The sequence below is a fragment of the Triturus cristatus genome, chromosome 1_1, assembly GCF_964204655.1.
Source record: "Triturus cristatus chromosome 1_1, aTriCri1.1, whole genome shotgun sequence".
NCBI classification, from domain to species: Eukaryota; Metazoa; Chordata; class Amphibia; order Caudata; family Salamandridae; genus Triturus; species Triturus cristatus.
Window position 1 is genome coordinate 375,433,281 of NC_140579.1, and position 72,089 is coordinate 375,505,369.

A 72,089-nucleotide genomic window follows, 5' to 3' on the forward strand; every position below is an offset into this window, starting at 1 on the left:
TCACTCACCCAAACAACTGTTATAACATGCAGTCTTAACCTCATATACCTACTGGATCAACTATTCACACATCTTTGGGCAGTCACGCACCCATCACTGAACCACACACACACATTCACTCTCCCATACAAATACTCAGTTAACTAATCAATAACTAATATAGACTTTCACGTAGCTAGTAACCAAGTGGTGCAGCAGTTTACACAACAACTGACAAAGTGATACAGATATTCACACAGTTTAGTCACTATCCAATATATTTAGTGAGACACTATAAATTAGTCAAGTAAACAGTCAATCACACTGCTACTAAATCCTCCATCCAGATATTTATATATCCACTCATTCTTCAATGCAGACTGCTATGTATATAATACATATTTAAATAACGAACCAAACCACATTCACTGGATGATGTCATCAGTGATGTCATCAGTGATGTCATTTGAGATGTCATCAGTGATGTCATCAGTGATATCACTGACCATGTCATGAATGATGTAATATGTGACATAATCAGCAGTGGATTGCGGGCGTGCGAGTTATAGTTAGCAGAACTAACTAAAACGGAGGAATTTCAATGGTTTTGTATAAGTGAAATGTCCAGCTACCTATAACAGCCCTGAAACCTATGGTTTTTTCAGTTAAAATATATATATGTATATATATCAATATATCTATATATATATATATATATTTATATCCGTACAGCGCATTTATGAGAGCAAAAAGGAATTGCAGTGCAAAACTAATTTTAGAAGGACTAAGAGGGAAATGACTGAATGGTTGTTAGCAAGAAAATATCCACAGAAAGCCCTTTTGAAAGCTAGTGAGAGAGCAGCTTTTAATACCAGAGAAGAGACATTACACCAGAGATTGGAACACAATACCAAACCCAATAGTGAACCCATATGCTTCATCTCTAAATACAATAGACAGGTGGTACACCTGCGGAAGATACTAAAGAGTAGATGGGCAATACTCGCGCAAAATAATGCATTGAGAGCCAGAATAGGAGACACTCCTAATATCACTTTTCAGTGTAACCCCGCTTTCAAAGGCATGCTTGTACACAGTCACCTAACACTGAAAAGTTCTAATTGGCTCCACCAAAGTAAAGGCTTTAAACAATGCGAACATTGTAAAGTATGCAAACACAGTGTGAATGTTCAACAGGCTATATTTGAAAGGATAAAAAAGAAATAGCCTATCTCCAATCTGATTACATGTAAGACTGACTTTGTAGTATATGTTATCATTTGCCCTTGAAGTAAGTGGTACATAAGCTCTACCACCTCTCCAGTCCAAAAACAGATACGGGAACATTGGCGATCAAGCACCAATACAGACATGAGCTACAATACAGCGGGGCATTTTCAAGAGCATCTTGATGGGGACTGGAGATAAGCAACTTTTTTTGGTATTGATACTCTAATTAGACATCCCAGAGGGGGTAATAGAATTTCTGCCTTACGCAGACTGCAATCCTGATATATCATGCAAGCTGGCTGTCTGATCCCCCATGGAATGAATAATGATAAAGAACTTTATACACATCTATAAATAGGATTGAGCAGTTCCCGTCACCTACACAGTTCCAGAAGAGTTTTTAACAATTTGGATCAATACATTTCCTTTTCCCCTTTTTTCTTCCCTTGTACTTTTTTAAATTTAATGTAATGTACAAAGTGTGTGTGTTTTTGTCCTGGAATAACAATTTGTTATCTTGTTTTGCAGATTTAAGGAAGGTTAAATAAGATAACACTGGGAGAAGGGCACCTAGGTAGTTAATCTGCACGAAGGAGGCTCTCCTCATTGTGGAAACCTTTCCTTCTTACTAGTAGGAGTATTAGAACACAGGACCACTTGAAAACTAATGGTCAGATTTCTGATATTGCTTGGATGATACGGAAGCTAATATAGCTTTATTTTGATTCCCATACAATATGGAATGGTTCAATTGTGCTTTTGTCATTGTCACATCTCCAGTCATAGCTAGTCAGGTAAATTATTTGGGTAGTATACCTTTATTTGATGGATCTGGTAATGTGAGGAAGTGAAGTTTGATTACCCCCCGGCCTTCATCACATTTACCGCCATTGAACCTTAACCAAATTATTAAAAAATGTTGGACATTACATAAATTGCTATTTATTTATTGTGCAAAACATCAGGAAGAATGTATTAGTGTATTCATTTGTATTGCGGAAATTTACTCTGATAAATAGTAAAACCGGGACCTTAAATACGTGCACTTTAAAATCAACCTTGTCTCATTTTTTAAAATTTGATTTATTATATTTCTCAAGTTTGCATGAATTGGTTTAATATGGGATGAAAGAAATGGTCGGATTAATCCCTGAAAGTATTTCCTTTATCTTTATCTGAAGCGTTCTGTGTGATATGGTATTTATTTCCGTTGGGATACGGTGGTCATGTGACCAAGACCGATGTAGGTTGAAACGCGTTATTTTTCACCTGTGCCAAATAATAAAAAAACATGGATTAAAGTTCCGTAGGTGTGGCTGGTTTTCCATCTCTTTGCTGGGAGGAATCGACTTTTACATATATATATATATGTATGTATACAGTCGCCAGTAGGCATAGTTAGGATGTAGTTTCCATAGAAAGAGAGTTTTTTCATTTGCCAGTACCTCCCAATCTCGTGCTGAGATCTGATTGACTGCCAACACTTCAAACCAGGAAAAGTTGGCAGCCATCTTGGGATTCGGCTTGAGCCAACTCCCAGAAAAAACATGGTAGAAATACCCTGACCCCCTAAGCCTCTTATGCAGGGACCCCACAGGACCAAAAACTGCATTTTTACAAAAAACTAATTGTGGAGCCCGTCAAAAATTAAAAAAACAAATCGCGGGCTCCCGCGCTTCGTTTGTAATGAGCCCCCGGATGGGCCAGTTCCAGGGGGCATTTTGATAATAAGGGAGGGGGCGCACGGGCCCACCACTCCTGAGGCTTATTAATGCCACAGGGACGACCACCTCCTTGGAGCCACATGTGAAATACAAAATGGGGGGCCTCTTGGGCCCCCCCATGCCTCGGGACCACCACCTCCCGGGTCCAATTCTTTGTTATGGGGGGGCCCTCTCAGACTACCCCTGGCCCCAGGGACCACCACCTCCCCAGGTCCATGATTAATTTGTAACGGAGGCCTCAGGAACCTCCCGAGCCCCGGGGACAAACACCTCCCCGGAGCCAACTTGTTTTTGAAAAGATTAGAGGGGGGCCGCACGGCCCCGTGGACTGCCAGCTCCCTGGGGCAGGCCCAACATCAAGAAAGGAGGGGGGCTGTGTGGCCCAACGTCTGGAGCCATAGGTGGCCCTGGGGACCCCCCCATGGTGGCCCAGTGTCTCCCCCCAGGACATAGCTGCTGTACCACTCCTGCCAAGCCACAGCGAACGCTCTGCTTCCAGCAGGCGAGAGCATTGAATGCTCTTGCTTGCTGGAAGTGGAGCAGAATTGCTTTTAGACACTCTGATTCTTTTCTGCGAAGTGGTGGCACACCCTCGCTGATGTTCAACCTAGCCTTAATTGTCCGGTTTGCCCAGAGGTCAAGGCAACTGTGGATCATGTCCTGTACTTTTGTCCTCGGTATCATGTGCATAGTAGAAAATGGATGCTGCTGTTGTGCCGTAATCTGGGCATTAGGGACTAAATATTGCAACTAGGGTATTTAGTGCAGACACAGCTCAACTAATTGTCGTCGCTGTCTCCCAGTTTCCTTTGCATATGTGGAGACATGGTCAGAAAAAGACTTCCCAATTGTTGTCTAGTATTTAGCACCTACGATTCTTGTGTGTCTGAGTTGCATTTCATTGTTATTTATGATTTCTTAATGCACATTTAACAGTAGATAACAAGTATAGGAGATGTTGGATGAAATTTAATTTCACATCTTAAAAATTGTTGTGATGTTCCCCCTTTATGCTGCTAGTTTTAACTGTGGGTATTTTAATTATTTTATATTTCATGTTTTTAAGTGTTTGATTTTATGGCAATTGCCGAGATAAAGCTTTATTATGGAAATAACGGCTTTTGGACACAGGGAGCTACCTTTACAGCAGCTCCCTTGTCTAAAAGCAATGCCTGCTCCCGTAGGATGCGGGGAGCCGGCACAGACCGCGGAGGCCTTGAGGCTCCCCTTGCAGTCTCCAAAAGATGCAAGTGGGTGCCCTGGGTAGGACCAGGGCACCCACAGTAGAGGCCGGGCCCCAGGGATGGGGTCCTTGAGGCAGAAATTGGCCTGGAAGAGGGGCCGCATGTTTCCCCTCACCCATTTAAAAAATGCCTGGCCACAGTGGATGAGGTCATGGGGTCCCCGGGGCCCAAATCGGCCCAGGTAAGGGAAGCCACAAACTCCCCTCCCCTAATAAAAGAACAAGTATTTGCAATGCAATAGGTCTCGCATTTGCGAGACTTTGAGCTACTGGCATTGTAAATGACACAACTTTTATCTATGTGTTGGTTTTGAAAACATATAAATAAAAGGCATTGTCATTTACAATGCCAATAGCTCCACACACCGGGAAAAAAAACATCTGATCTCCAGGCAGCCACCTGAAACAGAAACCACACACAATTGTGGAGCTGCTGATCTCACTGCCAACGCCTACGCAATCCCTGATATCGCAACGGGAAAACAAAACCACACCGAATGCCAAACCCGCTGATCTCACTGCAGGCACCTAAGCTCGGTTTGCTAACGTGAGGAGTAAACAAAAACAAATACAATGGCGGGATGCATATTAAACTCAGTCCTGCCAGCCATTAACAGTGGGGCGCTCGTGGAGGGAAGGCCGTGTCCCGTGCCGGGGTAGACTCCATGTCCATACTGCCAGCTTTTACGTATTACCGCTTCTCATTACATTTCCTATGAACCCCTCCCTCCTTGTTATCTAAACCCCTAAAACGAGTGTCCTTGTACCACGCCTTTCATTCTACCCTATTCAGCACTTTGTTATTGTGTCAATGAAGCGCAATAGAAGACACTAAAAGCTAAGTATCGTAGCAGGGGAAATGGGGAATGTTAAGGAGGAAGGTATGTAGAGCTGTCGCCCCTCACCTCGCACCCAGAGTCGGTTTCCTTTTTACGTTACCATAAAAGGATATTCTCATGTTTTTACTATGTGTTTGCTACATTACCTTTAATTTTATTTCACGTTTGCTATAATGTGCCGTGATGAGATTTAATGCATTGAGCATATACGGTTCCCCTTCTGTCTGCCTCTAAATGGCAGGTCCTAAAATTTTGTTATGTGCGTGTACATAAGACTGGATTGAATATAGCGCTTCCCAGTAAACCAGTCCCCTCACGGTGCTGACTCAGTTTTCCATGCATCACTCAGGCCAGTTTCTCACGGCAAGTCTCTCCTCTCGCCGTCAGACTGGTAGGGGGTAGCGTTGGTGAAGATTGGCGGGGGAGAGTAAATGGAAAAGAGGAAGGGGGAGGGAAAGAGTGAGAAAAGAGAGAGGGGGGAGAGAAACACTTGCAGAGCTGCTGCGCCAGAGGCAGCCGTTCAAAGAGAGAGGTGGAAGAGAACACGCTGGCAATGGCGGTGCCATGAAATGAAAGGAGAGACGGGGTAGAAAGATGGAGAGAAAGGCATACCCTTCCGAGAGGGGCGGAGAAACGGGGGAGGGAGAAGGAGAGAGAAAACTGGAGGCAGGGGCAGATAAGAATAAATGACTGTAAGGGGGAGAAGACTGAGGAGAAGTGTCATTGCAAGGGGACGCGTTTTGTGCCCCTCGGCAGCAGGGCTCCTCTCGTGCGTGATAACCCAAGAACGGGGGCCTTAAGGAAATGAGGCGCACGGGCTCTAGATAGATGACCCCAATGACCCGTGCTCAGCACCAGAGTGTGAAGCTGCTCTTTTATATTTATGTTGCCCTGTAAGCCTAAGGGCCTTAATACACTATTAACGCCCCTCAAAGTAGGAGTCGGTTCCATTCTGTGGTACATTAGAAGAACTTCATCTGTCAGGAATTTCTTCACTTTGAATTCAGGACATGTCCGTGATGAGGTTTAAAAAATGAGATCTCTGCTGGCCCAAAAGGTCCAGTGTGTGGATCTCTGATGTGCTGCCAGGTGCAGCAAAGGGTTTCTAACGGGAGAGTTCTGCAACCATGCACGGTGTCAAACCCCAGACCCTTCGGGATTTTGCAAATTCACAATCTGCAAGCAAATTACAAATATACTCTAGAGGATGATGAAAGGAGTACCAGGTCTTAAGAATGATGGGGTGTCCCTTATATACCGTGATCAGCCTGCGAGGATCGGCCTGGGGCTGTGCTTTAATTTCAGCCTCAGTTCTTCCAGGTCGGGGTCCCAAGAGCCTCGCTCGGTGTGTGTGTGTGCCTGCTGCGAGGCTTGCTTCACATGTGCAGACGATTTCACCCCCCACACCCTCCTGGGTCACGTGGCTTCACCTCCGACCCTAGATCATGCAGCTCTCGCATTGAGGCACTGAAACTATGTGCACAGCAGGTCGCCTAGCGCCGCGAGGGTTTTGAACGGCGACATGTCTGGTGCTGCACAAAGCAAGTCTACCGTGCCGAACTAAACGCCACTGATTCGTGGCGCACGATTTAAAGACAAGGACCACGAGAATGAAGTGGGGGGGGGGGTGAACCTAGCATGTCGCCCAGAGGCAGGCTGCTACACTCACCATGTAGCACCTTTGTGTTCTAGGCGTAGGGCCTGCTGGAGGCTGACACAAACTTGTGCTTGGTGCTGTTTTTTTGAGCGAGAGCCCCTCCGCTCTAGGCGCTATCGAGCACTTCTCACTGGTGAATGGGAGCAGCAGTTGCCCCTGCTTCAGGGAGGGCGCTGGCGCGTTTCCGCCATCAGTAGAAACAAGCGCTTCCTGCAGCGCCCACAGGCTTCTAGTGAAGGCGACACCTCAGCCGTGATCACAAACACAGTCTTGTGAATGATCACAAATGTGCGAGCGATCTGTGAAAATGAAAAATATTACTCGTGGTCTCGTCCATCTACTGTTGTTCGTTAGCAAAGTGGGTGTGTTATCTGGAGTCTGAACGTTCGGCTGAAAGGGGGATCGAGAAGTACTGTGATATATATCAAAAGTGCTTACTTTAACAAGAATTGTTGATGGAGAGTAAAACGACTGAAGTATAAAGACAGGGATTACCTACACGTAAAACATATTATTTTCATTTACTTGAATCACTTATAGAAAGAAAGCAGCATAAAGATAATAATAATAAACAAGCCCGGCTTCTAAAGTGGTCCGGACGCTCGCGTCCGCCGCGAAAGTGAAAGCAAATTTGTGACGCGGCGGAGCGTGGCGCGCGCGCGCTTGGGGGCGGGGGAGCGGACCCTTTGAAGTGCTCCCTAAAGGCGGATTGCATGGCGGCACGATGCGCGTGATTGTGCGCGTGCTAGCCATGCAATCCGCTTTTTGGGAGCACTTTTCAAACCCCCTACAATAGTCTCGCTTTGCGATCGCTTACGCGATAGCAAGGTCGAGACCTAAAAAAATGGTTGCCGGTAAGTCGCAGGTGATCCACCCCTTTCACCAACACTCTGCAAACGTGATGAAGTCCCCTTGGCTACTGAGAGCCCTTGGCCAACTACCCCTCCTGTTACCTCCAGTGAATTCTATACAGCAGAAACGCTGAGAGGTTGTGGGAGGCCAAGCCCCCTTTCTCCAACACTCTGCAAACACGCCTCCTGGTTCACAACTGGTTGGGGGATGAAGTCCCCTAGGCTGTTGAGGGTTATTGGGAGCCAACAACCACCACCTCCCGGGACTAAAATAAACATTAAAAAGGGGGACTGTGTGGCCCCTTTCATGGGCCATATATGGCCCAAGAGACCACCACCTCCCCGGGCTCACCCATGCAGTAGACAGGAGGGGGGCCATGCAGCCCCCCTCTTGGAGCCATATAGGGCCCTGGGAACTGCCACCCCCCCAGGGCTGGCTCCAGCTTTTCTCCTGAGGTACCCACCCTAAGGAGATAACTGTTTGGTTACGCTTGGTGGGAGCTATGACATCTGTGTGTATCTGACTTCCAGGGTAAGGCAGATACACACCCTAAATTAACCTATGCTGTACCTCTAGTAGCTTGGCACAGAGCAGTTACGTTTAACGTAAGAGGCAAGGTGTAGAGTATTTGTGAAACACTTAAAATACAGTAACTCAATGTACACACCACAGAAAGACTCCACACAGGTTTAGAAACAGAGAATATTTATATGATTAAAACAAGACCAGGAAGACAAACATCAAACCAGTAGAAGTCGAGATATGCATTTTTTAATATTAAATGTGAAATAGGTGCTTAGAAGTCACTGGCAGTCAAGAGGTTACTTGAGGTCGCGAGGAACCGGTGCAAAGTCAAAATTCAAGTCGACCGCAATCGACGGTGAACCAGCTGTAGGACCCAGGCAGGTCCTGTGAAAAAATACCTTGGATGGAGCTTTGGTCGATGTTGAAGACTCGAGGTGAGGTGTCGAGGAGTAGTTGCATTGTCGTTGATCCAAAGATGGAGGCGACTGTTGGCGCTGATGCACGCTTTCGATGGAAGCTACAGTGTTCAACCCCATTGTGATACAGGCGCTGCGTTGATGTCGAGCCGCATGGTCCATCAGCATCAACCCGCGCCGACTGTAGAATTGCTGTCATTCAGCGTCCGCTGCTTCGGTGTTGAAAGCGATGCGTAAATGTCGAGGTAGAAAAAAAGAGGGGGCACCTCAGGCAGGCAAGGGTATGACTATCAGATGGCAGTGTCCAGCAGCACTAGCAGGATTACAGGAAGTTGTTTGTGTCCCTGAGACTCCAGACTACAGGAGGCAAGGTCAACAAGCCCTTGGAGTTCAAGTGTGATGGGTTCAGTCCTTGTCCTCAGCAGGTCAGAGTTCAGCAGGCAGCAGAACAGCACAGGAACGCAGAGAAGCAGTTCCTCAGAACAGTCAGCCACAGCAAAGTGGCAATCCTTACAGCACAGAAGTGTTTACTCCAGCAGAGCTTTTCCCAGGTCCAGTAGTATATTGATTTGATAGGGCCACAGCCCTGGTACTTATACTCAAAAGTGCCTTTGATATAGGGTATGACTTCAAAGGCACTCTCTGAAGTGCACAAGACTACCAATAGGGGATAAATCAGCCCTTTGTGTGAGGGCAGGACACAACCTATTTAGATGTAAGCGTGAGCCACCTTTTCCCCTACTTGCCCAGGAAGGCTATCAGAATGCAGATGAATACAGATTAATCTCCTGTCACACCCAGCCCTTCCTGTATTGTGGCTGTCTAGAGGGAATGCATAAAGTGTAGGTATCACTCAGTCCAGACCTGTATTGTAGACAGACTGTAAGGCACACAGAGCAATGAGAGCAGAGAAATGTCCACTTTCTAAAAGTGGCTTTTCTTAAAATGGTACTGTTAAATCCAGTTTTACCATTAAAGAGGTTTTATCACTACCATTCCAAAGATATTAAACATGAAGAAGCTACTCCTTTCCAATCATGAATTACAGCTTAAAAGGTGTTTTAAGGAACCCAAATTCTAGCCTATGGAAGGAGTAGGCCTCACTGTAGTGAAAAACAAATGTAGCTGCTTTTCACTGCCAGGACATGTGAAAAGTTAAGAGTACATGTGAAAACTTAAGAGTATGTGGTGTATTTCTCATGAGAATTTCACTGTTTGCAAACAGTGTGGTGTGGAGTGAACTCTCTCCATAGAGTAAACACTGTTTACCATACTTCGTTATCAGCTTAATTTCTTAATGTAGGCTTGGTGTGTGTCAGGGGTTTGATACAGATAAAAGTTGTACGTAGTAGGGCATTTGCCTTGGAATTTGTATTCACTATTTTGGCTTTCTCTGAACAGTTGTATACAGATTTAACACCGTACTCTATGAGAGTTTCCCATATATCTGTGGTTGATTGATAATGTGAGCTATGCAACCTGTAAAGTATAGGCTATAGAGTCAATTTTGCACATAATGCTTGTTTTCAACACCTAAGGTAGTTGTTTCTGTGTTGGTAGTAATGACGCCTGATCTTCTCTTTTGTACTTACTGTTAGAACTTTAATGCCATAGTAATTTATATGTGGAAAAACGGAGCTTGGGTGATGTCATCAGTGATCTCCCAAAACGCAAAATCCCCATACAGTTTCTATTGACATCTTTAAGAAGGGCTACAGCAAAAATTGCTCAACAGAATTACACCAAATTTGGAAGGTAGTTAGATCTTGGTACGCTCCGCTCGCTCCGATCGTCAGAACCTACGGACTCAACATTGTGTCATACGCAGACAACACCGAACTCATCCTCTCCCTCTCCAACGAACCCAACACCGCCAGACACAACTTTCGAGAAGGCATGGAAGAAAAACAGCTGCCTACAACTAAACACCAACAAAACAGAAGTAGTCATCATTGGCCCAAACCCAGACGCCTGGAACGAAACCTGGTGGCCCCCCACCCTCGGAAGCCCGCCCACACCCACGGACCACGCACGCAACCTGGGAATCATCCTGGACTCAGAGCTCAAAATGGACCGCCAGATCAACTCCGTCTCGTCCTCCTGCTTCCACACCCTCCGCCTACTACGTAAGACCTTCAAATGTATCCCCCTCAAATACAGAAAGACTGTCACTCATGCCCTGGTCACCAGCAGGCTTGACTACGGCAATGCACACCATATCTCTGAATAAACAAAAAGCGCACCCGCAAGCTACAGAACATCCAAAACGCCGCCGCAAGACTGGTCCTCAACCTGCCAAGACACTGCCACATCTCCCAGAACCTGCGCATACTCCACTGGCTCCCCATCGAAGCTAGAGTCACCTTCAAGATGCTAACCCATGCTCACAAGACCCTCCACGACACCGGACCAGCATACATGAATAGCCGACTCAAATTCCACGCATCCCAAAGGACCCTACGATCAGCCCAGCTCTCCTACGCCGTGGTCCTCCGCTCCAGAAAGACCAGATCGTGAGACCGCTCCTTCTCCTTCGGCGCGGCCAGAGCCTGGAACGACCTTCTGCTCCACCTCAGACAGATAACATTGCACCCCATCTTTGACACACCCCCTCTTTGATGGACTGGAACCTGCAACCCCCCCCTCACAACCCCTAGCGCCTTGAGACCCTTACGGGTGAGTAGTCGCGCTTAACAAACACCTGATGGTACGCAGATTGCGCTTTTTGTGATTTGGTGTAAATCCGTTTAGTAGGATTTTATTAAAAGTTAAGGGTAAAAAATTATTGTATATCTGGACTGTTGGGTCTGTGAGAAGCCTGAGATACTTTTGCTGGAGCGCCAATTTAAAAACAGAGCATTCCAATTGACCCAGGGAGCTTTATTTCCTTTGAGCCTATTCGCTCTAGCAACAGTCATACTGATTGACTGCCAGCCACATCATAAAAATGTTGCTTGCAGCCGTCACACGACTCGGGGACTTTGTCTCCTGCTCTGCAGTAGGAAATTAAATAAAATATAAGGGGGCAAAGTAGGGATACCCTGCCCCCCTAGGCCTCATGGGGGGACCCAGAGGGACCCCCTAGGCCAAAATCCCCAAAACATCAGTAGTTTCTGCTGCGATCTTGTAGGACTCCCTCAGGATCAAAAAATAATTGGCAGCTGGGGCCTTAATCTTTAATTAAAGGCCACAGGGAGCCCAACCCCAAGGCTTCATTGTTTATTTAAGGGGAGGGAGGGCACGCTGCTCCCCTCCCCGAGCTATTAAAGACCCTAGGAAGACCACTGCCGAGGCCAAACTTTGTGTTTGAGATATCATTAGTGATCATAAATGATGTGATAGAATATGTCATGATTGATGTAATATGTAAGGTCATTAGCAGGGCATGGCGGAGCTTTGCTAACTATAACGGGTGAATTCCTGTTTTTCTTTTTATTTCAAAACATCACTGTTGTCACTGACATATTCACCTAACTATAACGTTACTTTAATCTTCGCCTTAGCAGCTGGCACCCGCAGCTCAGTTTTATCCATGGTCCTGTATATGCATCCCTAAATATCACTTTAAGAAACGCCACTGTTTAAGAGCGCTGCTGTCACATGTCCTCCTAGTCTGAGCATATGTTCTTCAAACGCTTTGTCTACCACTAAATGCAGTACCAATTTTGATTCAGTGCATACTAACTTCCATACATTTGAGTCATATGATATTTCTCAATAGATAAAAAGCAAAATTGGGGAAATGTCACAAAATACACCCTTTTATCTTGCATCCAGAAATAGTTTATTGAATTAAAATGTCCCAGAATCAAAGACTAGCCTTTTGTAGTAAATAAAGGCAAAGAGGAAGAGATTTAAGGTCAAAGGAAGAGCCTTGATACAGTGAATAGCCACACTTCCCAGCTGGTGCCCCTGCCGAGGTGTCAATTTGTGAGGTCTTCAGAAGTAGATTTACAACCGTATGGCGTTTAAAATGCTCTAGGTTGGCCTAAGTTTTAGAATGCTGTTAATCGATGATTCACAATTTATTGTCCAAACAGAACACTCTTCCTTGGTCAATACCAAGCCACGTGATAAACATCTTGGACGTCCTCTCGTTTTCTTAGGTGTTCACTCACTCACTTTGGGTGTCTTCTGGTTTGCCTGATTACACGGGGACTGCTGTTGTGACGCTCAGTGCATTAAATTGTCCAGAAGATTCTGCGGTTATGTTCGAAGAGTTGAAAACCCCATAGGAGAAGCAGAAGAGCGGCGGGGGAGGATTGTGGAAGGGGTTCCTCCTCCCGGGTTGTGCATCCTGTTGTCGGTTTACCGGTAGATCAGCGGTTCCATAAGCAGAGACCCAGCTTTTGTCTATATTTTCTGTTCGCTTTGTTTCTCCTCTTGTGAGACTACTCTGCCATCAATCACTTCCTGGACGATGGTCTTTACAATGCGGCTTCTAACTGGCTCTGGGGCTGAAACAAGAAATGAAGAATGCAGGTAGGATATATTGAGAGAACAGATGATGTGTTTAATGACAGAGAAGCTCGTGGACATGTTGGATAAAGTTTGGAATTCTGCGTTCACTTTATGAATCAGGAATTGGATGTTACCCTCTCCAATTAATTAATTATTTTGTTACCTAAATTAAACTCAGGTAGGCAAATAGCTTTCTAAATGGGGCCCATTTTGGAGCATGTATTTTGTGAATAGTTTAACTATGCACATGTACCTCATATAAACATTCTAATGACAGGACTGCAATCTCCTTTTCCCATCTCTGTTCTTTGAACCATTCATTCTAGACACACGCCCTTAACGTGAAAATTCACAGATGTCTCCCATGTGAGCACTTTTTGAATAGTGCATGGTCCTTATGTGATCATGTACATATTGGCGTTTGCTCACCTTTCAGCATTCCAATGTTGTGCTTGTTCACTATTGCTGTTATTATGCTGCTGCATTTCTCTTATACACAGTGACGTCAGCGCCTCCGGTGAATGGTTCGTTGTATGTTTTTAACCCTTGTGTAAACTTGCTAACGTTAGTGCAGTGACCTGAGGTGAACATTCTTCTTAGTGTATGTACATGCCTCTCGTGAACATTCAAAGTCGTATACATCTGCCTCGTGTGAGCATTGTAGCTGGTACATGTACCTCATGTGAGCACTAGTGTGTGTGCTTCATTGGAACGTTTGCTGTGCTGAGGTGGCACCTCGTCGGATCATTCTAATGTTCTAATTATTATAATATTGTTACTAGCCACTCATTAGAACACGCTGATTTTAGAGCATGTTCCTCATGCGAATAAGTTTACATTGATGCATGTGCCTCATGAGAATAGACTAGTTAGTGCAAGTGCCTCATGTAAAGAGTCGGGGAACAACCTTTACAACGCAACTTTTACAACGCACTACCATTACAACAAAACTGTTACAACGCGAGTGCATTGACAACGCAGGACATTACAACGCAAGTCTTTACATCGACTTGCACTAGATGGCGTGCTAACATTAAAAATAGTGTAGTTTACTATCCCAACACCTTCCCTACTGTTACGTGGACTGGAGTTGGAATAGTAAATTACACTTTTTTAATGTTAGCACGCCATCTAGTGCAAGTCGATGTAAAGACTTGCGTTGTAATGTCCTGCGTTGTCAATGCACTCGCGTTGTAAAACTTTCGTTGTAACAGCATGCGTTGTAACATCATACATCCGAAGAGTCTGCGTGGTGCCAGTGCCTCATGAGAATAGACTAGTTAGTGCAAGTGCCTCATGTGAAGAGTCTGCGTGGTGCCAGTGCCTCATGAGAATAGACTAGTTAGTGCAAGTGCCTCATGTGAAGAGTCTGCGTGGTGCCAGTGCCTCATGAGAATAGACTAGTTAGTGCAAGTGCCTCATGTGAAGAGTCTGCGTGGTGCCAGTGCCTCATGAGAATAGACTAGTTAGTGCAAGTGCCTCGTGTGAAGAGTCTGCGTGGTGCCAGTGCCTCATGAGAATAGAATAGTTAGTGCAAGTGCCTCGTGTGAAGAGTCTGCGTGGTGCCAGTGCCTCATGAGAATAGACTAGTTAGTGCAAGTGCCTCATGTGAAGAGTCTGCGTGGTGCATGTGGTGCAGATCGAAGCTTCCGAATCCCCTCTACTTCCACGGACGGAGTGATCTCACAGTCACACACGCATACACACATCACACGCTGGTGGGGCCCATTTCACCAACATTCATCCTACCACTCTTATCCGTGCCATGTATAAGGGGAAACACTTTCCTGCTACCTATCCAATCTGCATGTACTTTGAGGTCAATGGCATCTACTTAGTTGCTTTTAAATCTAGCGAAACATTTCAAAGAATACACAAATAAATTCAATAAACATGACCAGAAATAATCACCCGACACAGAGATTCAAACAGAATTATTTGTTTATCTAAAATTGTAAGAAAAGCCAATTAAATGCAAATTCAGTTCTCTCATATTTACCTATTCTGTCTAAATGTCAGATCCTAAGTCAGAACTGGTCCTCAGTAGAAGAAACAGAGTTTCCTGCCGTCATGTAGAGTCACCGTCCTCTCCGTCAGCATAGGGACCTCGGATCATCAGTTCGGGAAGAAGTGGCGCTAGACCTCTCTATTCTACTAATATTTATACCAAAATTTACATTCTGTAATGTTACATTTTACTATTTAGAACGGATGAAATGGCGGAAATAATGTCCTCTTGGTACATTTGCGAAACAGTGCGAGATTTTCTCACACTTAGATTGTCCCAAATAATGAATAGAAAAATTGAATGTCCATGTCTAATTCGATACTTTTACGGATGTCTTTTTAAGATATTTTGTATCCCAGTGGTGGGATCATCAGTTCATAAGTTCAGCATTCAAATTCGAAACAAATATCATGTTCAGGGGCTCTTGGCATCCGTCCTGGATTTGTCGTCATGATCATGGCTTTTCAGTTTTGTCGAGTGGGCAAGGTAACAGGCAGCGCGAAGCCTCTTTGCAAAATTTCTATCTACTCGAATGCAGGCTGCGGGTGGTAGCCATTTTCTGGTAGGCCACATTAGTCAACTTAAGTCAAAATAGACATAAAACAGAATTACTGCACGGAAATGATTATACAGTGTTATTCCCCTGCTAATACCCTTATGTGTGTGTATTTATCTAGCCATTTGTGACATCAGAAGCCATTAATGCATATTAATTATAAGCGCAAAACACAATAACATTACATAAGCAACATCTATTTCTGTCAGTTTGCTCACCAACTTAGTTCACTTATTATTGTAGCCATGCAATAGCATTCCCACGTGTAATTCTCTTGTTAATAAGGTTGGTTAGACAAAACTCAACATACTTTTAATGGTTAATAATTAATCAGTAGTACTTTTAATTATAACATGCGAAAATGAAACAGGTATTCGGGTTTAAAATAAAAACCCTGCTCCATCAATCCCCCCTTTGGTGATATCTAATCACCACAAAAATCAAAAACCCCAAAAATCAATTTAATTTCCCCTTTTGGAAGAAATTCAAAATATTTTCTTGTTCATTTTTCAAACCCTTGTTTCCAACTCATCTTCTCTCTTGGTTTCTATATACATGCTTTCTCTTAGCTCTTCTAATTCTATTTCTTGCGGATCTCTTTCTGGTTTCTTTTGTCTCCTTTTAACATTTTCTTTTGTGATTTTCTTTTTATTTCTTCTATACCTACAACACATACACCCTAATCTAAGGATCAATAATGCAACAATTACACAGGTTAATGGAAATAATATCTTACCAAAAATGGTACTACCTATTTTAGCTATAAAATTCTTAATAGCAATCATCTTATTAGCCATTTTAGTCCAGATACTTTCAGCTTCCAGTGGTACTAATTCTTCATGCAAATCAGTAATATTTTTGATATAAACTTTTAGATCTTTACTTTCGTCAGGAATGTAAGTGCAACAATGTTGAACTTTCAGCATTCCACAGACTCCACCCTCTTTTGCCAAAAGAATGTCAAGGGCAAGTCGATTTTGCATCGCCATAGCACGCAAAGCAACCATTTCTGTATTAACCAAAAGAAAGCCTCCAGCGGTGCTTGTTGACAAGCGATCCACCACTGTTGATAGCTTCCGAATGCCATATGCATTCAAAGAAATTCCCACTGCTGGAATTAAAGCTCCAAAAATATCTCCTACAATTTCTGTCCATGTTTCTCTTCTATAGCGTGTTAATGTGTTAGAATGTTCAGCATCATCTACTCTATCCATGTGAAAAATCTTTGGAAAGACCAGGCCTACATAACATGTACCAAACCAATGGTCAGGCAAACGGTAATAAGCCTTGTTCCCACAAATATAATACACTCCCGGAAAAACTGGATCTTCTCCTCCTCTAAATCCCCATCCGGTTGCAATAAAGTATGTATCATGGCACTCACTAGTCCCTATGAAATAATAATCGTACTGGGATCTCTTCCTGGTAATGCACAGTTTGCCTTTCTGTGGGGCATCTATAGCCATAGTTGGACTGGCTCCATTTTTCAACTCCTTTCCTTTCTCAATATCCCACATTGTGTCACTCATTTTATGCCCTTCTGCTTTCTTGTGCATGTTCAATCTTCTTCTCTCAACCATGTCTAGAAAATTCTTCTCTTCTCCCTTCAAACGGCAAGTTAAATTGTTTCTAAAAACATATTCTAATGTTAATTCTTTGGTTTCTAAAAAAATCTCACCTAAAGTGTTAGCTTCTTTTGCTGGATTCAGTGCTTTATTCATAGGCAGTTGCCCAAGAATATTATCAACATTAGACATATTATAATCTAATTTCCCTAATTGGTAAAATATACTAATTAGCACACTACAAGAAATTCCATACGTAGCCGGAAGATGATGATAAGTCACTCCTTCCGAAACAGAGGCAGGTAATTGCATGCAAACGTAGCAATCCCTTACTTCCATTGTCTTTACGTACTCATACAACAATTTAGAAAAAACATTGCTAGAAAAATCATTAATTGACCTATCCTTATGTATATGTATATTGCTAGTTCTAGTTGGTACTATTTTCTGTGAACTTTTCTCTATATTAGTCCTGTTCTCAGTATGACCTTCTAAAGTGTCTATAGTGACTCTAAATGAAATCAATAGAGCAAGTACGCTCCAAAGCAGCATTAATAAACCTGTACAGCAGCAGCACATCTTGCACCATCTTTTCAGAAAGGTACATCTACTTTTATTATTCTCAGTGTTGGCCATTTTGTTAATTTGACCGTGTCTTTTGACTTAGCCTCTTCTACTCCTCTACTGAACTTTTAAGGGCAGCAAGTACCCAACAGATTTTTACAATCTACTATTTTTAATATTGCTTCTTTTCTTCTCCCCTCCAAGTGATTTTCCTTGGATTTACTCAATTTGGATTTTCATCACTTTTCACTGTCTCCTCATCATCATCAAACTGTATCAGGTCCTGAACATTCGTCTCTTCTCCAATGTCGGACAAGATAACTCTCAGGATTCCCACAGCTTCTTCTTCAGCAACCTCTTTCAGTAAAGCCTCCTCTGGACTTCCTTGACTGTCTGCCTCTTCTCCTTGTTCAGGCAGTGCCACATACGTCCATTCCGGTGACTTGTACCTCTGGTTTGGTTTTCTTATTCTTTTAGCTCTCTCAGGTATCTTTGTTTCTTCTTCTTTAGTTGGGTTTTGACTTGACACTTCGTTCACTTGTTCAGCTTTCGAAGAGTTAACTCGTGTCAGTCTATACCTCAGTCTCTTTATCTTATTCGGCCAAAGATCTCCTTTAGCATTTCTCTTTTGTTTTCCTTCTTTATTGTTTCTTTCTCCAAGCCAAGTTCTCTTTCTCAGAACTCGTCCTCCATGTATCTCATTGTCACTTTCATCTGACTCTGTTTCTGTTGCCTCTTGTTCATTAACAGTTTTCTTTTCCCCAACAACTTCCTTTTCTCCAACAGTCTCTTTTTCCACCAATTGAGATTTCCCTACTTCTGTCCCTCCTCGGGTCTCCGACACGCAATCTTCTTGCTGTCTACTTGTCCCTTCACCTAGCTTGTTGTTGATGTTCCCTACACCTCCTCTGGGTTTTTACGCAATCTGTCCCTCACTGTCTTTGTCTGTCCCTTTTCCTTCAATATTTATCTCAGGTGGAACTTGTCCAATTTCCTCATGTGATTCAGGTGTCTCTTCTGTTGGAATGTTCTTTTCTTTTCTTTCTTTCTTTTTGTGTTGGTCACTGTCAGTTAGAACCTCAGGCACTTCTTCAGAATCTGAATTTGCCTCTGCAGTTTGCACTGTTCTTTTCAGAACCTCTTCTGGTGGGATGAAAATTTCCCTTGACTCACTTTCCCCACTTTCAGGATTCTTTTTCCTTCTTACTTTCTCACTGTCTGCATCATCACTGGAATCTGATTCTTCAAAGTATTCTTTTCCAGTGCCGTCTCTTGGATTTGGAACTCTCAGTGTGTGACTTGCATGTATCCAATTTTTCACTCCAGCACACTTCACAGCAGTCGTTGTGGTCAAAATGACTTGTCTTGGCCTTCCCCACCTTGGAACCAGGCAGTTCCTTCTTCTGTGGACTTTTATCCTTACCCAGTCCCCTGGTCTTAGATCATGGGCTGGTTTCTTCTCAAGTGTGGTGGCGTCTTCTCCAACCTGGTGAAACACAGAATGAACTGCGTCAGCCAGGCCTTTACAGTAATCCAAAATCATGTCATCAGTTATAGTCATCAGCTTGTTGACTGGTACAAAGGCATGTCTCATAGCACGTCCCATGATAATTTCATGTGGACTCAAACCTGTTGTTCTGTCTGGAGTAGACCTAATGGTCATCAGGACTAGAGGCAAGACATCGGGCCATTTCATTCCTGTGGCTAAGCACATTTTGCCAATTCTGTTTTTGATGGTACCATTCATTTGTTCAACCACACCAGAAGCCTCTGGTCGGTAAGCACAATGTAGCTTCTGCTGTACACTCAATGCTTCACAAATCAGACCCATGATTTCATTATAAAAATGTCCTCCTCTGTCTGATTCAATGGTTACTGGGAACCCATACCTTGGGATAAATTCTCTCAACAGTAATTTGGCCACTGTTATCCCATCATTTCTTCTTGTTGGATATGCCTCCACCCACCTGGAGAACAAACAGACCACCACCAGGACATACCTTAATCTGTTGACTGGGGGCATTTCAATGAAATCAATCTGCATTCTTGTGAAGGATCCCCCCTCTCTGCCTATTGTTCCTAGGCTCACCACTGTTTTCTTTCCAGGATTGAATTGCTGACATATCAGACATCTCTGACAGAGACTTTCTGCTATCAGCCTGAACTTTGGACTGTACCAGGTTTGCTTAAAGGCTCTTATCATAGCATCCCTCCCCAGGTGTCCTTGGCCATGATACATCCTTGCCATTGTTGATAGCATGCTATTTGGCATGACTGGTCTTCCATCTCTATAGACCCACACATGATCCTTTTCTCTAGGTGCACAACCTGCTTTCACCCAATCTTTCATTTCCTCATCTCCTGCCTCATCCTGCAATTGTTTCACCTCCTCCCATGTTCCCACTTCATTAGTAAACATCAAGGAACAAGAAAATATTTCTCTTTCTTTACTCCGGTTAATAGAATGATTGTTTCTTGCACAGTATTGTGCTATGTCATTGGCAAATTTATTTCCCACAGTAACAAAATCATCACCATGACCATGAGCCGCACATTTTACAACTGCCAGTTCTTTAGGCAGCTGTATCGCCTCTAGCAGTTTTCCAACCACTTCAGCATTCTTTATGGGAGTTCCACTGGAGGTCAGGAAACCTCTTTGTAGCCATAGCTGGCCAAAATCATGAACAACCCCGAAGCCATACTGGCTGTCAGTCATCACAGTCACTCTCACACTTCTCCCAATTTTGCAGGCTTTTGTTAAGGCCACCAATTCTGCCACCTGAGCGGATTTAACTCCTTTCAAAGGTGATGCTTCAACAACTCCTGAAACTGTACACACAGCATATGCAGCACTCAGTGTTCCTTCATCCGTTCTCAAGCATGATCCATCCACAAACAACACATGATCACTCTCAGGCAGTGGCAGATCTCTTATGTCTGGCCTTGGCTTTGTACAGTAATCAAGTACATCCAGGCAGTCATGATCAACTTCATTCCTTACTCCCACACATTCAGCATCAGGCAACAGTGTCGCTGGATTCACATTCACACATCTTTCCAGAGTCACATTTGTTGCACCAAGAATGACTTTCTCATATTTAGTCAGCCGACTATGAGACATGAACTGTGTCCGGCTCCTTGTTAAAAGGATTGCCACATCATGAGGTACAAATACCCTTACAGGATATCCCATTATGATTCCCTCACTTTGTTCCAGACTTTTACAGGTAGCAGCTACTGATTTCAGGCAACCTGGTAAACCCACAGCTACTGGGTCAAGTGTTGCTGAGAAATAAGCAATTGGCCTTCTCAGGCGTCCATGTTTCTGGATTAACACTGAAAGTGCACATCCATCTCTCTCACTACAATACAACTCAAATTCCTTTTCATAATCGGGCATTCCTAGGGCAGGAGCTTCGCATAGTCTGTCTTTCAGCTCTCTGAACGCAGCCATTTCTTCTGGGTTTAGTTCTAATGGGTCTTTCACCTCACTTTTGGTCAATTTAATCAATGGTTTGGCAATCAGGGAAAAGTTACTTATCCACTGACGACAGTAACCCACCATTCCCAGGAACATTCTCACTTCTCTTTGTGTCATTGGTGCTCTCATTCCTCTAATGATTTTAATCCTGTCAATAGTCACTTTTCTCAGGCCTTTCTCAATGTTATGTCCCAAGTACTGGACTTCTTTCTTGCAGAATTGCAATTTGGCTGGAGATACTTTTAATCCTCCATCTGCCAAGTGATTCAGTAAAGCTATGGTATCTACTTCACAGGCTTCACGGGTTTTTGATGCCACAAGCAGGTTATCAATATACTGGACCAAGACTGAATTTTCAGGCATTGTTAGACTTTCCAGAGATTTCTTCAGCAATTGATTAAATATTGAAGGGCTTTCTGTATACCCCTGTGGAATTCGGCACCATGCCAAAATCCGCTCTCCAAATCTAAAAGAAAATATTGGCTGGCTGTCATGATGCAATGGGATTGAAAAGAAAGCATGACATAAATCAATTACAGTATACCATTCTGCATCATGGGGAATCTGATACAAAATCACTGATGGATTTGGCACAATAGGACAACATGACACAACAATCTTGTTAATTTTTCTCAAATCCTGTACTATTCTGAACTTTCCATTAGGTTTCTTCAGTCCCATTATTGGTGAATTACATGGGCTGCTCAATATTTCTCTTAACACCCCCTGCTGAATCATCTTTTCAATTATGGGTGTTATTCCTTCAATTATTTCGGGTGTCAGTCTGTATTGCGGTATGTTTGGGTAAGCCACTCCCTCTTTTACAGTAATCTTTACTGGATCTACATTTCTCATCAGACCCACATCTTCTCCAGTAAAATCCCAAACTGCTGCTTTCACTGTCTGTTTCAATTCTGGGGGCTATGCATCTGGATTAAATATTGCATATGTTCACAAAGCCTCACATTCCCTGTTATCCATGGTCATTCTGTATAGAACATCCTCATCAGGTGTCTCAAAGGTTATTCCATCTGGAGTACAGAAAATAGTGTAATTCATCTTGCACAGCAGGTCCCTGCCTAGCAAGTTCACAGGACTTGTGACACACACCACAAATCGGTGCATGTCTGAAAACTTCCCTATTCTAACCCTTACTGGTTCAGTAAGTAGAGTTTTAATCTGTGTGTTGGACACACCAACCACTTGGAGTGCTTCGTCCGAGAGAGGAAGATTCTTTATATCAGCTGACCTGACAGTTGATCTCGTGGCCCCTGTGTCAACTAGGAAAGTGACACTTTCACCATTAATTTTCCCATCTACAAAAGGCCCTGCCTGGTCTATTTCTAGAGTTGCGCCAAGTACGCACTCCTCTTCCTCTCTTCGGCAACGTCAGAAGTCTCCCTCGGAGTCGCTTTCCTCATTTTTCAGCCAGTACTGAGAAACAGCGCTTGCGCGTTTTGGTTTGATTACCTGTTCTTCATCGTAGAACCCCGACTCTTGGCTGTACTTCTGGGATCCTCTTCTCTGTGGCACGGGTGGTTTTGGCACCTGATTCTGTTGCTTATCAGCCTTCTGCTGTTGCCGATGCTGACCACACCCCTCACTCTGCACCTTTGAATTCAATGATGGATTATCACATTAGTAGACGGTGGATTCTTACACTCGGATTTCCAGTGCCCCAATTTTCCACAGTTGTGGCATGGGAACTTTTTCTTGGCTTCCTCGATGTTCCCCTTTCCTTTTCCTGGACCAAACCTGGGTTTATTTCCTGGGTTATTTGCCTGTTCAACCAACTGAGCTTCCTGTCTTTCTGCAACTTTCACCTGTGCCCACATTGCCTTTTCTTTTAGCTTCCTCTGCTTTGCCTCAATCTCATCACTGAAGTATTTTGCATGTCTCAGAATCTCATCAATCTTCTTGCTCTGCCAGTCTATGGTATGCTGCCTTATCATTTCACTGATTTCCGGCCGCAAACCGTACACAAATCTATATACAAAATGGCTCAGGTCCTTGTCACCCAGATGTTCATCTCCACTGAACTGTTTGAAAGCTAATATTAATCTTTCATAATATGCATGGACTGATTCCTTCAATTATTGATGTGTTCGATCTATTTTAACCCAATCAGTTTCCTTGGGAGGTACCTTATTTTTCAAGAAGGCCATAACCTGCTCATACTTCTTCATTACCTCCGGGTCTGAAGCTCCTGTCTTTGGATCTCTCGGGTATTCCTTAGTGGCCCAGCGCCGGGACGCCCCTTTGCTGGGGCATCTGTGCGCTCTGTAAATCTGGCTAACATAACATATGACTATTTTACATTCTGCCCACAGGTCTGCTGGTGCAATTATATCACACAGACTATTCAGGTCAATCCACAGCACTTTTGACAGCTTCACAAATCTGTCGACCTGTCTGTACCACTCGACGGGCTTTTCCCTTAGTCGAGGGAAATCATTTGTAAATGATAAAATATCCTGTCTGGTCCATGGGACATGTACATACCCACCTCCTGGAATCTCCCTCATAAGGTAGGCTGTTACTGCTTTATCCTTTTCTTTGAGAGGAAATGTTGAGTAAGTTCTATCTGCCCCATCCTCTCGCTTTCGGTACTATCTGTCTTTCCATCTTTCTACGTCTCCCCATTTTCTCAGCAAAGCAATCATTTCCTTGATCTGCCCTGTTCGGCCTGCATTGTTCAAATTCTCAATGTCTTTATCTGTAAAATCCACTCGGTAAGGCTTTTGTAAAGCTTTTACCTTGTCCATGTCAATTCCCAACTCACTGGCTATTCCTTTCAATCTGTCATGTATGTTCTTTGCTCTCCATGTAATACTTTTGCACAGGAAGAGGATCTCCCCTTCCTGATAATTTTTCAGTGTTTCTGTAGGGATTGTTCCTACTATTATCTCTTCCAATTCCATACGTAGCCTAGCTACATCAATTCCCTGTGATTCCTTTTCTTTTCTCTGTAAAGTTTTCAGCCAATCATTCAAATCTTCAGCAGTTATCACAGATTTTTCTGCACCCCCTGGTTCTGACACTCTTTGCGGTTCTAAAATTGATCCTCTGTTCCCTTCCACACATCCAGAATTCAAACTTGAGTTAGTCTGCACACTCAATTCTCCTCCACATATGGTATGTCTCCACTGATTTTCTCCTGTTCTCCACTGTGTTTCTCCTGCTCTCATTTCTGCCTGCTCCGGAGGAACAATCAATCTATTGCCCACATATGGTACTGTCAAACCACTTTTGCCCGTCCTCTGCTTGTCAAAAATCGGCATAACCGGGCCTATTGTCACAGGCACTGTAACTGCCTCAAGATTTTTAGTCAGTTCTCTGATTTTCTCTGTCAGTTCAAAGGTAGTTCTTGCTAGTTCTCTGGTCTTTTCATCCTCAAGTTCATTCTCTCTTTCTATCTCTCTCTCTTTCTATCTCTCTCTCTCTCTCTCTCTCTCTCTTTCTCTCTCTCTCTTTCTCTCTCTCTCTATCCTTCTCTCTTTCTTTTTCCGCCAGAGAACAACTGCCTTTCAATCCAGGGGTGGTACCCTCTGTCTTAATAATCCGCAGGGTGTCTCTCATGGGGGTCACTGCTGTTCCTACCTCTGGTTCTCGTCTATACGGGAGTGGTCTTTTATAGAGCATGTCCTCTAAGACATCATCATCAGACTAATTTGCCCCATATCTCCTGGGTTCTATATTATGTTCTTTCTCTGTACACTTTCTCCCTTCTGACTCCCCTGCTACTCTTACAGGATATAATCCCTCTGTCATACTGGCGTCACGCCATCGTCTCATCCGGTCATGATGGGTTTCACGATCATACTTTCGCCCAAACCTGTAGCTACCCCCACCCCTCTGCTTTTCTCGTTCGTGCATTTCATCTTCCCATTCAGTCAATGCCTCAAACTGCGTCGGCCTAGGCCGAGGCTCTAGATTCATCATCCATTCCCGTAAGTTCCTCAGTATGGCCAGATTAAATGAGCCATGTTCCGGGAAAGCTAAAACCCCATCTTCCCTCGTATACTTCACCAAGTTATCCAACCAAATACAGGTATGATACCCATACTTCGCAACCATTAAGGATGCCGGGGTTCTTATCGGGGGCAATAACTGTCCTTCCCTGGTCACTATATCTTTATCTTTGTCAAACCAATTCTTTACTTTACTAAGCAAAGACTTCTTTTTCTTTTCCTCAGCTGGGTAGTACATTTTCTTATTTCTCCCAAGCTACTTGTCCTTTCTACAACTGTACGATCTCCCGTCCAATTGCAGCGCGACTTACACTAACGCACCAATCCTGGAGCGTCTACGTCACTGACTCAGTCCGCGAATCCCAGCGCGACTCACACCAACCCTGGAGCGTCTACGTCACCCTGTATGTCTCCCAATCCTAGCGCGGCGTACACTAGCACACCAATCACCGTGCTTCCACTGTTCTAACCCACTGTCCAATCACAGCGCGGTCTCCCTGACATCAGCAGTCGCTGCAGTCGCTTCTGCTCCTGTCTCCTGTCTCTCGTCTACCCCTCCTTTACAAGACTACTTGGTAGACTTTGTTTCAACTTCTACGAGTCTGTTAGTTACAACATACAAACATCTCCATTGTCTGCTTTGCTAGCCACAGAACAGTAAAAGACCTTTCCCACGAGAATTCTGCCTTTCCCGAGAGCAGCGCTTACCTCTGCCCTACTACAGAATCGTTACTTCCGTTGATAAAGTAGCACATCCCTCTACTTTACCCTTCTAACAAGCACCAATTAACTGTTTTCTCCGGAATGCTCCTAAGAGTTTCACAATTAACCAGAATGCCTTCTCATTCACGCACTTTCACACCAGAAAATGTAGTTCATTCACACAGAATTCTGTCTTTCCCGAGAACAGCGAACAGTCTGTCCTACTACAGAATTATATCACACGTTAACAAAGCAGCGCTTATCTCTGCCCTGTCCTTCTAACAAGCTCAGAGAATACCTATTACCTTTCTAGTGTTAAGCTTTAACGGAATGCCATACGGATCCCTGAGACCTAAGACCAGAACTTCACAGATAACCTTCACTATCATATACACTTCTCTCACACAGAAAATACGTTTCTAATGGCAACACACGGCGATGCTACCTCATCGAACCCAGACAATGCGACACGCAACTTCAATTGTCACACGTTTTCCCCTGTCTGCATACAGGGCCAACAATCCCGCCTTTTTCCGAGAGCAACACTCCCTCTGCTCTACTACGGAACTGTCACCGACTCCCTACGTCCCAGAAGCCGTTCACAATACATAAAACTCAACACGACTTCAACATATAGTGTTAGTACAAATATCAATCAATAATTAACAAGCCTATATACACGCAATTTCGCCAGACCAAGACAATAGTAAACCATCATACTGCTACCAAGAAACTGGTGCAGATCGAAGCTTCCGAATCCCCTCTACTTCCACGGACGGAGTGATCTCACAGTCACACACGCATACACACATCACACGCTGGTGGGGCCCATTTCACCAACATTCATCCTACCACTCTTATCCGTGCCATGTATAAGGGGAAACACTTTCCTGCTACCTATCCAATCTGCATGTACTTTGAGGTCAATGGCATCTACTTAGTTGCTTTTAAATCTAGCGAAACATTTCAAAGAATACACAAATAAATTCAATAAACATGACCAGAAATAATCACCCGACACAGAGATTCAAACAGAATTATTTGTTTATCTAAAATTGTAAGAAAAGCCAATTAAATGCAAATTCAGTTCTCTCATATTTACCTATTCTGTCTAAATGTCAGATCCTAAGTCAGAACCGGTCCTCAGTAGAAGAAACAGAGTTTCCTGCCGTCATGTAGAGTCACCGTCCTCTCCGTCAGCATAGGGACCTCGGATCATCAGTTCGGGAAGAAGTGGCGCTAGACCTCTCTAGTCTACTAATATTTATACCAAAATTTACATTCTGTAATGTTACATTTTACTATTCAGAACGGATGAAATGGCGGAAATAATGTCCTCTTGGTACATTTGCGATACAGTGCGAGATTCTCACACTTAGATTGTCCCAAATAATTAATAGAAAAATTGAATGTCCATGTCTAATTAGATACTTTTATGGATGTCTTTTTAAGATATTTTGTATCCCAGTGGTGGGATCATCAGTTCAAAAGTTCAGCATTCAAATTCAAAACAAATATCATGTTCAGGGGCTCTTGGCATCCGTCCTGGATTTGTCGTCATGATCATGGCTTTTCAGTTTTGTCCAGTGGGCAAGGTCACAGGCAGCGCGAAGCCTCTTTGCAAAATTTCCATCTACTCGAATGCAGGCTGCGGGTGGTAGCCATTTTCTGGTAGGCCACATTAGTCAACTTAAGTGAAAATAGACATAAAACAGAATTACTGCACGGAAATGATTATACAGTGTTATTCCCCTGCTAATACCCTTATGTGTGTGTATTTATCTAGCCATTTGCGACATCAGAAGCCATTAATGCATATTAATTATAAGCGCAAAATACAATAACATTACATAAGCAACATCTATTTCTGTCAGTTTGCTCACCAACTTAGTTCACTTATTATTGTAGCCATGCAATAGCATTCCCACGTGTAATTCTCTTGTTAATAAGGTTGGTTAGACAAAACTCAACATACTTTTAATGGTTAATAATTAATCAGTAGTACTTTTAATTATAACATGCGAAAATGAAACAGGTATTCGGGTTTAAAATAAAAACCCTGCTCCATCACATGTGCCTCATGAGAATAGGCTAGTTAGTGCAAGTGCCTCATGTGAAGAGTCTGCGTGGTGCCAGTGCCTCATGAGAATTGAATAGTTAGTGCAAGTGTCTCATGTGAAGAGTCTGCGTGGTGCATGCGCCTCATGAGAATAGACTAGTTAGTGCAAGTGCCTCATGTGAAGAGTCTGCATGGTGCATGCGCCTCATGAGAATAGACTAGTTAGTGTAAGTGCCTCATGTGAAGAGTCTGCGTGGTGCCAGTGCCTCATGAGAATAGACTAGTTAGTGCAAGTGCCTCATGTGAAGAGTCTGCGTGGTGCCAGTGCCTCATGAGAATAGACTAGTTAGTGCAAGTGCCTCATGTGAGTCTGCGTGGTGCATGTGTCTCATGAGAATAGACTAGTTAGTGCAAGTGCCTCATGTGAAGAGTCTGCGTGGTGCATGTTCCGCATGAGAATAGACTAGTTAGTGCAAGTGCCTCATTTGAAGGGTCTGCGTGGTGCATGTGCCTCATGAGAATAGACTAGTTAGTGTAAGTGCCTCATGTGAAGAGACTGTGTGGTGCAAGCGCCTTGTGGGAATTTTCTAGCTGGTGCATGTATGCCATGTGATCATTGTCACTGGTGCATGCGCATCACGTTAAGACTAAGGACCTGATTTAGATCTCGGTGGACGGGTTACTCCGTCACAACTTCGACGGATATCCTGTCCACTGAAATATAAATCCCAATATATCCTATGGGATATTCAGTAGGCGGATATCGGTCACCGCTGTGACAGAGTCCCCCGACCGTCAAGATCTAAATAAGGCCCAAAATTTGGTGTATGTGTCTAATGGAAGTATTCTGATTGGTGAATGTGACTTATGTTAATGTTCTAGTTGGTGCAAGCACCATGTGGGAAAGTTCTACTTATAATGAGAGCCCCTCATCTTAACATGTTAACAATGGTGCAGGAGAACACGTTTACAGTGGTGTAAGTGACTTGTGAGAAGGTTCTCCTGATGGGCCATCCTGACCTCTCTGGCTCTAACATGCCTAGACTTAGATGATTGTCTTTACATAACCCCGTCAACTGGCCCCCTCCAGTGTTTGTTGTCCTTCATCCAGGAGTCGTAGGTAGCCTAAAGGTCATCTCCACATTCATCCCACAGCGAAGCAACTCAGTGGCAAAAAGGAGTGAGTGTGTGCTTGAGGGAGAAGGTACCTTGTATATGACAAATGAAGGAGTGATAGAGCGGGCCCCCACTACATCAGATGTATGGAGTCCAGTGCTCCGGATAACTAGGAGTGCTTCATTCCAAACATTTGAAAGTTGAGACTAATTCAATAATTTATGTCGAAAAAAGCAATTATCATTGCTAAAAGGGTTATTTTTAATCAGGCAGAAATATAACGCAAATCCTGCTTTATTTGTCACTTATGGTTCATGTAAAAGAAATGCTCATGTTTTAAAGAAGAAATTAACCTGACATATTTATGGGGCATTGAATGGACATAAAACAAAATCCCAGAATAATTACAGTCATCTTATTACTTTCATCCTTTTCTATCCTTGGTGTTCACTGTCACATTTCAAGTCTAGGTGAAGCACATTTAATGTGATGCTTAATATGGAGCACTCACACCCATGCGTCTTAAAGTAGCAATGCAACATGTGGCTCGTTAGCGCCGTCAGAGCGAAGGAAAGAGAGAACAAGATGGCCGCCACCAAATGTTAACTTTTAGCTTTTAAAGTTGGAAAAAGGAGCCAGAAGTTACATTGGAAAAAATAAAAAAAATAGATGTTTCTAGTGTTTTGTATTGTGGGGCATGTAATGCCCCAGAAATGTGATGGGCTTAACTTCACCTTTAAATCCCTCATCGTATTGGACCTGCTGAGCAAAGTCATCTCTGTTCTTAATAATCCACACAGAGAAGTTGAGCAGTGGAGGTTAGAATCTTCCAAAGGCCAGTACTCCCCTTATCTGGTGGCATGACATGAACTACTGTTACCAACTTAAAACGATATGTCCCATATGAACCATTTGGTGCCTAAGCTTTATTATACTAGACAAGACTTCAAACAGACAAATGGGAGAAGGGCGCAAGAACCCGTCACTGTGATTTCCGAGCATTATAACAAAGCTAACAGAAAGAGGGACGCTTACCTCTTGATGACTGAGAGCCATGACTCTTGGCCTTTTGGTCGACTTTGAAACTGAAAGGAAATGACATGCATATTACATATGATTAAACAAAGAAGACTAGCTTAAGTTGACCAAAGTGATGCAGTACTCAAAGTAGTTCTGTCACAGACACCTTGTAGGTGTATTCATGAAGCCCTCACCCACCAACCTAGTTGGTGGCATGCTTCATCATCGGGCCCACCCAGTGACACCTAGTATGTCCCGGGTGTGCTACGACGCCTGATTACAGCGGAGCTGGTATATTGCTGAGAGTGCAGTGAGGTTGGGTGAATTGTGATTTAAAACGGCTTGGTGGTGGTCCCAGTACCCAAGGGTAAATTAAATTTTAATAACTGGGCCGACACCAGCGGTTAAAAGTAAGGCTACAGGACGTGTAAGGGTGGAGAGTTACTGCCCCCTGCGTCCTTCAGATGGTCGACATGTTTCAGCCAGTGCCTTAGAGTATTCTGGCTTTCCTCAGGACCGTTTTTAAAAGGGTGTGGTGAAAATAAAACAGACTTAGTGTTGTGGTACAGACTATGTGATACACTCACTAAGGCGTTTTTCTACGTGTGAGAGGGGGATTCCCTTCTCATGCATACCTGTACAAACAAACATTAAAAACAAGGACAAAACATTTGTAGAGAGAGTCAGTAGTCAATTTAGACATCCGGTCAACAATGCTTAGGTGGCCGGCACTATAGTGCATGGTGAGAAGACTATAGTCGGCTAGGTGTAATGGTACTGGTGGTGCCATCAGAGTGAAAGTACGCAACTAATTAAGAGCGTGGTGTGGCTAAAACACGGAAATCACACTGAAGGCAGGTGACTTAGTGTAGCAGGGCGCAAGGAAAATGTTCTTACGCTTTGGGTTATTAGCCAAGGCTTCCTGGAGGGAAGCGGTAAGGGGATGACCCTATGAGAGAAAAAGAGATAGGCTGTGGGAGTTAGGGACCTGTGAGGGAAAAAGGGCTTACCCAGTTTGTTGTTTGGAGGCTTGTCAGGATTGTCATACTCACAGTCTTTCTGGTCAGTGCCTGCCTTGTACCTGTTGTCCCGCCGTCGTCCTCCGGTAGAAAGAGCCTCTCGGTGTGTGGGCTTTTTATACTGAGGTTAACGAGGTAGCACCGCCCCTAGATGTAGTTGCTGCTCATGCTCGTAGTTTGCACACTAGTCTCTCGTGCATGCTCAGTGTATCAGCGGGTTGTTGCTCATGCTCATGAATTGTACACTAGTTCCTCGCACATGCTCAGTGTGAGTGCTTGATTTACAATGTAGGAAAATTGCACACTAGTCTCTCATGCATGCTCAGTGTATCAGCGGGTTGTTGCTCATGCTCATGAATTGCACACTAGTTTCTCGCACATGCTCAGTGTGAGTGCATGATTTACAATGTAGGAGATTTGTACTCCTGCCTTTAGCATACGCTCAGTTTGATAGCGCGATTGTGTGAAGGTATATGTAAAAACTAGATTATGAAAAAACTACAATATGCCGCCAATGATACGGGGTAGGGGGCAACACCAGTGTTAGGTGTGGCGTGGTCTTATATGCGCAGGCGCTAAGGGTTCAGTGTTGGTTATGTGTGCGTTAGTGCTGGGAAAACATGCCTGCGGGACGCGCCGCCTCCCAGAGTGGTTCGGCCCATGAATTACTGCTAAGTGCGCGCAGCGCGCTAAGGTTGACATGGCAGAGTGGGTGGGGTTGAAGCATGTGCCCAAGATGTTGGCAGTTTGGTGGTACACACAAGGGGGAGCATGATCAATAATTGTGTCCAGGGGGACTATAGCACGGGGGGCAACTGCGCACAGGCCAGGTGATGTGTGGGTCCAGGGTGTGACTGAGTTCCACGGTATGGCATCGTTGAGGCCATTGGTTTGGGTGGAAAGACGATATATCCAACGTTGTTCCTTGCTGAGTAATTTCTTCTCATTATCCACTGCCAGTTCCGGTAGTTGTTCAATGATGGTCCAGGTCAGGTCATTGGGAGTGTGTCCCTGGGTGATGAAATGACTGGTCAGTTTGCTAATGTTCTTCTTGCACCTGATTGTGCTCCTGTGTTCTGTTATTCTAGTTCTTATTTTTCGGGCGGTCATCCCAATGTATCGGAGGCCGCAGCTGCATGTAAGTAGGTAGATCACGTTACGTGAATTGCAGTTTGTGTGGCTGCGTTGAGTCCACACTTTGTCTGGTTCTAATATCAGTGTTTTCGTATGGCTGGTGAGATGGCACACGCTACAATCATTGCATGGGTAGTGTCCAGAGATCTTAGGTAGGCCCCACGCATTCAGGATAGTATTGGGTTCTCTGTTGGTCAGGGGTCTGGGGCGGGTGCTCACAAGTTGGTCTTTCAGGTTGTTGCACCTTTTGTAGGCAAACCTGGGGGTTTCCCATTGTCGTTGTCCAGAGTTTAGAATTTTCCAGTTTTTGCGTATGAGTTTCGCCACCTCATTGGAAGCTGTGTTGAATGTGGTGACACACGTGATGGGTTGGTCACTTTTGTCCTTGGGTACCGTTTCCAGGAGAGCCTCCCTATTTTGGTTCCTGGCTCTTTTCTTGGTTTTGTTGATAATGGCACGGGGGTAGCCTCTTTCCTCCAGTTTCTTAGACAAGTCTGCCGACTGATTTTTGTAGTCAGTTACTTGAGTGCAATTTCTGCGTATATGCAGGAATTGCCCAAATGGTAGGTTTTCCCTTAGAGGGCTGGGATGGAAACTTGTGTAATGAAGGAGTGAGTTCCTTGAGGTAGGCTTGTAATAGGTCGTAGTGATCAGTTGGCCATCTTTGGCCCATATGTTCAGATCAAGGAATGCCAGGTGGCTTGCACTCGAGGTGCTTGTGAATTTCAGGTATGGGTCTCTTTCATTGAGCCAAGTGAGAAAAAGTTGTAGAGTTGTTTCTGATCCCTGCCAGATCATAAGGATGTCGTCTATATATCGACGCCAGGTGAGAATATTCCTGGTATAGGGATTGGTATTGGGAGTGATGTGGGTCTGCTCAAAGAGGTGGACATAGAGTCCTGCTACGCTAGGAGCGAAAACGCTGCCCATAGATGTTCCGTTGGTTTGGAGGTACAGGCTTCCCTCATACTCGAAATAGTTTTCCTTTAGTGCTATTGTGGCACATTGGAGGATGAAGTCTCTAGGTGTGCGGTGTGGCCATGGGGACTCCATAAGTACCTGTCTCAGGACTTGGATGGTGGCGTCCTGGGGGATACTGGTGTAAAGACTTTCGATGTCCAGGCCCACCAGGAGTTGGGTTTCAGGGTTGAATTCGATGTTGTTGATGACTTGTAGTAAGTGTTTCGTGTCCTGGATGTAACTAGGTGTTTGCTGGACCAGTGGGTTAAGAAAGAAATCGCAGTAGCGAGAGAGAGGTTCCAAAAGGGAGTTGATGCCAGACACTATAGGTCTGCCCGGGGGGGGAAGAATGCCTTTGTGTATTTTTGGTACACTGTAAAAGTATGGTACTTTTATCTTTTGAGGGCAGAGATACTCTGCTTCTTGTTTGGAGATATGTTCCGCCTGGTGGGCGGTATTCACTAGGGCCTGAATAGTGCCTTGTAGTGAGTTGGTTGGGTCATGTTCTAGTTTCTTGTAGTTTCTTTGGTCGCTCAGTAGTCGGCGGCATTCGGTGTCATAGTCCTGCTTGTCTAAGAGCACAATGCCTCCTCCCTTGTCGGCAGGTTTTATTATGATAGAGGGATTGTTTTTGAGTTCCTGGATGGTTTCTCTGTCTTCCTTCGACAGGTTGTTGAAATGGTTGGTTGGTTCTAGATTCTCGACATCATTGTAAACAGCCAGTTCAAAAGTGGTGATCTCAGGGGGCACTGTGGATGGTGGCGGGGTGAAGGTGGATTTGGTCCTCAGGCCTGTGATGTTAGGGTTTTCCGTGGGGATTGAGTCATCCCTCGAGGATTTCTCGAAGAAGGCCTTGAGTTTTAGTTTCCTCATGAACTCCGCCAGTTCCACGTGCAATTTAAATTTGTCCAATCTAGTCGTGGGTACGAAGGATAGTCCCTTTTCTAGTACTGAGACCTGTTTAGGTGTCAGTGAGATGCTTGAAGGGTTAAACACCATGGACTCATGGGTTGCTTGATTCATGGTTTGCTGGTTCCCGGTTGGCTGGGTGCCTTCTGGCGAGTGTTCGCGCTCACTGGGTTGCCGTCTTCGGCCCAGTGTACTTGTGGTTGTGGGTTGTGTCTTCTCCTTCCGCGTGTTCTTCTGCCCTGTCCTAAAAAAGGAGGCCTGTGGGGTCCATGGTTTCCTGGGAATAGGGGCATGGGGCCAGGTGTATACGCTTGTTGGTATCCGAAGTAGGGGTTTTGCATTGGGCCAAAGTTAGTTGGAGGCCCGAAGTAATATCCAGGTGGTCCTCCCTGCCAGTTGTTTTGCCAGCGTTGTCCGCGGCGGCCTCTGCCACCCCGTTTGTGTGAGCTATTGCTAGAGTCACTAGATGCGGAACTGTCATCTGCTGAGGAGTCTGAGGCACTGGAATTATTGGCTGGTGGGGTGAAGTCTTCTTCAGAGTATGGAAAGACTTTGGCATAACTGAATTTTTTGAGGTCTTTCTCAAATTTCTTGATTTTAGCTTGAGTCAGGTACTCCTTGTACTCGTTAATTTCTTTATTTTGATCGTCTAATTTCTTTTTGTAAGCTGTCAGGGTTGTTTTGAAGTGGCTTTCTGATAGTTGGATTTCAATTACAATAGCTTCTGAAAGACGTTTGGCAGTTTTTATAATTAGTATCATCCAGTCCCTGGTGCAATGCCAGGCGATCTGGGCCCAATCCTTCCTGAAGGTGGGGTCATCTAAGAAGATCCTGGGTGCGTTGGTGACAATCAGACCTCTTGGGGCCGTGTTGGTTTTGACATATTGGGCTAGGATCACTCCATGGAGGATGGTGCGGATCCTGTTTCTCTTTTTCTCAGTGAGGGTCTCCCAGTCAGTTGTTTGGGCTATGGAATTAGCGATGTTGAAATCAACTTGAAAAGAGGGGTCTGCGAGAATGTCGTTGACCTCCTCCTCCGTAAAGGTAAGGCCATGGTTCTCAGCCATGGTGATGTGGTTAAACTCTCGCAGCTGTGCGCTGCCTATATATGCGTGTAACAAGAGGGAGAGAGAGGACTAGAAAGCTAGTCCATGTCCCCGAGGGATTTATATGTGATTAAACAAAGAAGACTAGCTTAAGTTGACCAAAGTGATGCAGTACTCAAAGTAGTTCTGTCACAGACACCTTGTAGGTGTATTCATGAAGCCCTCACCCACCAACCTAGTTGGTGGCATGCTTCATCATCGGGCCCACCCAGTGACACCTAGTATGTCCCGGGTGTGCTACGACGCCTGATTACAGCGGAGCTGGTATATTGCTGAGAGTGCAGTGAGGGTGGGTGAATTGTGATTTAAAACGGCTTGGTGGTAGTCCCAGTACCCAAGGGTAAATTAAATTTTAATAACTGGGCCGACACCAGCGGTTAAAAGTAAGGCTACAGGACGTGTAAGGGTGGAGAGTTACTGCCCCCTGCGTCCTTCAGATGGTCGACATGTTTCAGCCAGTGCCTTAGAGTATTCTGGCTTTCCTCAGGACCGTTTTTAAAAGGGTGTGGTGAAAATAAAACAGACTTAGTGTTGTGGTACAGACTATGTGATACACACACTAAGGCGTTTTTCTATGTGTGAGAGGGGGATTCCCTTCTCATGCATACCTGTACAAACAAACATTAAAAACAAGGACAAAACATTTGTAGAGAGAGTCAGTAGTCAATTTAGACATCCGGTCAACAATGCTTAGGTGGCCGGCACTATAGTGCATGGTGAGAAGACTATAGTCGGCTAGGTGTGATGGTACTGGTGGTGCCATCAGAGTGAAAGTACGCAACTAATTAAGAGCGTGGTGTGGCTAAAACACGGAAATCACACTGAAGGCAGGTGACTTAGTGTAGCAGGGCGCAAGGAAAATGTTCTTACGCTTTGGGTTATTAGCCAAGGCTTCCTGGAGGGAAGCGGTAAGGGGATGACCCTATGAGAGAAAAAGAGATAGGCTGTGGGAGTTAGGGACCTGTGAGGGAAAAAGCGCTTACCCAGTTTGTTGTTTGGAGGCTTGTCAGGATTGTCATACTCACAGTCTTTCTGGTCAGTGCCTGCCTTGTACCTGTTGTCCCGCCGTCGTCCTCCGGTAGAAAGAGCCTCTCGGTGTGTGGGCTTTTTATACTGAGGTTAACGAGGTAGCACCGCCCCTAGATGTAGTTGCTGCTCATGCTCGTAGTTTGCACACTAGTCTCTCGTGCATGCTCAGTGTATCAGCGGGTTGTTGCTCATGCTCATGAATTGCACACTAGTTCCTCGCACATGCTCAGTGTGAGTGCTTGATTTACAATGTAGAAGAATTGCACACTAGTCTCTCATGCATGCTCAGTGTATCAGCGGGTTGTTGCTCATGCTCATGAATTGCACACTAGTTTCTCGCACATGCTCAGTGTGAGTGCATGATTTACAATGTAGGAGATTTGTACTCCTGCCTTTAGCACTCCTGGTGGGCCTGGACATCGAAAGTCTTTACACCAGTATCCCCCAGGACGCCACCATCCAAGTCCTGAGACAGGTACTTATGGAGTCCCCATGGCCACACCGCACACCTAGAGACTTCATCCTCCAATGTGCCACAATAGCACTAAAGGAAAACTATTTCGAGTATGAGGGAAGCCTGTACCTCCAAACCAACGGAACATCTATGGGCAGCGTTTTCGCTCCTAGCGTAGCAGGACTCTATGTCCACCTCTTTGAGCAGACCCACATCACTCCCAATACCAATCCCTATACCAGGAATTTTCTCACCTGGCGTCGATATATAGACGACATCCTTATGATCTGGCAGGGATCAGAAACAACTCTACAACTTTTTCTCACTTGGCTCAATGAAAGAGACCCATACCTGAAATTCACAAGCACCTCGAGTGCAAGCCACCTGGCATTCCTTGATCTGAACATATGGGCCAAAGATGGCCAACTGATCACTACGACCTATTACAAGCCTACCTCAAGGAACTCACTCCTTCATTACACAAGTTTCCATCCCCGCCCTCTAAGGGAAAACCTACCATTTGGGCAATTCCTGCGTATACGCAGAAATTGCACTCAAGTAACTGACTACAAAAATCAGTCGGCAGACTTGTCTAAGAAACTGGAGGAAAGAGGCTACCCCCGTGCCATTATCAACAAAACCAAGAAAAGAGCCAGGAACCAAAATAGGGAGGCTCTCCTGGAAACGGTACCCAAGGACAAAAGTGACCAACCCATCACGTGTGTCACCACATTCAACACAGCTTCCAATGAGGTGGCGAAACTCATACGCAAAAACTGGAAAATTCTAAACTCTGGACAACGACAATGGGAAACCCCCAGGTTTGCCTACAAAATGTGCAACAACCTGAAAGACCAACTTGTGAGCACCCGCCCCAGACCCCTGACCAACAGAGAACCCAATACTATCCTGAATGCGTGGGGCCTACCTAAGATCTCTGGACACTACCCATGCAATGATTGTAGCGTGTGCCATCTCACCAGCCATACGAAAACACTGATATTAGAACCAGACAAAGTGTGGACTCAACGCAGCCACACAAACTGCAATTCACGTAACGTGATCTACCTACTTACATGCAGCTGCGGCCTCCGATACATTGGGATGACCGCCCGAAAAATAAGAACTAGAATAACAGAACACAGGAGCACAATCAGGTGCAAGAAGAACATTAGCAAACTGACCAGTCATTTCATCACCCAGGGACACACTCCCAATGACCTGACCTGGACCATCATTGAACAACTACCGGAACTGGCAGTGGATAATGAGAAGAAATTACTCAGCAAGGAACAACGTTGGATATATCGTCTTTCCACCCAAACCAATGGCCTCAACGATGCCATACCGTGGAACTCAGTCACACCCTAGACCCACACATCACCTGGCCTGTGCGCAGTTGCCCCCCATGCTATAGTCCCCCTGGACACAATTATTGATCATGCTCCCCCTTGTGTGTACCACCAAACTGCCAACATCTTGGGCACATGCTTCAACCCCACCCACTCTGCCATGTCAACCTTAGCGCGCTGCGCGCACTTAACAGTAATTCATGGGCCGAACCACTCTGGGAGGCGGCGCGTCCCGCAGGCATGTTTTCCCAGCACTAACGCACACATAACCAACACTGAACCCTTAGCGCCTGCGCATATAAGACCACGCCACACCTAACACTGGTGTTGCCCCCTACCCCGTATCATTGGCGGCATATTGTAGTTTTTTCATAATCTAGTTTTTACATATACCTTCACACAATCGCGCTATCAAACTGAGCGTATGCTAAAGGCAGGAGTACAAATCTCCTACATTGTAAATCATGCACTCACACTGAGCATGTGCGAGAAACTAGTGTGCAATTCATGAGCATGAGCAACAACCCGCTGATACACTGAGCATGCACGAGAGACTAGTGTGCAAACTACGAGCATGAGCAGCAACTACATCTAGGGGCGGTGCTACCTCGTTAACCTCAGTATAAAAAGCCCACACACCGAGAGGCTCTTTCTACCGGAGGACGACGGCGGGACAACAGGTACAAGGCAGGCACTGACCAGAAAGACTGTGAGTATGACAATCCTGACAAGCCTCCAAACAACAAACTGGGTAAGCGCTTTTTCCCTCACAGGTCCCTAACTCCCACAGCCTATCTCTTTTTCTCTCATAGGGTCATCCCCTTACCGCTTCCCTCCAGGAAGCCTTGGCTAATAACCCAAAGCGTAAGAACATTTTCCTTGCGCCCTGCTACACTAAGTCACCTGCCTTCAGTGTGATTTCCGTGTTTGAGCCACACCACGCTCTTAATTAGTTGCGTACTTTCACTCTGATGGCACCACCAGTACCATCACACCTAGCCGACTATAGTCTTCTCACCATGCACTATAGTGCCGGCCACCTAAGCATTGTTGACCGGATGTCTAAATTGACTACTGACTCTCTCTACAAATGTTTTGTCCTTGTTTTTAATGTTTGTTTGTACAGGTATGCATGAGAAGGGAATCCCCCTCTCACACATAGAAAAACGCCTTAGTGAGTGTATCACATAGTCTGTACCACAACACTAAGTCTGTTTTATTTTCACCACACCCTTTTAAAAACGGTCCTGAGGAAAGCCAGAATACTCTAAGGCACTGGCTGAAACATGTCGACCATCTGAAGGACGCAGGGGGCAGTAACTCTCCACCCTTACACGTCCTGTAGCCTTACTTTTAACCGCTGGTGTCGGCCCAGTTATTAAAATTGAATTTACCCTTGGGTACTGGGACCACCACCAAGCCGTTTTAAATCACAATTCACCCAACCTCACTGCACTCTCAGCAATATACCAGCTCCGCTGTAATCAGGCGTCGTAGCACACCCGGGACATACTAGGTGTCACTGGGTGGGCCCGATGATGAAGCATGCCACCAACTAGGTTGGTGGGTGAGGGCTTCATGAATACACCTACAAGGTGTCTGTGACAGAACTACTTTGAGTACTGCATCACTTTGGTCAACTTAAGCTAGTCTTCTTTGTTTAATCACATATAAATCCCTCGGGGACATGGACTAGCTTTCTAGTCCTCTCTCTCCCTCTTGTTACACGCATGCATATTACATACACATGACTAAGAGTGTCGTTTAATTCTATACGCAATGCTTGATGTCTGCTGACAAGATAGGTTTCGAGTGAGGGTTTACCAAAGGGTTACCAATGTTACTTGTTTGGGTAATTTAGGGCTCTTTTCTTGACTGCAGTGGTATCCCAGGTGAAGAACTTTGCTCGGAACCTAAATATTGCTAAAGTGTAGGTGTTCAGGATTTGCCATCGTCTTACCTGCCCTGACCCTCTAGCAGGCACCGGTAGGTCTCAATCTCCCTCTCCAGCCGGCTCTTGATGTCCAGTAGTTGCTCGTACTCTGCCATATTGTTCTCCATCTCGTCCTTGATTCCTGCAAGTTCCTCCTCTAGTTGACTGATCTTCTCTTGAAGGTGTGCCAAGTGGGCTCAGTAAGTCCCTTCTGTTTCAGCCAAGCTGGTTTCAAGGGATTTTTTCTGTGTTTAAAAAAGACAAGAGGTACACCTGAAACAACATGATGGAATGTGTTCTAGCTTTCACTGGGCCAAAAGTGCTGAAAAATGGCTCTAGCCTACATCCCTTCCCCCAAGTCCAGAATAATATACTGCAGTCAAGTACATTTACGCGTGACACTTTACCAAGCCTTTCTTTGCATTTTTATCAGAAAATAGGCATTTGCCAACTAAGCACATGCAGGAGTTGTTAGCAGTGTCAGAGCATTCTCTCTCATTCATGCCCAAGAGGGGTCCAGTACGCCTTTAAGGCTGCATGGGGGCATTATTAGAGGGGAGATGCTGGGACAACGCCCACATGCTTCATGCTTTCTTTTCGTTCCTATTGTGAATGCAGCCTTGGAATAGTCTCCATGCTAGTTCATGGTATGTACGCAGTGCACTTACTACTACCACTCCCAGCTGCTGATGCAGCTGTGTGTATGTTAAAGCCACCCCACTGAATTTACAAATCTTCCCCAGCTCCACTCTCTATGCCTTAGCAGAGGCCCTCAACACTGACAGTGCCTCCTCCCCACCCAGATGGTATTTGTATTAATCCGTGACATTTCTGAGCATTGTAAACAAATGAAGTAAAAATATATGAGTATTGCCCATGGTAGTTTACAGATGAACTTGACTTCAATACACAAGGAATGTGGCAAAGATTACTTCCAAGGAATGCATTAGAAATCAAATTGCCTCTTGGCGCTGCTATAGGGAAGACTCAATAGTAAGCTACTATGAGTAACATTCAGGTTGAAGGGTCAAAACAGACTTCAAAAGTCCCATTTATATTCCTTCTTTCTGAGATTACCAACATTAGAATTCCAGCCAATTCAGTTACAGAGTTCTGACTGATGTAAATAAATGCCGCTCTTCCAAGTTTCGCAAGTCCATGCCTGACCGGCTGCTCGAGTCCAGATTTAGTCTTTGCATTCCGGGGCTTTAGGTATATTTTATCCCATCATGAAACCAATACTACGAGTTCTAGAAAACGAAGAAATAAACTGGACTGGGACAGATACTCACGCATGGACCTAGGAATCTTGGCAGTTATATAAGTGTATTCACACTAAGGAGAAAGACCTATGCCCTACATAAGTGGTGGTTTCAGCATGGTTGTAGGTTCTTCAAGACCTTCCCCAAGGAATGGGAGATCTAATATGCTTGGAAAGATTTCTCACCAGCGAAGTCTATGTAGAAAGAACTGGAGTCATTGAGACAACTTACCATTATGAGAGATGCCTGTAGGTCAATTTCCAAGGCTTGTAGGGAGCGCTTCAAGTCATAGATCTCTCTCTTGCTCGTCTGGACCTCCTCAGCCCCGGCAGAGATCTCTTGTTTGAGGGCAGTGCTCTAAGAGACAGCATGGGAATGAGTAAAGTTCACATATTTAGACACTACAAAAAGTGATGGACTTCTTGAATTTATCCCAGCCACAGGAAATTACTCGGGCATATTCCATTCCTGTCTTTTTAAATGGTCTATGGCGTTACAGTCAGGAGAAAAATATATGCAAATTGCATATTTAAAATGCACTTCCTTCCAGACTGATCTGTGGGGACTCTGTGTGGGCGGTAAGCCATAGTCAGTGACGTATTATGTAGGGTCTGGGATGAGACTGACTTCGGAACAGCCTTATGGGTATTTCAGGGGGCAATAGATTGTTTGAAAATATCTAGGTTTTCCATAGTTCAGTCCTTCTTATCCCACAGCCCACAGGACATTCATTCCTTCCTCACCGCTTCCAGGAACTTCGCTTCGGCATCCCGGCGATTCTTGTCTGCCATCTCCTCGTACTGGCCTCGCATGTCCCCGAGGAGCTTCAGCAGGTTGATGCCTGGGACGGCATTCATCTCTATGCTGAGGTGCCCTTCAGCTCCCAGTAGTCCCTTCATTTCCTGCAGGAAGATTAGCAGTATGTCATGGGCATTATTCAGGGTTAACCATAGGCAAGAATACAAGGGTACCTTTTTCTGCTCTTTTTATCGTTGCTTTTGTATAAGTCAATTCACCAGAATGCCAGAGCAGAGGCAGCAGAAGTGACATCATGCATCATTTGATGCCCAGTACCATCTCAGGTTTGACCAATAGCCCTGCCTTGGCCCCTTAAGCGCTTCTGATTGGCTTGTGAGGTGGGAGACAAGGATCAATGATTGTACATTACAAGCAGAAATATGGCTCTTTGAACTATATTTACTTTATTTCTCCCAGTCTCTCTTGATCCCTGACAGTGATGCCAGGAGCAGTGCCAGAGGTACCAAGGGTTATGTTAGTGGTTGCAGCTGCTATTCCTCATGGCCACTACTAATTCACATGCTTGGTTACTTTCACGAAACAAATCATAACCTCGTTGGCTGCTGCGGATCATCACACGTCAAATACCACTGTCCAGCAAAACCCTGTTGATAGATTTTATAGTTGCATCTACGTCTCCAAAGGAGATATCAGTAGATACACTTTTAAATTATAACACTGCTTTTGTTATTTTAAGTGCCACCTTGGGCATTATCCTAAGTGCATATTTTTAGTTCTTTGACAGCAGCAGATGAATTGTTGTGTCTGATTTAATAGACACAATTGCAGGCAGGTTGTAGTCTAGAAATGGGAAGTGGTGTTGCTTGGCAAGAAGGTTTTGAGTTGTGCTGGTAAGGAGACCCAGTCTAGTCGCAGGCAGATGGCTTGGGTTAATTGATTGCTGCTGAGATCTGGCATAACTTGAAAGTCACAGGTTCAAAATCCGTCACAGTCCCTCTGTGTTTCACTCTTTTGAAGTTACTAAATTGAGTATCATTAAATTGGGAAATGGTATCTACTAGTAATAGCACCACCGTGTTTGAAGTGCTTTAAAGACTGGTTATAATTGGGGTGTATAGGAATGTGTGGTCTGAGAGAAGGCTACACAGTGTAAGTGAAACTGATGCTGTATTAGAAAACAGTATGGTCATGAATGAAAAGACCTGTCAAAGGCTGGGAGTATGTGTGGCCTAGTATAAAAAAATTGGCTTTGAGGGGTTATGATCTAGCAGGAATGTATATCTATCAAACAGAGATTTCATCTATCCGTAGGAAATGTGAACAAACGGAATGTAGGAGATGTGGTCTATCATTAGGAGAGAGAGCTGTTGTCTGGAAAACAGAGATAGGGTATAGGAAGGAGATCTATCCTAACATGAAGAAGAATAGCTCAAAGGAGATGTATCCAGACAAAATGAAGCAGATGTGGCTTAGGAGGAAAGGTTTAACAGGAAAATGTGATGTTGTCTAGCAGAAGGAAAAATCCTACTAGGAAGGCAATGTGGTCTACCAAGAAGAACACACTGTGGTAAAGCAAAAATGGAAATCTAGACTAGCTAAAATAAAGAGCTGTAGTCTGGTGTGAAAGATATATGGTCCAGCAGAAAAAAGGCAATATGGATTACTCAAAAAATACATGGCAATTATAAGGATACATAGCTGACAGAAAGATGATATCGCCTAAGAAGAAGAAGACATGTGCCCTAGCAAAAAGCTGTGGTTCAGTAACCAGGGCTCTGAGTTCAAATTAATGAGTTTCACGCTCCATTGCTGAGCACTCCTATCTCAAGTGCCCAAATCACTCAGTACTGAGAGTCCCCATGTTGTTGACACCTGAATCATATATATTAATGTTTTCCAATGTAATGCATTTACACTTTCCTTGTTTGTCCATCTGATTCTTTCCCTGGCTTCTAAAAATGATTGAAATATGTGGGTCAATGATAGTCCACCCTCTAAAGATATCCTCTCTCCACCATCAACTAAGATTAAATACCTGAAACCTGTCTAGGAATGCTACAGGTTAAGAAACAGCAGTGTTGCCACGGCTAATTTTCTGGAGAGCCCCACAATATATGTTCTTCTTAGAGCAAGACTAGGAGAAAACATGGAATGCTTTCCACTGCTTAGGTGTTTCTAACGTGCAATGCAAACCGTAGATGATAAGCTGCATGTCAGTGCAATGGCCGTAGGTAAATTGTCTGACACAACTCTAAGACAACTTTAATAAGTCAGAAAGCGCATTTCAAAGGCATGTATCACGTTATAGGATTCCATCTATGTCAATACCAGCACTTTCATGACACAGTGCTCTTACTTCTTCATGGTTCCTCTTGAGGCAAGACAGCTCCTCCGTCAGGTTCTCTACCTCTCGCTCAAGGTCACACTTGGCAATGGTCAACTCATCGAGCACCTTGCGCAACCCGTTGGTGTCAGCCTCCACGCTCTGGCGCAGGGACAGCTCATTCTCATACCTGGAAAAGAAAGTAACTAGACGTGAATAACAGCCAAGGAAAACCACATCTGAAACAGCAAGTTCTAACATCTGATGGTCCAAGCGCGTAAATTAAAGATTGCAACAGCACATTGCCAGAAGCCCTGTGACACTTCAAAGGTGCAACTAAATCTGTGTGCTTTTATAAAAGATGTACAAGTACAATATTGTGGAAGACATCTGTAACAAATAAATGTCTTCATTGAAGAAATATGTAATTTCTCTTTAAATATCCTTCAGTTTGTTTTGGACTTTGAATGCAAGATTAGTGTCTTACAAACCTCCCACCATACTAGTCAAATATGACTATTGCTACAGTAAATAAAAGAACAAGGTTAAGACGGATCTTATGGTTTTTGCACTTTGGATATTTCTGTTAGCTAAGAAAAGACCAAATAGGAATGAAACCATTAGCATTGCTTTGCTTACTAGCTAACGCCTGGTGATATCTCCTAGAAGGATGGAGTTTGTAGTGGGCGCTATGTTGCCTGAATTCCAAATATGCATGGCAAAGTCTTAGCATTTAGGATTCTTCCGATCGTTATTCTAAAGGGTTAAGGGTCTGAATGATGTGCTACTCATCTGACATTAAAAGGGACATCCTTAATGCAACAGAATCAAGGTACCTGAGTTCTGATATTGTTCTAATCTTAACCACGAGGAAACTATTTCCCATTCAGAAGACCTCCCTACAGTACATAATTGTGCAGCACAGCATAGCTAACCACGTATGTCAGTGCAATGCATTCCATCCACACTATCCACATATGAGTCCTCGGTATATATTTTCAAGTGATCGCTGTTATTGAGAATAATTCAAGCATGTAATCCACCTCTGTGTAGTTTAAGTGAGCGAACCCTAATATTGGGCCCGATTCATAGAACTAACTTAAGACAAAATCCTGAACTTACTACCATTTTGGTATTCACAGAAGGCACTTACTAATTTTGGTATTCACAGAAGTTAGGACTCCTAACTTTAGGACTCCTAAATGCCTTCTGTGAATACCGAAAGTCTTAAAGTTAGGATTTTTCTCAGTTTAAGAGTAGTAAAGTTAAAAGTCCTAACTTTACTACTCCTAAACTGAGAAAAATCCTAACTTTAAGACTTTCTGTATTCACAGAAGGCATTTAGGAGTCCTAAAGTTAGGAGTCCTACCTTTACTACTCCTAAACTGAGAAAAATCGTAACTTTAAGACTTTGGGTATTCACAGAAGGCATTTAGGAGTCCTAAAGTTAGGACTCCTAACTTCTGTGAATACCGAAATGAGTAAGTGCCTTCTGTGAATACCAAAATGAGTAAGTGCCTTCTGTGAATACCAAAATGTTAGTAAGTTTAGGATTTTGTCTTAAGTTAGTTCTGTGAATCGGGCCCTCAGTACTTGTCTCTTGAAGAAGGATTATTTCCCAAGTGGAAAGACAAGAAAATGTAATTTAAAGACTATTCATTTGAAAGAAAATATATAGGTTCAAAGTAAACATAATTGCTCTATTTATTGTTTTGAAATGTATTTGAATGGGTATTAGGTGGTGATATAATGAAGAAGGTGGGTGAGGTGGAAAGTAGTCACTGAGATAAGAAGAGGTGCACAAAGTGAGTGACCTTTGTGAGGCAAAAGGGTGAGGTAAAGAGTGGAAAAAGAGAGGTACTCAGCCATTTGAATGTTTGAGAGTTACCACATGTGAGTCCAGTGATTGGACCTTGTCTGACGAGCCAAATTCTCTGTGACTCACAAGGTCATGGTCAAGGGGTTGGAGGAGATGTCCCCTCCAACCCTGATGGAATGTGGTCCATCAGTGAGGGTCTAAATCAGGCCCTAAGATTTCAAGATTTAAGAGGTATTTATGGGAGGGATCAGTGCTTCTTGGATACTTGTTTATCCTTTTATTGACAAGTGGTGGTCCTGGTGTGCCTGGCAAGGTTAGAAAGAGTCCATGTGGCAATGGTAATATCCTTATGAAGGGGCGAGCAAGTATTGCAACACCTAATTAAAGTGTGCCAGTGATCTAGTCTACTCTAGGCAAGGCTATGCGGATGAATTTGCGGTGAGGAAAGGAAGGTGAAGACAGTCAAGGGTTGTAGGAAGGTGGATATCTGACTATGGTTACCCCCAAATTTTTGCCTAGTGTCTAGCTGGTTTTTCGACTTAGTTGGCCTGAGATCCTGCCATTCAGGATCTCAGCCTGGCTGTTCTCTCTTTAAAATGGACTCCATGTACCCTAGGTACATACCCAATTGGTTGGATCACCCTGTGAGCCCCTGTACCAGTGTACACTAGGTACCCAGGGCATTGGTGTATCTAAGGCCTGCCAGGGGCTGAAGCATGTATTATGCCACCCCAGGCTTGGCCTAACAATTTGACACAACTGGCTGATCACTCAGCTGGGGTAAGTTGGTGTAACCACCTCTTACTTAGGTGTAGTATACCTATACCTAACCTTAAATGGGACACCTGGTAACCTATAAGTCACTCCTATGGCAGGTCTTAACAATCCTGAAGGCAGAGTGCTTGGTTCCATGTGAGATGGTGCTCTGGCATGAGATGAGCCTGTCTGCAGTGGTCGGAACAACTTCCTTCTACTGTTTCCAGATATCGTCATACCATATACTCTTAAGTGCATTATGAACCTCGCGGTTAAATGCTATCTTTGGTTTGGCTTTATCAAAACATGTCGAGTAAGGTGTCATACGAATTGGAATACTAACCCCTCGCCAATTCTGGCGACGGGGTTAGCATTCCACCCTTCTAGAGGGACACGACATGTACAGTACCTGAAACCCGGGTAAAATCAGACATAGCCTCAGCTCCACAAAATGGATGCTGCCACCACAGACACAAGTCTGCCCTCCTGCTGCTGGGAGTCCTTCCAGCTTGGGAGGTGTGGACAAAGGGTTTCCTGCCAGGGGAGGTGCATGCACCACCCCAGACAGGATTTTTTGTATTGGTCAGGTAGGGCTTGAAAGAAACCAGACATGCCTGTGGCTCACAAGGAGCCTCGGTGCATATGCCAGTTCAAACCGGTCCTGGGGCACACCAGTCCCGAGCCTGGGGCGAGCTGGACAAAGGATTGGGGGTGTAACCACCCCCCTTCCTGGTCCCACCCATAGGGAGGGACCTAGCAGGTAGTCCGGCCCCTAGAATCCGCTTAAAGGTAGGAGCTGTGTCCTAAGACTTCAGACATCCTGGAATCAACTTGAAACTAAGAAGAAGACGGGAACTTCGACATTCTGCTGCACAGAAGACTGAAGGAAATCTCCCCTGTGGTCAGGGAGTGACCACCTTGCTAACGCAAGCACCATCCAGTGAATCAACGTCTGCTTTGCCGCCGCCTCCCGCCGGAGCCCGAGCCCAGAGACTGACAAGACCTGGACCTCCAGACCTCTCACCGCCCGATCCACAGTCCCTGAAAAGAGGAGACCCGTGGAGGCACCGAGACACGTGGAGCCAGCCATCTTGAAACGACCACGACAAGCTGACAAGTGCAACAACCGAGGCTCCCTCCAAGTTGTGCTTTGGGATCTGAGAAGCCCAACCCTCGAGCAGCATCTGCACCAAAGGTGAGCCCTCCAGCATCTCCACGATCTGCGTGGGGCCCTTCTGCATTTTGCCACTTGACGCGCCTAACCGGTTGCTGGCCCGCTGGCTAGTAGCCATCTTGGCGACGAACTTCACAAAATACACCGCTGGTCTGGTTGCTCCAGACTGGCCCTTGCTCCCCTCCAAAGGAGCAGTCCTTCTGACCTTGCTGGTCAGAACCATCAGCTTATTTCATCTCCTACAACAATTGCTTTTGCCAAGGCTTGTTTGCTTCGATCAAGTCGCCGACACCGCCGACAGCGAGAACTTGCGTGGGACAGCTCGTGAACCGACTCCTGGACGTCGTCGACCTCCAGGGACCACGTGGCTGCAGAGACAAGCTACACCCTTCTTCCTGTTTGCACCCGACATTGCCTGGTACCCACCTGGTGCCACGCTGGTCACTGGCTAGTGACTGTGAACACTGTCCCCTCTGCTTACAGGTCTTCAACATCTCCGATCCACTCTTGGATCCACCGCATCTCTCCCGGACCGACCGCCTGCAGCATCTTTGTCTTCAGGCTCCACGGAACAGATAGAAGAAACCCGACGCACTTCGAGGCCTATGCACCCGCTTCCTGTGGGTGAGGTAAAGCTGGCACTCCTGTGCCCAAGTGTAGTATTACATCTCTAGTGCCTGTGTTCCAAATCTTGAGTTCCTAGTCCATCCGGAAGATCCTCTTTGCAGTAACTTTGTACTTTTTACGCACCCATTGAAACCTATGGGAGCACGCGTGTGACCATTTGCTCTGCACACGCCACCCGTGGACCTCCTGGTCACTAACTGAAGTTAGCTCCTTGTAGGCCCAGTGATTCTAGAGGCCCTAGGCCTTTTCCCTTTTCTGTTCGTGGTACTTATACCACTATTTTAGTATATGGTTCGAGCGGCCACCAGGGCCTATCCATATAAAGTGCAACTTCTGTGTATTCTACTGTAATCTTGTTTGACGATTTGTGCTCCTGTGCTCATAAAGAGACTAGGGGTTACTTTGAGAAATAAATACATATATATTTTGAATATATATCTGTGTGGTGTCCTTTCATTGGTATAAAAGGGGGTTACATTTGGTAAAACAGCTGGCTTAACACGTTTCACGAGTTTAGCCTCAAAGACTGCTTAGCCTACGCTACCACTAGGGCAGCTAGTCCGAAAAGGTTGACTTACAACCACACCATAAGGGTTGCTTGGCATGGTACAAGGTGATCACTTTAACTAGTGAGCATCATATACCAGGCCAACTTCTCACAAGGGTATTTTAGCATTTGGATGACTCTGCCTCATTGCTAACTTATTGCCACTGATGGAGGAAATGGCAGACTTACTTAAGTTTGAAGTCTTCAGCAGCCAGTCTAGCATTGTCGATTTGCAGTACGATCCTGGCATTATCAGTAGATGCAGCAATGATCTGGAAGACAATAGATGGTCACAGTGGAAGGTCATGGTGCAGCGGGTGGAGCATCATTTCCAAAAGGGGAAATATTCTGACCTTCAAAAACAAGTGTCAATAATCCTTCTAAAAAATAATGATAGACATTTACACTTTTGGTTAAGCATTTCTGGCGGTTCAATGAGTATCTGGACAGACTTCTGGTGCATGCCCATTGTATCTAGTTCCTTCGTTCCCTATTGTAATTAATATTCCAGGTACCATCTTGCAATTTCCATAGAAACACCATGTGGCTTCATAACTCTAGAAAACCATCTTTCAGCTATTTTTGCTCGACCCGAATGTATGCAAGTGCTTTAAATGAGCACCAGGTACATTACACAAGATCACATGCATTGTTTAGGTTCAGGGAGATGACATGATTTGCCCAGATATCTATTATAGGATGTTGAGCCAACGCTGGGACTCGAACCTGGTTTCCATTTCCAAAGTCGGCCGCTCTGGTCGCAATGCGACATCGTCTCCACTGATCCCTTTACACAATCAATATAATTGAAATGACTGAATTTAAGAAAACAACTAAGATTCCAATTTCAAGTTTGCATTAAATGAACATGTGCTAAAATAAAGCCCCAGACAGCATGGAGTCACGTGGTACCCACAAAACATGGCTGAACGGCCCAATCGATGATCTAACAGCCACCTAGAGAACGGATTTGCCTGTAATTTATCTCTGATGATCAGGAAATGAACTTCAGATATTTACAGCAGGGAAGCAGTCTTTCAGACAGCATGGAAACTTTTAATAATCCGGTGTTTACTAGAGATTGGCCACAGTTTCATTCAAGGACGTTGTGGGTTCATAAATAGGGCGTGTTGGCAAGTAACTGCAGTGACGAAATACAGACAAAGAGTGCCCTTCTTTACACATCAAGAGAAGAAAGAGTCCAGTACTCTGTGTAAACCCTACCCGAAACTATGAGAGACAAACCCTCAACTCCATACACTTAAAAAGTAACAATTCATTTCTGCATTACACACTGCAGCACTAGCAAGAAATGAAGTAATCATGTACATCATTAGGCCAAGTTTATAATGATTTATAATTTTCCTACCTTTTTTTCCAGCTCTGCAATTATGGCATAATATTTGCTGTAGTCATGAGCCACTGGCGGAGGGTGCTTTTCATACCAGTCCTTGATTTTGTTCTCAAGCTCCAAGTTGGCACATTCCAGTTGTTTGACTTTCTCCAGATAGCTAGCAAGACGGTCATTGAGGTTTTGTATGGTCTGCTTTTCCCCAGCAGAGAGGAGGCCCTCGTTGCTGGGTTGGCTCCCAATAACTACATTGTTAAAGACCCCTTGGAACCCTCCAGAACTGCCTTGGAAGCCTCCAAAGCTGGCTCCACCACCAGCTATTGAGGCCCGGCTGGAACCAGCACTATGATGGAAGTAAGACATGGTGCTGCAGAAGAACTGCTTACCCTGTAGCGAGGCACTGAGTAGGAGAGTGGAGGGTGCTGGTGCAATGGCTGTATGTTTGAGCCTTTATACAAACCCTAGTGGGTGTTTCATTTCTAAAAGTAAACTGCTAAATATGCGGTTTTGTTTGAAGGTCAGACTCTCCCTCTCATTACTATAGGTGTGATTAATTAATATTCAGGCCTTGTTCGGCATATCCATTTCTCATCAAATTATGAATCAAGATAAAGCGGGCGGAGCAATGCTAAGCATTTACTTTAATTGTTATATTTCTGTAATCTTATTTCATTAAAGCACTGCCCTCTCTTCTTATCGATTCATTTGCATGCAAGGAGCATTAATAGACAGTTTACAGCAGCCACTTTGAAGTGTACGCGGTGTGACACATTCATTGGAAAAAATGAACACACCGAGGATACGCCTAGAACATGTGTCCTAAACTGAGGTATCCCGAGGGACTGAAGGGTTCTTGCAGTTTGAATACAATGGCAGATGACAATGTAGTGCTTTAAAGTAACTGAAAAAAGGACTGTTGATGGACAGAATGCAGAACAATGTCATACATTCACCCCAGTACAGAGATCTGGGCCTAAATCCATCGTTTTTTTGCTCACCATGCCATTCCAGTTTGGACCCAACCATATGCAAATCAGTCTTGACCCTGTGACCTATGGGAACAGTCCAGCCCAAACTGCCAGGCCAGGTCCTCCCTGTAGTGGAAACAAGCATCCTAGGACCGGTTTCTGGGTTTCACCCCTCTTCAGCCAGAATAGCTTGATTCCAGTGGAATGGAGAACACGGGACTCACGTCTGAGCATACCCATCCCACTCGGGGTGACAATTGTAAAAAGAACTGTTGATGGACAGAATGCAGAACAATGTCATACATGTCCTAGGATGCTTGTTTCCGGTTCAGGGAGGACCTGGCTTGGCACTTCGGGCTGGACTGTTCCCATGAGGCACAGGGTCAAGACTGATATGCATATGGCCAGGTCTAAACTGGGGTGGCATGGTGAGCAAAAGAATGATGGATTTAACCCAGATCTCTTGACTGGGGGTGGATGTTTTGATTTGTTCTGCATTCCGTCCATCAATTGTGTTTCTTTTGCTTTCTCGCCCTAAGTGCATCAGGTATGCCCAGACGTGGGTCCTGGGCTCACTGTGCCACTAGAATCAAGCTATCCTGGCTGAAGAGGGGTGAAACCCCGAAACCGGTCCTAGGATGCTTGTTTCCGGTCCAGGGAGGACCTGGCTTGGCAGTTCGGGTTGGACTGTTCCCATGAGGCACAGGGTCAAGACTGATTTGCATATGGCCAGGTCTAAACTGGGGTGGCATGGTGAGCATAAGAATGATGGATTTAACCCAGATCTCTTGAGTGGGGGTGAATGTTTTGATTTGTTCTACATTCCGTCCATCAATTGTGTTTCTTTTGCTTTCACGCCCTAAGTGTGCCAGGTATGCCCAGACGTGGGCCCTGGGCTCACTGTGCCACTGGAATCAAGCTATCCTGGCTGAAGAGAGCTGAAACCCTGAAACCGGTCCTAGGATGCTTGTTTCTGGTCTAGGGAGGACCTGGCTTGGCAGTTCGGGCTGGACTGTTCCTATGAGGCACAGGGTCAAGACTGATTTGCATATGGCCAGGTCTAAACTGGGGTGGCATGGTGAGCAAAAGAATGATGGATTTAACCCAGATCTCTTGAGTGGGGGTTAATGTTTTGATTTGTTCTACATTCCGTCCATCAATTGTGTTTCTTTTGCTTTCTCTCCCCAAGTGTGCCAGGTATGCCCAGACGTGGGTCCTGGGCTCACTGTGCCACTGGAATCAAGCTATCCTGGCTGAAGAGAGGTGAAACCCTGAAACCGGTCCTAGGATGCTTGTTTCCGGTCCAGGGAGGACCTGGCTTGGCAGTTCGGGCTGGCTGTTCCCATGAGGCACAGGGTCAAGACTGATTTGCATATGGCCAGGTCTAAACTGGGGTGGCATGGTGAGCAAAAGAATAATGGATTTAACCCAGATCACTTGACTGGGGGTGAATGTTTTGATTTGTTCTGCATTCCGTCCATCAATTGTGTTTCTTTTGCTTTCTCGCCCTAAGTGCGCCAGGTATGCCCAGACTTGGGTCCTGGGCTCACTGTGCCATGGGAATCAAGCTATCCTGGCTGAAGAGGGGTAAAACCCTGAAACCGGTACTAGGATGCTTGTTTCCGGTCCAGGGAGGACCTGGCTTTGCAGTTCGGGCTGGCTGTTCCCATGAGGCACAGGGTCAAGACTGATTTGCATATGGACAGGTCTAAACTGGGGTGGCATGGTGAGCAAAAGAATGATGGATTTAACCCAGATCTCTTGACTGGGGGTGAATGTTTTGATTTGTTCTGCATTCCGTCCATCAATTGTGTTTCTTTTGCTTTCACGCCCTAAGTGTGCCAGGTATGCCCAGACGTGGGCCCTGGGCTCACTGTGCCACTGGAATCAAGCTATCCTGGCTGAAGAGGGGTGAAACCCCAAAACCGGTCCTAGGATGCTTGTTTCCGGTCCAGGGAGGACCTGGCTTGGCAGTTCGGGCTGCACTGTTCCCATGAGGCACAGGGTCAAGACTGATTTTCATATGGCCAGGTCTAAACTGGGGTGGCATGGTGAGCAAAATAATGATGGATTTAACCCAGATCTCTTGACTGGGGGTGAATGTTTTGATTTGTTCTGCATTCCGTCCATCAATTGTGTTTCTTTTGCTTAAAGTATTGAAAGCACGATTGTGACACTTTTTAAGAGCAATTTATAAATAAATGGAAGAATTTACAATTAGTTTGTACCACTCTTTTCCCTATAAGAACCTGCTAACAATGGCCTCTCAAAAAATCACAGATAATAAAGGGGACAAAGTTTTATCTGAAGGTGTTGAGATGTCTAGTGCTCAGCAGCCAAGTTGCTGACCTTGAAGTTAGGTGATTTTTCACACAAGTAATAGGGTGAGCACACAGGATGCCTGAGTCTCGGGCAATCACTTTATTTCAATGCCTTTCACAGTGTAAAAAAATAGTAACGTAAAAATTAAATTACTGCCCCAATTACATGTTAACCACATCATATACGTCTGCCCAATCGTTTTTATACAGGATGTTGTAATACCACACACCATAATAACTCACATGGTATTCCTACAGTTGATCCATGGGACAATTCTATCCGGTCAAACTTAAATATTCCTCAACTCTGGAATATCATGCGGAAATCGGCGAAGTAACATCGATTTCTGAATTCAATTACCCATTTCAGATGGGACCTTTTGCAGATCATGTGTGGCCCTAGTATAATGCTGCATTCAAGAATTACTCATATCTGTTCTATCGGTATTACTGGGTACATTACTACCACACCAATAATGCAGTTGTGTTGATCAGGGCCATTCTAGTTTCCTGATATCTGGTCTCAAACAGACTCCACATACAGATAAGAGGATTCTGTGCCTCAAATTTCAGATGTTACTGTGTGGATATGATTTCCTTTTGAAAGAGCTCTGCTACTCTTTAAAGCTAGGTCTAGTTTGATTGGAACACACACTAAGGAAAAGAGCAAATACATATGTAGGAAAGTAGGATCTGCTTCTTATGGTTACCCCTACTTTTTTCTTGATGTGACACTGTTTTTGACTAGTCTGACTGGGATTCTTCTTATCAGGAGCCCAGTCTATCTGCTTTCTACTTAAACTGTTGTGTTACGTACTTAGGTACACCCCAGATTGGATACTTTTAGGTACACCCCAGATTGGATACTAGGGTACCCTTGTCAGTCCCTAGTATATGGTACCCATGTACCCAGGGCATAAGTACCCCAGAGGTCTCCCATGGGCTGCAGCATGTAGTATGCTACCCATAAGAGACCATTCAAAATGGAACCACAGGCCTGCCATTGCAGCCTGTGTAAGTTGGTGCATGCACCACTTACTAAAGATATAGGTTTACTATATCTTAGGGTAACTGCACTTAAAGCCTATAAGTCATCCCTATAGCAGGCCTTAACAATCCTGAGGGGCAGGGTGCTTGCTTAGAAGGTGCCCCTGCATGAGCGGGGCACCCCTACAGCCTACGAAGTCCATTCTCCCGGGTTGCCAGTGAAGGTGCCATATACTAATATAGAGAGGGATTACGCGACCGCACGATGACCATCTCTAAAACGGCTGCAACAAACCCTATCTTGTTTGGTGTCAAACATGTTGGAATCATACCCCCACAGGGGTAACCGGTGTGGAAGGCATGATTCCACCCACCGGGAGAGCCCTTTGTTAAGCTCTCAGTGTTCCAGGTACCAGCCTTCTGGTCTAGGACACCACAAAATGTTTGCTGCCGACCAGAGGCACATTTCTGCCCTCCTGCTGCTGAGCCTAGGTCGAGCAGGGGTAGTCAGAACAATAGGAATCCTGTCACAGTGAAGTGTGACCACCTTCCAGACAGGATTTAGGGACAGATGTACTAACGTTTTTTGCGGGCGAAATGGGTTTTAGACTTGTTTGCGACCGCGTAAAACGTGTGGCCCATGTACTAATCCCATTTTGCGAGTCGCAAAATAGGATTACCGACTCGCTTTTAGGATGGGGCGTTCCAAGGACGTTCCTTCCTAATAGCGACTCCTGAAGCTATGTATTCCAGTCGCAAAACAGTCACAGTTTACAACCCTTCACAGAATGGTGGTAAACCACTCGCAAACCGGAACGGGTCCCCAGGGGACCTCTTCCCCTTTGTGAGTCAGGGACCAATGCCTGCACTTAAAAAATTAAACTGAAAAGTAGAATTTTTATTTTTTAAATGCATCCCGTTTTTAAAGGAAAACGGGCTGCATTTTTTTTAAAAAAACTGCTTTATTTAAAAGCAGTCCCAGACATGGTGGTCTGCTTACCCTAGCAGGCCACCATCCCTAGGAGTGCCAGGCATTCCCAATGGGGTCGCAAATTGAGACAGCCTCATTAATATGCATGAGGCATGCAATTTGCGACCCCATTGGGAATTGCAAACAGTGTCTCAGACACTGCTGTGCATCACAATTTGTGAGTCGCAAATTGCAAATCGCAAATGCGACGCAATTTGTGACTTGCAAATTGGTGAGTCGTACATCTGGCCCTTAGTGTATTGGGGCATTGTGGGTATGCTTGCCAGTGCCTGAAAGTCTGCATGAGGCGCACATTTGGTGTCCCTGTGCATAGTCCAGTTCAAACCACGCTCTGGTGCGAAACTGGACAAAGGACATGGGAGTAACCTCCCCCCTGTTCAGACTCTCCCCTGGGAGGGTCCCCTGGGTTTGTCGTGGACAATATTCAGAACTGAAACCACTGCACTTCTGCCATCTTGGCACTTTGGACTTCGCTGGACTTTGTTTGGGCCTGACTGTGTCTACCTTTCAGTCTGCTGTCTCGTCTGCCTGTGCACCATACAGGATCCATGTCGGGCCTGTGGAGCATCCAAGACACCTGAAAATAATCTCCCTTGGAGTGAAGAAGTCACTCCCCTGCATTCGCAGGCACCTCAACACTGCTTACCGGTCTGCTGATCCCGAGCTCCTGCTGACTCCAAAGGGTTTAACAACACAGCTGGTGGCTATCTAAGTCTCCAATGTCCCAAGCTGCCCTCTCACCGAGTTTGAGGTCAGAATCCCTCGTGGGGACTGCATTAACCGAACCCCTGTGCACCACATACTTTTTCAAGTGCATATGCTTGTTGGCAATTTAGCGACAAGTGCATTGGGCTCCAAGTAGCCCTCACCTCTGGCAACTTCTCCTGCAAAGATCTTCACATAACACGGGGGCTCCGTGGTCTGCTGTTATGTAAACCTGCCCGAGGTCCTCCTGCGACTCCAGTGCCTCCAGCCTGTGGGTTCTGTGGAGGGTCAACTACTTCTTCTTTGGGCTCTCCTGATTGCTATGGACTTGCCCTGATTCCGCTGCTTGTGGTCAGTCCCCTGAACCTTGCTGCTCCTCTTCCTGCAACTTCCTGACTTCCTGCGTGGGTTGCTTTTGCCAAGGCTTGTTGGTGCTCCCACCGGACACCGATGCCTCAGCACTCAACATCCTTCGTGGGACAGCTCGTATTTGGCTCCTGGTCATCCTCAGCATCACCTGGTCCCCACAGCTGCCGAGTCAAGGTTGCTGACATCTATCCTGAAGCATCCGACATCGGTGGGCATTCATCTACCGGGCACCTGGTCACTGCCAAGTGAAACACTCTGTCCCCTCTGCTTTCAGGTACTCTCCATCAGTAATCCATGTTTGATTTCCCATGGACACTTCTCCATTGGGTTCGATGGTGGTTTCCCACGCCACTTCCCACCTATGCACCCAGCTTCCCTGGGATAGGTAACTTGGGTACCACAGTATCCATGGTTGGGTTGGCTCTCCAACCTTCTGTCTTCCACGGGGTTTCTTCAGGGTCCATTGGGAAGGGTCCTTAATCTTTAAAAATCCAACCGCAACTTACTTGTTTGTATGGAGCCAGCGGTCGTGTTCTCACACTGCCCGCGTCTTCTGTCTTCTGTGGGGTCCTTATCTACTCACCTTGGGTGGTTCCTTGGGGTCCCTGTGATTCTACATCCTCTCGACATCATCCTGACTTGAGTCGTGGTTCTTATACCACCTTCTTAGTATATGGTTTGGCCACCCCACCCCCCCGGGCCCACTGTGTATTTGTGCTATTTACTGTGATTTATTTGCTATAGTACTGTGGGCTTTGTTAATATCTCCGTGTAGTAGCGACTGCAACATACTGGAGAGTACTATATAATAAATACATATTTTTCTAAATACCTTGTGTGGTTCTTTTTCATTTAATCTAGACTATAAGAATGCTTTGCTTTACACTCCTTCAAGACTAAGCCTGATGGCTGCTTTCCACAGCTACCACTTGGATAGCTTTCTAAGGTTGTCAGAGAACTCTTAAATCACCATAAGGGTCATCTGGGCTGGTGCAAGGTGCCCACTTACATTAATGGACATCATATACCAGGCCAGCTTCTCACATTGGTGGCAGCAGTGGGATTTACATCATTGGTCCCATGAACCCTCCTACAGCATCTGGGCACAGCTATATTCTAGTGGTGGTGGACCATGCCACTAGGTACCCAGAGGCAATTCCCCATAGGACCACTACAGCTCCTGTGGTGGCCAGGACCCCCTCATGAATTTTTTTAAAGTGGGTTTCCCTAAGGAGGTCTTAACTGACATAGGTACAAACCTCATGGCAAGTTATATTACTGCAATGTGGAAGGAGTGTGGTGTCAACTACAAGTTCACCACACCCTATCATACACAATGCAAAGGGTTAGTTGAGAGATTCAACAAACCCTCAAGGGCATGATCATGGGCCTCCCAGAAAAGCTCAGGCGGAAATGGGATGTTCTTTTGCCCTGCCTACAGAGAGGTCCCTCAGAAGGGGGTTGGCTACAGCTCTTTTGAACTTCTGTTTGGGCATCAAGTTAGAGGTCCCTTGAGTTTGGTGAAGGAGGGATGGAAGTTACAACTCAAACCTCCCAAACAAGACATAGTGGACTATGTGCTTGGTCTCCCCTCAGGGATGGCTGAGTACATGAAGAAGGCCAGTAAGAACCTGGAGGCCAGCCAAGAATTGCAAAAAGCTTGGGATGACCAAAATGTTTCCCTGACTGTTTACCAGCCAAGCCAGAAGGTGTGGGTGTTGGAGCCTGTGGCCCCAGCAGCTCTCCAAGATAAATGGAGTGGATCCCACACTATCATTGAGCAAAAAGGTGAGGTCACCTATCTGGTGGTCTTTGGCACTCCCAGGAGCCCCCCCCCCCCTCCCCCCCCAGGGTGCTCCATGTGAACAGGTTCAAACCTTTTGTGGACAGGACTGACCTGGGCTTGCTCATGGCAACTGATGAGGGATAGGAGGAAGAGAGTGACCCTCTCCCTGATCTCCTCTCACAAAAACCTGATGATGGGTCAGTTGATGGTGTGGCCTTGGCAGGCAGCCTCACTGACCAACAGAAGATTGATTGGCACCCAGTCAAACCACCTGGTGTACCCATGAAGTGGACACAGGTGGGAGTCTACCTGTTAAGAATAAAACCTACAGGCAGCCTGACCATGCCAGAGATTGCATCAGGACAGAGGTCCAAAAGATGCTAGAGTTGGGAGCAATTGAGCCTTCAGATAGCCCTTGGGTGAGTCCAGTGGTCTTGGTACCAAAACCTTACACCCAGGGTGATAAGAGGGATGAGGTTTTGTGCGGACTACAGGGGACTCAATGCAGTCACTAGGAATGATGCTCACCCAATTCCCAGGTCAAATAAGCTCATTGACACTTTGGCCTCAGCCAAGTTCTTAAGCACATTTGATCCGACTGCTGGATATTGGCAAATCAGACTAGTTGAGGATGCCAAACCAAAAAGAGCATTTTCAACCCCTAGTGGGCATTACCAATTTGCGGTGATGGTAATGCCCTTTGGTTTGAAAAATGCACCTGCCACAATCCAAAGGCTGGTGAAAAAAAGTTCTCACAGGTCTCGAAGCCTATAGTGCAGCATATATTGATGATATAGCTGTCTTTAGCTCCACCTGGGAGGATCACCTGGTCCACCTGAAGAATGTATTGGAGACTCTGCAGAAAGCTAGCCTCACTATCAAGGCTACTAAGTGCCAGATAGGGCAGAGCAAGGTTGTATACCCGGGCCACCATGTGGGTGGAGGCCAGGTTCAACCAGAGCAAAATCCAGACCATAATGGACTGGGTAGCTCCAACTAACCAGACTCAGGTCAGAGCTTTCTTGGGCCTGACTGGGTATTACAGGAGATTTTTAAAAGGATATGGGTCTATAGTGACTCCCTTGAATGATCTCACCTCCAAGAAAATGCCCAAGAAAGTTCAGAGGAAAGTTAGCTGTCAGAAGGCATTTGATGATCTCAAGCAGGCCATGTGTACTGCTCCCATTCTGCAGAGTCATGACTACTCTAAACAATTTATTGTCCAAATCGATGCACCTGAGTTGGGGGTAGAGGCTGTGCTGTGTCAACTAAATGCAGAGGGCCAGGATCAACCAGTAGCTTTTATCAGCAGAAGGTTGACCCCCAGAGAAAAACTTTGGTCAGTGTAATATAGTGCACAATTTAGTATACTCATTTATTCTTATGTATCTTACAGAGGTGTTTTGCAGATACCTTTCCTAAAGAAATCTTCAGATTTTGATTGTGGGCAGATTGTCTCACAGGTTTCTAGCAATAGTAAGAAGGGCCCATTTGATGAGGTGATGATTGAAGGAAAAGGAACCCGCATGTTATTCGATTCTGGAGCAAAAATTACCATTATTTCGAAACAATTTTATTCCCTTTGTTTGAGAGACAAGGTTAAAATAGTCAGAGCAGACATCAAACCACTAGCTTATGGTGGTGAACCTATCAAACGTATTGGTTATTTTGAAGGTCTGATAGAATACAAAGGAAGGTTTACTTCTGGTAAGGTTTATGTCCCTCACAAAGGGGTTAGCATTTTGAGTTGGTTCCACCAGGAAGATCTTGGTGTCATGTTGGATCCAAATAGTAATCCCCCAATCTTGTTAAAAGAACATTTCAAAGTGAATATAATTGACACCAATGATGGTGACGATGGCTACATCTCTAACCTCAAGAAATCCTTTCCCAGGGTATTCAGTGGTGAACTGGGTTGTCTTCGAGATTATACACATAAAATCAAACTTGTTTCAGGAGCAGTGCCAGTCACTAGTAAAGTTTGTAGCGTACCATTTTCTGTGAGGGAAGAGATGGAAAAACAGTTAAATAAGTTGAAGTCAGATGGTATTATTGCAGAAGTTGAAGGGACCGAATGGTTGGCGCCAGTAGTCGCAGCACGCAAATCGGATGGAAGTTTGCGTTTATGCATAGATTTGAGAGCTCTGAATAAACAAGTTATTGTTGATAGGTACCCACATCCAAACATTTCTGACATGCTAATGTTGTTGAAAGATGCTAAAGTATTTTCTACTGTAGACCTAAAATCTACATATCAGATTAAATTGGACGATGGCTCAAAAGATTACACCGCCTTTATCACTCCATTTGGAACTTTCAGATTCGTGAAGTTACCTTTTGGCTTAGTTTTGGCGGCTTCAGTTTTTCAAAGGGCATTAGAAAAGGTTTTGCAAGGTCAAGCTGGTGTAAAAATCTATCAGGATGATGTTTTAATTTTTGGAAGAGATGACAATGAACATGATTTAAGGGTAAGGCAAGTGTTGGAGAAGTTTAGCCAACACAACCTCACTGTCAGATTGGACAAATGCAGGTTTAGAAACTCTTCCATAAACTACCTTGGGCATACCATTTCAGAAAAAGGCATAGAACCAAAACAGGATTTGATTGAAGCCATACAACTTAGCTCCTCCAACTAATAAGGAAGAATTAATGAAATTCCTCGGTATGGCTGAATACTACAGTAAGTTTGTATAGGGCTTTGCCGAGAAAAGTATCAACATGCGGAAGTTGCTATGTAAGGGAGCAGATTTTAATTGGTCTTTACAATGTGAAGAGGAATTTAAGAACTTAAAAGCTCATTTAAGAAAAACTCCAAAACTTAGGAGTTTTGATCCATCCTTGAACTCAGTGTTAATCACAGATGCGAGTATGAAGGGTCTCGGAGCAGTTTTACAACAAGAAAAAGGTGATGAAAATAATGTGATTTTGTTTCTCTCCAGGAGTCTGAAAGGGGCAGAGCATAGATACTCTGTAATTGAAAGAGTGGCGCTAGCAGTACATTGGGGCACAAATAAATTACTGTGGGGTACAAAATGTATTGTAAGAACAGATCACAAACCGTTGTGTGAAGTATTTAACAAAAAGGGCATAGATGCAATTTCTAGCAGAATATCTAAATGGGTTGTGGCTCTCCAAGCTTACAATTTTCATGTTGAGTACCTACCTGGTGCCCGTAACTGTATTGCAGATACCCTCTCGAGACTTGTACACCCTATTGAGGATGACGCGAATGCAAAGGACAATGAGGTGAATGAATGGGTGTATAACATTGAACATGATGGCATAAAAGAAGAAAGGTGGAGAGAAGAATGCAAGACTGATGAGGTCCTCAATGAATTGAGTTCCTTAATTAAAAAAGGGAGGAGTAAAAAAACTGATGGTGACTTAGACAAATATTGGAATGTTAGAAATGAGTTATCTGAAGTTGATGGTCTCGTCTTCAGGGGTTCAAAACTAATTCCTCCCTTGGTATTCTGCGAGTAATTGATAGAACTGGTTCACCAAGGTCACCAGGGTATGTCCAAAACGAAAGAAAGACTGAGACTTAATTATTGGTGGCCAGGCATTGATCTTCAAGTTGAGAGATTGATGGAGCGGGTAGTACAACATTATGTATACTCCCCTAATCTGCATGCCTGTACTAATTAGAATAATCTAGTAATTATAATACTATTAATGTGTTTGCATGAAGTTTAATCAACCTTATTAATATATGAAATATACGTGGGATTAGCATTTTGCATGGCTGAATAATTGTTATTAACATATGTACGCATACTAACAGTAGACAATAGAATATTGCATGGTATATGTTGCTTTTGTGATGTTTTCGTAATGTCGCACCAGATGACATCAATGGGTGAATATGAACGCTTTAAATGTCGCTATACGCTAGATAATTACAAGCACATAGGGGAATTAGTGAGGGTTTAACATTTTATTCATTATTTCTATGTATTAATTACTCTTTTGTGTTTGTTTCGCTTAAATTGTCCTTTGGGCCTAAAAGTAAAGATGGCCGCCGACTAACTCGACGCGATGGCCACCATTCCACGAGGTTTTGGGCGAAGTGCGCCTGTGCCACGACTTGTTCCTGTGGCCTCGACATGACCCTACTCTTGATGTACCCAAGCAAGGTCACGGTGGGAAGCCCGCCAAGTACACTAACAATGGACAGACACAAGGAACCGGATGGATCATGTATAATGACATAACCTCCTGAACTGTGTGAAACCTCACCGAACGATCCCAACCGACCAATGGGAGAAGCCCAAATTCTGTAAAATGTATCATCTTGACATCACTTTTATTATAAAAATGACGGTAGAATAGAGAGAAAAAAAAGCTTCCCTTATATTTTTGCTGACGGAGACGACGGTGACGCTGCGTTCCTGAATATTTGACAGACTGAATTGCTGCCCATTTCTTTGATGAATTGAGGACTTCCTAAAATCTATGGGCATTGATAGATGCTTGCACGTCTCTGGTCCTTGACCATCTTTTGGACTGTAGCGTGCCGCATGAAGAACTTTCGAATCCTGACAGATTGACGAATAAATCTGCTGATTTAGAGGACGACTAATAGCCAGATTAGGTAAATATGATGTTCTGCGATCTAATAAAATTTTATAAATGGAACTAAAATCCTTGCAATAATTAGATAAACAATATTGATTAACAAGAAAATGTGTTTTGTCATTTATTAAGGGAGGCAAAGATCAAGATATCAAATGTGGTTTTTAGCTGGTCTAAATCACCTCACTAATACAACTAAATGATCCATTTATCACGTGGGAGGAGTATCTTAATGCTTAGGATTGAGATCTGTAGGGGTAAGGATATTAGTGTATACATTTGCAAATACATTTCTCTCTATAGGTTATAAGGTATTCCTCTCATGTCAGCGCTTGGAACATTCATCTCTCCTGTAAGTGCAGGCCAGTGAGGAGTGAAGTGTGAATGTTGGTGTTATGGGCCCCACCACTGATTGTAGGAGTGAATGTGTTAATGTGATATTTGGTCTGTGACGAAGGGAGGATATTTGGTACGGGTCTTGTCCGATGGTCATCAGGGAGCGTCCTAAAGGTCCTTGGCAAGAATTGGCTTTAGACATACTGGGTCCAGTTACTGGTGATGGATCTGAGACATATGTGTTTGTCCTTATCAACATGTACTCAAGGTGGCCAGAGATCAAATTTACAAAATGCATTGATTCTAAGCATGTTATTTCTTTTCTTAAAGAAATCTTTGCACGGGAAGGTCTTCCTGGATTTTTGTTGACTGACAATGGTGTACAATTTGTGTCAGGTGAAATGGAAGAGTTTTTACAACGATGTTCCATCAAGCACAAACTTTGTTCACTATATCATCTGGAAACTAATGGTATGGTGGAACGCTTTGTTCGCATACTTAAAGAGACTATTTCCATGCTGTTGCCTGGGCCCTGAAGAAGTTAAAGCCATACTTGTTTGGCACTCACTTCATTGTTCAGACAGACCATAAGCCCCTCTTATGGCTAAAACAGATGAATGGTGAGAACCCCAAACTTTTGAGGTGGTCCATTCCCCTACAGGGGATGGACTATACAGTGGAACAGAGACCTGGAAGTAACCATGCCAATGCAGATGGGCTCTCGGGATATTTCCACTTAGAAAATGAAGATTCAAATGGGCAAGGTTAGTCTCATCTCCTTATGTTTGGGGGTGTTGTGTAGGAAGGTAGTATCTGCTTCTTATGGTTAAACCCACTTTTTGCTTGATGTAAATCTGTTTTTGACTAGTGTGGCTGGGATCCGGCTAATCAGGAACCCAGTCTATCTGCTTTCTCCTTCAACTGTTGTGGTATGTACTTAGGTACACTCCAGATTGGATACTGGGGTACCCTTGTCAGTCCCTAGTATATGATACCCATGTACCCAGGGCATAGGTATCCCAGAGGTCTCCCATGGGCTGCAGCATGCCATCCTTAAGAGACCATTTAAAATGGAACTAAAGGCCTGCCATTGCAGCCTGTGTAGTTGGTGCATGCACCACTTACTAAAGATATAGGTTTACTATATTTTAGGGTCACTGCACTTAAAACCTATAAGTCACCCCTATAGCAGGCCTTAACAATCCTGAAGGCAGAGTGCTTGGTTCTAAGTGAGACGGTGCCCCTGCATGAGCGGCACACCCCTCCAGCGTCCATTCTCCCGAGTTTCCAATGAAGCAGCCATATACTAATATAGAGGGGCATTATGCGATCGCGCGATGACCTTTCCGAAAACGGCTGCAAATCGTGTTTGGTGTCAAACATGTTGGAATCTTACCCCCACACCGGTAACCATACCGGAGGTATGATTCCACCCACCGGGAAAGCCCTCCGTTAAGCTCTCAGTGTTCCCGGTACCAGTCTTCTAGTCCCGGACAGCACAAAATGGTTGCTACCGACCAGAGACACATTTCTGCCCTCCTGCTGCTGAGCCAAGCTCAAGCAGGGGAAGGCAGAACAATAGGCATCCTGTCACAGGGAGGTGTGACCACCTTCCAGACAGGATTTTGTGTATTGGGGCTGGGTGGGTGCACTTGCCAGCGCTTAAAGTTTGCATGATGGGCGGACTGGCTTGGCACCAGCCAAGATGGCGGTGTAGTCTGAGTGCTTTGCCCGAGCCCGAGCCCGAACAAAACCTGCAAGATCCGTCCTTTATCCTGTGGCTGGAGCTTCAAAACGGCTCACGCAGACCCCGTAGCACTGTCCCGTAGTTGGAGTGCCCGGGCCCAGTGCGCTCAGCCTGGGAAGTGCGAAATGGAGAACTGGAGTGCTGGGCTTGGCGCCGGCCTATATATACGACCCTGTGGCCTCCTGCCGAGGGGGGCAGAGACTGCCGCGGCCCGCCACCGGAGCATGCCCAAGTGCCCAGGGAGGACGCACGTGATCGGCGAGACTGCTGCAAGGAGGTGAGACGCATCAGCGCAACCCCCGGAAGGAAAGGCTGGAGCTGGAGCGGCTGATGACATCGGCACAGCGGGAGGAAGCTACCAGCTGATACGGCCCGAGGAGGCGTGATTTCTGAGCCTTGGGTTGCCATTTAAAGTGCTGCTGACCCGATCCTGCTGAGTTGCATGGTTACTGCAGCAGTGCAGTGCTGGTTCTAGTGGAGGCCTGCACCAGCGTCAACAGGTGGCTGGGAGCTGTGCACCAGGAGGCAAAAGCATGGCGCTTCCCTAGGCCTGCAATATTATGACACTGGTAACGTGCTGGCCCAGTCAGAGGCCAACATCCTTGACATCCCATGGCAGGGACATTCTATCTCCGGAATAAATGGTGCGCCAAGCAGGAATATCACGCTAATCTCCTCTGCATGACCCTTAGCGGGGGACAGTCTTGAGTTTGAGGTGACTGGTTCTCCAGAAAGGTCGTGTGTTGGTGTAACCTGGGGACGTTGTCACAGAACTAGCAAGCAGGAAGTGTGATCCTCGCCCTGGGGTTCCTCCTGGGAGCTGAAGACGAGAGAGGCCCCATTGTTGTGGTCTGGGAGGGTACTTGCCCCAGCCATAATCTGCCACGGACTGAGACGACCTCGTTGTGTTGCGCCCAGCTATTAGACCACCTAATAATTGCACTCTAGAGGGTGGGCGATCCCTCGATGGTCCCCAGGGAGCGGGTTGGAACTTGTGGAGTCAAACTGGACAACAGCAGGGACATCTTAAGGATTTTGGGGGCCCTGGGCCAAACATATTTTGGGAGCCCCTGTTCAGAACAACTTTGAATTTATGTTCCAATTTGAGCCCCTGTTTCCCACACCAGTTTCCGCTTCCTCAGCTGTGTTAGTAATCCAGTTTTCATCATAGGCATTAGCCTATATATTCCCGATGCAAACAGACATGCGCAGCTGACAGTGGTAGGATTTAGTGTTTCCTGCCATTCTACTATGTTTTTAATACTTTTTAAATTGTATATGTGTGGCTTAATTACACTGTGCTTTTTAACAATTTCTCCTACCTACGCGCACTTGCACTTTACTTGATTCTGCTTGCCTACACCTCCTTAGCTGCTTCGATTCACATCTCGCTTTTCCTCCAGTCCTGGTCCGCCGTGGCTGATACGCCGATTGTGCGCAGGGCTGGGGCTACTATCAGGCTCCACACTACTGCCCACTCAGTTTCCACTTCCTCAGCTGCGTTAGCGATCCAGTTTGCATCATTGGTATTAGCCTATATATTCCCGATGCAAACGGACGCGCGCAGCGGGCGTGCCGAAGGCGCACCAAAGGCAAGCCCGTCTGCGCCTGGAGGCGTTCCGGAGGCGTCCAGCGCCGGCCATGCTGTCCAGTTCCCCTCCGGTGAGTTTCTTCCACTATATTACAACAGGGAAAAACTGCTTAGCCTTAGGCGGCTACCATTATGTCAGTGTACAGCAGCTGATCCGAGCTTGGAGGTAGACTTTTGATGCAATAAGTGCAACTTGTCTCTCCTCCAGCCCAGGAAACTCACACCCAAGATCCTCCCACGCAACAATAAGTGTAAAAACAATAAGAAAAAAGGCCACCCTTTAAATTGTCGCTCTATGCAAAAGCATGAACCACACATTTATTGCCTACTTTTAGACGAACAGCCTGATCTTTTATTTCTCACTGAGACCTGGCTGTCTGAAGCCTCCAACCCTACTATCACCTCGGCCATCCCTACGGGTTATAAAATCCTTAGTAGGGACCGGCCGAGTGGGAAGGGGGTGGTGTCACCATAATTTACAATCAAAAACTAGACTGCTCTCCCATCCTGATGGAAAACATCGAGGGCGCGGAGTCCTTAGGCTTCCGCTGTACCTTAGCCCCCTCCATCATAGCTTAGCTGGTTTTCTGATTTACAGACCTCCCAGTGCCATTGGAAATTTTATTAGTACGCTTAATACAGCCGCCACCTTCCTGGCCTTAAAATACAACAACTGCCTTATTCTGGGTGATTTCAATATACATATGGACAATGGAAAAGACCCTCAAACAATTCCCTTGTTGGAGACTCTGCAGGCCTGCAACATGTTTCCATCTATTTCTTCGGCCACCCATGACAAGGGCCATACCCTAGATCAAATCTTTCACAACTTTGACATATCAGTAAGCCTACCTCTTCCCATTATCTGTTCTGACCACCTCCTATTAAAATTCTTCATTCCCAACTCTGCCACAGCCCCTCGGGCTAACGCAGGGCAGAGGGTCCCTAATTACAGGACGTTCCATAAAATATCCATCCCGATGTTCGCAGACGACCTCGGTCATTCCTCACCGAAGCTGTCTGGCTGCCCGACTCGGACGCCCTCTCAATAGATTCATGGCTTCGAACCAACATTGATGCAGTGGTACTGGTTGTTGCGCGCTCCTCAAAGAGTTTGGCCCCACCAGCTCCATGATTTAACGATTCCCTCTGATCCAGAAAAAGAAATTGTAGAAAAATGGAACGGAAATGACGTAAATCCCATCTATCTGAGGACAGGAAGGTGTATAAAGATAACTTAAAAGCTAATTACATTCTCGTGAAGGCAGCCAATAAAAACTTCTTTCAAACCAAGATAAAAAATGCCCAAAATAAGAGTAAGGAAATCTTTAGCATAGTCAAATCCTTTACCGCCCCGAAAGCCGGCACAAAGGAAGGGCCATGCAAGGAAGAATGGTCTAAGCAAATAGCTCAAATCTTCCACAAAAAGATGTCCGTGATCCAACAAGCCTTCACTAACATCTCAGAGGAAGAACTGACCTTCTACCTTGGGTCTAATAGCAAATTTCACCTCTTGGATCCTCCATCTTTACTAGCTTTCCCTGAGTTTCAGCTTGAAAAGTCACCTACCGTCCCATGTCCAGCGAATATCCTGAACCTATTAGCTCCCACCATAAACCCCATGGTAAACCAGCTCTTTAATGCTTCCCTCTCCTCAGACAACATGCTGAAATTATGGAAGAATGCTAAGATTCTTAGCATTCTTGTCCAATCCGGACAAAACTGAAGTTGTTTTCTTTGGTAATCCAGAAACACCTGACAGGAGCACTTGGTGGCCAAAAGATCTGCTTTCCCGCCCGCGGAAAAGGAGAAAGTCAAAAACTTACGAATTGTCATAGACAAGACACTCTCCATGCGCTTTCAAATCCAAAACCTAACTGGCGTGCTTTGGCATACTCTGGATGCTAAATAAATTCCTGCCACTGTTACCGCTTGAGAGCAGAAAGATCGCAGTGCAGGCTCTGGTGACATCAAAGCTTGACTATGTCAACAGCTTGTACTTAGGTCTTCCCAAATCCCTTATCCAGCGCCTACAAGTGGTAAAATATGTGGCGGCCAGAGCAATCCTAAGACCTAAACCCAGATCTAGTATGACCCCTATTCTTAAGTCTCTCCGCATAAAAGAACGGATCGACTTCAAAGCGATGACCATCTTCTTTAAAGCTTTCCACGGCTTAGAAGCCGGCTACCTAAATAAGTGAGTTAATCACTACACAACATCTAGACCCCTAAGATCTTCCTATGCCAACCTGGCCATCGTGCCTAAAATATGCCCTGCCCGCACTTGAGGCAGATCCCTCTGCTTTCTAGGCGCAAAATTGTGGAATAGCCTCTCTGAGACTAACCACAGACATACTCTCTTTCAGGAAGAACATTTACACATGTTTTCCTCCCGCTGTCACGTGCCAGGACACTCTAGTCTGTGTAGCTGCGCTCTTTGATAAATACACTATTTCATTTCATTAGGTCCCTGACAGTGCAAAGGAACACTCGTTCAAATTCTAAGGGCCTTTTATGCAGCCGGTGCGTCATGTTTTGTGACGCACCGGCAGCGTAAAAAAAGTGCCATGTTGCTCCCTATTTACAAAGTGACGCATCTAGTCAGATGCGTCACTTTGTAAACCCCTGCACCACATTATACCTGCGCCAGGTATAATGTATGCAGGGTGGGTGTTGCCCCGCAAAAAGCCTCGTAGAAGTGGCGCATTGAAATCTATGAGAACTCAGTGCGCCACTTCTAGGAAGCCATTGTGTCAATATCGTACACCTGCCTCACAGCAGGTGTAAGACTGATGCAGGGACTTTCACATGGGGCTTGCCCCATGTGAAAGGACACACTACTGGAGCTGCGTCTATTTTCAGACACACCCCAGCAATGCATCACTTGTGCGCCTACAAATACGTCAGAAATACTGCTGTATCTGTAACTCCTTGCGACATGATGCGTCATACAGTAAATATGACGCATCCATCATGTCGCAAGGAGGGCGCGCTAAGAAGTGACGCATCTCTGTTTTCACACAGCGATGCATCACTTCTCATAAAAAAGGCCCTTAATGTGTTTACATTTAATACTCAGGGATAGTTATGTGTGTTTTCAATATTGTAACACAGCAGCAGCTCACCAATATTACTGCAAATAATCTCTGTGACGCCCTCCCATTTTTTATATGTTAGGCCTTGTTTTGATCTTAAAGAAAATTATTTTATGTATATTGCATGAAAAATAAACACAACATTTCTCTGCAAAATGGCTGTACTAGACTCTCACACATCAGGTACATAAAAATAAATTAAAGGAAAATAGTATTTAAAACAATTTGTTTAAGAAATATTCAAGGTCATTAGGGAAAAACTCTGGAGAACAGAGCTGACTCTGTCAGGGGGCCCCCTGAATGGCTGGGGCCCTGGACCAGAGCCCACTTTGCCCATGCATTAAAACGTCTCTGGACAACAGTATCGTTCACCAGAGTAACTGGGGCCATGACGAAGCCAAAAGCTGCCCTTCCTCGGTGCAATCCAACAAACTAGACAAATATGCGATCCCGTGCCAATTGACGACCGAAGGGGCGACCGGCGATAAAGAGGGGGCGACTGAGCCATCCCTTGGAGCAATCATGTCGGCCATCCAAACTCTAGGTGCGACCCTGGAGACGAAGATAGACAAGGTCACCATTTAAATGAATCTGACGAGAGCAAACATGCACAAGAACTCGGGGCGCGTCACCACAGCAGAAACAAACATAGGAGAACTTCAATCTAAAACGCGTACATTGGAAGAACGCGTACAAAAGTTGACTAACCAACATAATCAAATGGCCCTGAAGCTGGAAGACCAGGAAGGGAGGGCCCAATGCAACAACATCAGGGTCGTTGGGGTCCTGGAAAGGGGAGGAGGGTCCGAGCATGGATCTCATCATAGATGATATTATTCTGAATCATCTTAAGCCTAAGAGGTTATCAACCTTCTTAATGATAGAAAGAGCGCACAGGGCAGCGATCCTCATGCCAAAGCCCGGGGCCCCTCCCCGCACAATTATAGTTCGGATTCTGAACTTTAGGGACCGGGACGCAATCCTACAAGCGGCTAGAGTGCGAGGTGATCTTCCCTACAAGAATTCGGTCATACAATTCTTTCCAGACTTCACCCTGAAGGTGCAACAGGAGAGATGTACATTTGATGGTGTGAAACGCGTCCTCAGGGAGAAAGGACTAAAATATATAATGCTTTTTCCATCCAAGCTCAAGGTTATAGACAATGACAAAGCCTTGTTGTTCACTACGCCTGCGGAGGTTCATCAATGGCTGGAGGGAGGGGCGACCCTGGCCGCACAGTCACCGCAGAGAAACAGAGTGGAGGTGCAGTAGATACCGCAATCTAGAATCACCGACCTGGCATGCATGGGATGAGAGGTCAGAGTCACGATCCAGTAGCTCTTGTTCCAGGAGACCAGCAAATGACGAGACGAATCCTGGAAAGTAAGGGGTACTGTTGTTCCTACGAGGCAGCATTGACGAACTCTACTGAGGGGTGGATGGGTGGGTGATCGAGACCAGCTTCACTGGACATCCAAGGGTGAAAATTGTTCGAGGAGATTTAGATTTGAGTGCTTCAGCTATGATACGTACTTTGGCATAGGTTTGTGGGCTTGGGGGGGGAGGGTTTTATGAGTGGTGGTGCAAGTCAGCCCTACATCAGTTGTCTATTTTCGGGCAACAGGCTCTCTGCTATTTGGGATGCGGGTAGTTTTAGACGTACAAGGCAGGGCAACAGGAGGGCGGGGTTGATATTGGGATTTGTATTTACTATGTTTCAAGTTTGATTGTTCACGCTTCAGGACATGCGCTCAGTCAAAAGTGGTCTGTGTCTTGAGACCATAGGCCTGGCTCTGCTGCGCGCAGGGAGGTGGGCCCCGATTGGTGGGTGGGGGTGGATCGAGGGACAGGGACTTGTAGGTTTGTCAGATGGCCACACAACACGCTAGAAAGTTGAAGATCCTCTCCTGGAATGTGAATGGTCTGGGGGGACAAAATAAAACGCGCAATGGTATTAAAATATTTGCAGAGTCACTCACCAGACATAGTACTCTTGCAAGAGATGCACCTTATGGGCTAAAACTACTTAGCACTGAATCGATATGCAGGGGCGGTGCATCCATTAGGGCGCTGGGGCGTTGCCCCACAAGCCGCCCACACCCGCAGCTCCCTCGGCGTCTCTGAACTTAAGTAGA

General features: G+C 45.1%; 1 pseudogene across 1 annotated transcript; it reads right to left on the bottom strand.

Moving 5' to 3' along the window:
• Positions 1–12,230: 12,230 nt before the first annotated feature.
• On the bottom strand, positions 12,231–50,887 carry LOC146870238 (keratin, type I cytoskeletal 12-like; annotated as a pseudogene). Its single transcript, XR_014970067.1, has 8 exons — positions 50,501–50,887; positions 49,321–49,403; positions 44,242–44,398; positions 41,870–42,028; positions 41,358–41,483; positions 39,892–40,109; positions 29,984–30,033; positions 12,231–12,922 (listed from the first exon to the last, which is right to left on the bottom strand). The product of XR_014970067.1 is annotated as a keratin, type I cytoskeletal 12-like (transcript).
• Positions 50,888–72,089: the final 21,202 nt, after the last annotated feature.